At 32.5% G+C, this 72,089-nt stretch overlaps 2 protein-coding genes across 2 annotated transcripts; one reads left to right on the top strand and one right to left on the bottom strand.

Moving 5' to 3' along the window:
- Positions 1–38,007: 38,007 nt before the first annotated feature.
- Positions 38,008–38,655, bottom strand: LOC139861228 (uncharacterized). The gene has a single exon (XM_071849583.1). The coding sequence runs from the start codon at positions 38,653–38,655 to the stop codon at positions 38,008–38,010; it is 648 nt and encodes a 215-aa protein (XP_071705684.1).
- Positions 38,656–42,588: 3,933 nt separating this feature from the next.
- On the top strand, positions 42,589–43,215 carry LOC139861144 (uncharacterized). The gene has a single exon (XM_071849474.1). It carries the CDS (start codon positions 42,589–42,591, stop codon positions 43,213–43,215), a length of 627 nt encoding a protein of 208 aa, XP_071705575.1.
- The last annotated feature ends 28,874 nt before the right edge of the window (positions 43,216–72,089 follow it).

Below are 72,089 nucleotides of genomic sequence, written 5' to 3'. Positions count from 1 at the left end.
CCGTACACCATTAAGGGTTCTCCTTCTTCTCGTACAATGCAAATTGCATTTTTGTAACATACGATCTTTGATTTCATCTCCTTCAGCCAGTCCATGCCAACTATTACATCAAAACCCCCTAACTCTACTGGTATCAAATCAATCTTAAATATTTTGCTACCCAGTTTAATTTTTTGATTTCGGCATATATAATCTGCTGAAATTAATTTACCGTTTGCTAATTCGAGTAAGAATTTACTATCCAACGGCGTCAATGGACAACTTAATTTAGCACAAAAATCTCTACTCATATAGCTTCTATCCGCACCCGAATCAAATAAAACGTAAGCAGATTTATTGTCAATAAGAAACGTACCCGTAACAAGTTCCGGGTCTTCCTGTGCCTCTGCCGCATTAATATTGAAAACTCTTCCGCGGCCTTGTCCATTCGTGTTCTCCTGGTTCGGGCAATTTCTAATAATGTGGCCCAGTTTTCCACATTTATAACAAACTACATTGGCATAACTTGGTCCGACACTACTTGCTCCGCCATTACTCGTTCCGACACCATTTGTTCCTTTCGTTCTGTTAACTCCTGGTCCGTAGACCTCACACTTTGCCGCGCTATGACCATTTCTTTTACACTTGTTTCAAAATTTTGTGCAGAACCCCGAGTGATACTTTTCACACCTTTGGCATAGCTGCTTCTGATTGTTGTTGTTGTTGCGGTTGTTGGGATAGTTGTTGTTGTATTGGTGACTCTTATCACCGTTTTCCTCCCACTTTCTTTTGACTAGCTTCACGTTAGCCTGTTCGGCTGCCTGTTCTTTAATTCTTCCCTCAATCTGGTTTACTAGTTTGAGAGCCATTCTACATGCCTTTTGTATGGAGGCAGGCTCGTGTGAACTTATATCTTCTTGGATTCTCTCCGGTAACCCTTTCACAAACGCGTCGATCTTCTCTTCCTCATCTTCGAACGCTCTCGGACACAATAGGCACAATTCTATGAATCATCTTTCGTACGAAGTAATATCGAATCCCTGTGTTCGTAACCCTCTAAGTTCTGACTTGAGCTTATTGACCTCGGTTCTGGGACGGTACTTCTCGTTCATCAAGTGCTTGAATGCTAACCACGGTAGCGCGTAAGCAGCATCTTGTCCCACTTGCTCTAGATAGGTATTCCACCATGTTAACGCAATACCTGTGAAGGTATGCATAGTGTACTTCACTTTGTCTCCTTCAGCACACTTACTTATGGCAAACACCGATTCAACTTTATCGGTCCACCATTTCAATCCGATTGGTCCTTCGGTCCCATCAAATTCTGAAGGTTTGCAGGCAGTGAATTCCTTGTAGGAGCATCCTACACGATTTCTTGCGCCGTTAGCTGTATTGCTAGATTCAGAGTTATTGTTGGTATGTAGCGCGGCCTGTACTGTAGCTATGTTTGAAGCAAGAAAGGCACGAAATTCCTCTTCGCTCATATTCAAGGTGTGTCGAGTAGTCGGTGCCATTTCCTTCAAAATAGTCAAATGAAACAATTTAATCATACAGAATATTAAGAGCAGTCAATAGTATCTCGTAGCATAATATGAACTCATTTATAAAAGCTTTTTCTTCATATTAGCGTTTTATAAGTTTAAATTCGGGTACTACCTACCCGTTAAGTTCATACTTAGTAGCTAATATATAATTCAAGTACTATAATTCCATATGAAAAACTGATTATAATAATATATCACATACAAATATTCTTCAAACTTACAACTTCGCTATATTACATATAACATGAAATATAGTACACTATGATACAAGACAGTTTTGAAGATAAATCTAGTTAATACGCAAGTTGTTCAGCAAAGGAAATAAAGACACGTAATTCATAAGTCCAGAAACAAGTCATGCATTCTGGTTTTACTAAGACGACTTCTCATCCTTGGTCTTGTGGAAAATAACCGTTATGACCATTTGTGACAACCCGGAAATTTCCAACCAAATTTAAACTTTAATCTTTATATGTTTCCGACACGATAAACAATATTTGTTAAGTTAAATTTCAAGAATTTTAAACTATGTTCATACATTCATTCAACCTCGACCAAGTTCCAACGATTCACGAACCATTAAACGAATATGATTATATATGTATATGTGTATATATATTATAACTTGAAACGTAAAAAAAATATTAGATTAAATACTTTATATGATTGTATCTGTTTCAAAATGTTTATCAATGGAATTAGAAGATAAGATCAAATGATTGAATTATCAGATATATTGAATTATGATTACAAGTCTCTGTTGAAAGGCCCACGTTGATTTGAGAAATCTTTCTATTTTAACAATATTCGGAAAATGGTAAAGTGATTTATAAATAAGAACAAATTGTTAATCATTGAGAACTAGACAAAGGATAGTGGAAGATTGAATCTCATAAAGACTCGATTAATCTATTTAGTTTCAAACGTACAAAAACGTTTTCAGTTTAAAAAGAACTTTATTATTAAAACGTATATAACTTTTATAAATATCTAGAACCACTTTTGACAACTCATTACTTAACTAGTATGATAAAGATAACGATATTTATATTTTATTTTATTAAATATATATAATGATTTAAATTAATATTATATATATTTATACGCATATTATACGTATTATGTAGTTTTATACTTTTACTATACTTAAACTTTACCTTTACTTTATTTTTACTTTACTTTAACTTTAATAATTCACTTTAATAATTCATACTTTAATAATTTACTTTAATAATTCATACTTTAATAATTCACTTTAATAATTCATACTTTAATAATTCACTTTAATAATTCATACTTTAATAATTCACTTTAATAATTCATACTTTAATAATTCACTTTAATAATTCAAAAATCTATTATAAATAGAATTCAATAGGTTTCATTATTTCATAAAAACTTGAAAATATTTTTCTCTAAACTCTCTCAATCGATTTATATATATATATATTTACTCCGTATTATTTCAAGATATTATTAGTATACATAAAATATTACGACGGAGTGCTGTCCGAGTGATTTCAAAATTGTTTTTCGAGTGGGATAGGATTAAGGAAATTATGGGTTATAGCTATGGAGGTGATTGAGTATGGTTCATGGGTATGCTTGTGAGGTCAATATAGTGTTTATCATTTCCGTTGCGTCTACGTACCTTTCCTGCAATATTGAATCTCAATATTGATACGTGAGTACTCATAATTTAACTTTTACATACTAATAGTGTATCCCTGACTAGTGCTCGAGTATTTAGGATTATGCATGCTTGTACTTTTGATATTGCCCTTAGACAGGTTAGGTTGAATCTTGAATTAGTTACACTTGCGGTTGAGATAAGGTATAAAATATGCATGTCCTTAGAAAGCTAGCGAAAAATTAAGAACTTTTCCTTTAGATATCGAATGGTTTCGATGAACGGATTAGAAGTTATAATCAATTGAATTTTCGATATTTTTATTAAAAATGATTATTATTATCGTCGTTTTTATCGTCGTTCTAGTTTTATCTTATTATTATCATTATTATTATATTTATCAATAAAAGGGATTTATCATTAAAAATTGTTATTTTTTTATTACTATCGTTATTATCGTTAAAGTTATAATTAGTATTATTATTATTATCCAATTATTATTATTATTATTATTATTATTATTATTATTATTGGTATTATTATTATTATTATTATCATTATTAATATATATATCATTATTTAAAAATAGTTATTGTTATTGTTATTATTATTATTACTATATTATCATTAAGATAATTATTAGTATTATCGTTAATAATGTTATAGTAACTATCATTATTAATATTAGTGTAATTAAAACAAATATTTGTAACACCTAATTATTTTGATTACTATTATTATCATTATTATGAACACGATATAAAAGACGATTAAAAGCTATTAAACGAAACGATTAGGAAATAATGGGTAAGAGTTTCATGATGAAATTAAAATATTATAAGATATTGATTTAGATAAAATTATCGTTCTTATTATTTTTATCATTACTATTATTATTAAAAGTATCGTTAGTATTAAAACTATCATTTTAACAAAAATTATCATTTTAATAGAAATGTCATTGTTACTATAAAATATCATTATTATTATTATTTTAAATAGAATTATTATTTTAAATATAATATTAAAAATTATCGTAAATATTAAAGTTATCATAATTAGAATTATCGTTTTATCATAATATCATCTTAGTAATTATAAATATTGATATTTTTATAATAATAATTATTATTACAAAATAATACAACTTTTACTTACTATCATTATAGATATTATTTTATCAAATAAATATGTGATACAAACATATTTTAATACGTGTAATAACTTACTTTAATAATACCTATCATATTATCTTTATGATATTAAATGAACCCTATAAATTTTATTACTTAAATATATATAAAAGTATATTTTATTATATAAATTTAATATAAAATTTTATTTATTAATAAATAAATTATATTATTTACTCTAATAAATCTTTTAAAAATATTTAAAAATATAAAACGACGATATTTAAACTATATATTAATCATGTATAGATTTTTGGAAATTATTTTGAGTCAAATTTACTTTTGTTGACTTTTGCATATTAGTCTCGAGCATTAGCATTGTGGTACACTATGACTTGACCTAATTTGTTAGACAAATATTGACCAACACATAAATATATATAATTAATTTAGGTTCGTGAATCCGAGGCCAACCTTGAACTTGTTCAATGACGTTATATGTATTTTTACTACAAAATACAGTATGGTGAGTTTCATTTGCCTTTTTACCCTTTATATTTTTGGGACTGAGAATACATGCGCTTTTATAAATGTTTGACGAAATAGACACAAGTAATTGAAACTACATTCTATGGTTGAATTATCGAAATCGAATATGCCCCTTTTTATTAAAGTCTGGTAATCTAAGAATTAGGGAACATACACCCTAATTGACGCGAATCCTAAAGATAGATCTATTGGGCCTAACAAACCCCATCCAAAGTACCGAATGCTTTAGTACTTCGAAATTTATATCATGTCCGAAGGAGGATCCCGGAATGATAGGGGATATTCTTATATGTATCTAGTTAATGTCGGTTACCAGGTGTTCACCATATGAATGATTATTTTTATCTCTATGCTTGAGACGTATATTTATGAGAACTGGAAATGCAATTCTTATGGTTTATTAAAATGATGGAAATAAATGATTATGATAAACTAATGAACTCACCAACCTTTTGGTTGACACTTTAAAGCATGTTTATTCTCAGGTGTTAAAGAAATCTTCCGCTGTGCATTTGCTCATTTTAAAGATATTACTTGGAGTCTTTCATAGCATATTTCGAAGAACGTTGCATTCGAGTCATTGAGTTCATCAAAGATTATTATTAAATCAATTTATAGTTGGATAGTGGATATTATGAAATGGTATGCATGCCTGTCAATTTTCGATGTAAAGAAAGATTGTCTTTTAAAAACGAATGCAATGTTTGTAAAATGTATCATATAGAGGTCAAATACCTCGCAATGTAATCAACTATTGTGAATCGTTTATAATGTATATGAACGGGTCCTTTCAGTTGGTATCAGAGCGGTGGTCTTAGCGAACCAGGTCTGCATTAGTGTGTCTAACTGATAAGTCGATAGGATGCATTAGTGAGTCTGGACTTCGACCGTGTCTGCATGTCAAATGTTTTGCTTATCATTTTGTGTCGAAAATTAACTACTTATCATCCTCAGGAAATTACCTGCTTATCATTTTTAGTCTAAGACACGTCTTGCTGCATTGATTGCATGAATAGTGTATAGATAAAAATTCATATCTTAGCATATCTGCTAAATCATATCTTATCGTATCTGTTACTTTAAACTTTGCCTGACATATCCCGCAAAGTCCTCCGTAATCTACGAAATCTTTTGATCTATCTATCTATCTATCTATCTATCTATCTATATATATATATATATATATATATATATATATATATATATATATATATATATATATATATATATATATATATATATATATATATATATATATATATATATATATATATATATATATATATATATATATATTCTATGTAATTAGAATACCATTCGATAGCCGGAAAATCATTTCATATCGAAAAAACCTTTATTCAATCGTACGAAATGGAATTCGTCATTAGTTCAAGTTCCTCAGATTATGAAATGGAATCCCACTCAAGCTCCGAAAGCAGTGTGACCGGAATGGATCAACCAATCAGTCATCACCTATTCTGGATGAACTGGGGATGGGTTCGTAGCCTCCTCAATCATTGGAGACAAGAAGAAGGTGATCCCTTCCATCCACCACATTGTCCTCTTGACGAAGAACCTGAAGCACTTACCGGCGAACCTGTCCGAAACACTATTTTCTCTCTCATTTCCAGAGTATCTTGTCACGATTATATACTACATCAAATTCTAGATTTTATTTATCCGCTTGTCCGAACCGACAATCATCCCGGTGTAATAGAAGAAGTCAACGAGCTTCGCGCTCGGGTAGTGGCTTTGGAGAATATGGTGCAAAGGTTACAAACACCAGCAGCAGCACCAGCAGCATAATCAGTACCACCAACATCAACGTCAACAGTACCATTACCACCCCCAACCACAACTGCGTCGTAAACCTCAACTCCACAATCTGTCCCACGAGTATCAAGGTCATACGTCCTATAAATAACATGGAAGACCAACAATAACAAACGATGAAGTATTAATTCATGACTTCATCGGAGAAATATTTTACGGTGATTATGTAATCTCTAAAATTTTAGAGATTACTTATTCTAGATCTAACCATAAATCAGATGAGTGGACCGAAATGATAAAAGAAATCCTGACAAGAATGGTGCACGATTTACAAACTAGACTTGTTTTACCAACAACATCAATAGTACCGCCAGCATCACCAGCATCGTCAGTGTTGTCAGCATCAGCATTAGCAGCACCTATAACCTCACAAGCTCCGTCAGTTCAAGAATCACCGCGGACATCATTATGAATCAACAACGAGTATATTGTATCAACGAGTTATGAAGAATTAACTCATTTCCACTGAAGGATTTATATGTATATCTTATATATAAATCTTTAAACCATAATAAATCTTTCCGTACTAAGCTATTATGTGTGAATCTTAACTACTCGGTTAATTCATATTACTAATATGCAATAATGCACGTCCTTCGTCCGCAACTTAACTATCGTTAACTACAACCTCTGTCTCAATTCAATAAATTCCAATTCATAATAAATCAAGTGTATTATTCAAATATATGTTGATTTTACACTTTCGTCATCAATGTACTCGAAACTTTTCAGATAACATCATTCGTACTTTGCGAAGTTCACAAGAATTTAATGAAAACCAACATCATGCCCCAACAAATAACGAAGTATTGATTCATAATTTCAATATTATTCAAGTAATACTTATGTAATCTCTAAAGCCTTTAAGGGATTATTCAATTCTAGTTTCAACCGTAAATTAAATGAGTTTAATTTAATATTAACTCATTAAATCGATATTACATCTGAAGAAAATATACATATATATATATATATATATATATATATATATATATATATATATATATATATATATATATATATATATATATATATATATATTTTCAAAAAGACTGTAATAAAAATTCTTTTGTACAAAATATTAATTGTGAAATATTTTTTTAACGGGTAGGTAATACCCGAGAGATATATAAATTCACAATTAATATGTTACATTCTTCGAATCTGATTCAGCAATCATCAACTATACTCAATATTTTCTCAAACAATATATATTCTTTTATAGAAATCAAAACAACCATACTCATTCAAAATTTAATTGCATATTCTGATTTTGAAATCTCAGAATTCAACTCGAGATATGACCGAAATCATCACTCTTAGATCCTTACATCTTTCACAAGCTATACTTTGACTTCAAAACTGTGTTAGAACATCATATGTATATTAACGATTACAATCTGTGTTCAAAACCCTTCAAAATTCCTGAAGACACTTCAAATAATAAACAATCGAGATGATGATCCAACCACATATTAACCACAGTCTTGCATCTGAAAAGCTCTCGAAACCAGAGTCATAATTTAACACGTATCCGTGTCAGACCCTTTGGCATTTATTAGCAAAAATAACTTTGCGATTCCTTTTCAAATTAGTCAGTTTTGTCACAGCTTTAGCAAGTCAACTTCGACTTTTCAGTTGAAACAGTCTTATTATAACCTTGATATAGACGTTGCCCTTTCGTCATCGTTACCGGAGAACCTTTTATGTCTCACCACATTAAAAATAAACTTACCAACAACTTCACTGATCTTTGACTTTCCGAAAAGTCATTATATTTATCGAAACCCCATCATTTACTCATCCGCATCTTGTAACAAGAATTGTCATGCCAATTACTGGGAATCAGCAATTAGTATTTTGAAATCTTGCAGCATGTCTCTGCCAACAGTTATAGGTGTATATATAACGTCTATCTCCTAGACTTATATACTTTGAATGTGAAGTTTCTGAAATACACCCTAAACTGCGAACTAGTTCTCCGAAGTTTGGAAAATGCTGATGAAGCAGCAAAAACTGTAAACGACCTTAACAGTCAAAAGTTTGATAATAAAGGATAGTGTGTTGGAAAAGCTTAGAAAAAGAGAAGGTTTGGAACTGGAAAACGGATTAAGCAAACCATGAAGGAGGCTATGGACAAATCACAAAGACTAAACCTGCCTTCAAAGAATCCAAATGATTCAGTGTCTGCTGAAATTATTATCAAATACCTTACTCCTGACTCTAAACCCTTGTGAATAATATTCTTCATCATCCTCTGATCTTAGATATTCTAAAATATCATCATATCTTTCATTATAAATATCCTCCATATTTCTGAAGATATTTTCTTAATTTTTCTTATTTGAAATCATTTACCTCTTCGCGCTATCTGTATTACATCATAAAAGAAACTATTTTAGTTTCTAAATTCTGAAACATTCAAGTTTAAAATAGAAATATTTTGAAGTAGTGTTGGGAACTGAAGCATGAATTAGTATAATATAATGACACTTGATCAACGTGATTATATTACAGTAAGTCATGCTGAGTTTCTAAATGGAACGTGATGATTCACAGATCATAACATCATCATGTGCCATGTTATACGACTCTTGTATTCTATTTAACCTCTAAAATATCAAGAAAATATTTCTTGATGATTCGGCCTTTTCCAAGGTATTCTAGTAATTTGACAAGTCAAGATCGTGCCATCACAATTTCCTTCCTAGAACATTAACAATGTTCATTTCGAAATTCATATCTGTGAATTCTGGACCATTACAAGCGGTGCTTAATCGCAAGAAGAAGAAACGAAAGGACAAAACTTCGAAATAGAAATTGGGGTATAAATTGCAGCAAATAAAAGAGAGCATTAATTGTGAATGATAATGATTATAGAAGACAGAAGCAGAGACTTTGAAATATAAGGGAACATATAAAGCCCAACGATAAACCAGAAATTATAAACCATATATATCGATGCATATAGCAATATAAAGACACGGGAGAACTAGAAACACTATAAACCCAAGAGTATAGTAGAAGTAAATAGATTCTTCCGGCGGTAGATGAAAAAGAAGAATGATCGATATGAAAGTTAGAAGTATATCGAGAATCAGAACTGGATGGAGCATATTAATGAATACTATGAGTTGAGGGGGAAAGAATAGAAGGTGATGAAACATGACTAGGAACTTAGAAATCAACAGATTTAACTCACACAATGGCGGAATAAGTGAATCAAATCCTCTAGTGAATAGGTTAAGTTTTTTTTTGATTAATTTAGTCAAATCACAGCTAAATCAAGTGTGATTAGATCAACACCTAGAGCTATTATTCACCACCTGGGTGATTTGGACTGAGAGAGAATCGGAGGAGCTCACTAGATCTGAGTGTGTGTAATAAATGAGAGGCTTAACCTAAAATGAAGAACATAAAACTTTATATACCCCTGCTGTTGACTCACCCATACAATTCATTCATCACACGTACGAGTGGGCTTCATCAGCCGTACGGGTGATCACTCACTCGTGTCTTCTTATTTAGGTCGTAATTGTGACTTAGCTCAGCATCAACCATGCGTATGAGCCTGTCAGCTGTACTAGTGAGGCTTCACTCGTATGTCTGACTAAGTCTAACATAGTCAAACATCTAAATCTCGTTCCTGCAGTTCCTGTAACCACATACAAACACGGATAGTATAATAACGAACAATCATGGTGGCCTGTAAACTGTCGTACCTGCAATGGACGTGGGTAGATGTCTAGGGACTTGCATAAAATGCATCAACAGAAGGTGTGAGTTGTAAGGAAAAGAAGGAGGTGAATTTATAAGAAAATCTCCGACAGAACAATTAAAATGGACGATCGCATTTAAAGCGGATCCTAATTCCTTGATTACCGGAGAGTCAAATCTTATTAACAAGATTTTCTTCAAATCCCTTGAAATCTGGGAATCAATCATATCTACGTCAAATGATAAGATGAATCTACACTTACTCATTTCACTCTTCTATGTTAGCTTCATTCGTACTCTTCATATAAATGGATTGTTTATCCAAATTATTCGCTGATAATAAAACTCTAATTTTCAGCCCGTATGCATCATGAAAACATACTTATTATCATTCACGACCTTTCCACTCAAATTTCGGGACGAAATTTCTTTAACGGGTAGGTACTGTGACAACCCGGAAATTTTCAACCAAATTTAAACTTTAATCTTTATATGTTTCCGACACGATAAACAATATTTGTTAAGTTAAATTTCAAGAATTTTAAACTATGTTCATACATTCATTCAACCTCGACCAAGTTCCAACGATTCACGAACCATTAAACGAATATGATTATATATGTATATGTGTATATATATTATAACTTGAAACGTAAACAAAATTTTAGATTAAATACTTTATATGATTGTATCTGTTTCAAAATGTTTATCAATGGAATTAGAAGATAAGATCAAATGATTGAATTATCATATATATTGAATTATGATTACAAGTCTCTGTTGAAAGGCCCACGTTGATTTGAGAAATCTTTCTATTTTAACAATATTCGGAAAATGGTAAAGTGATTTATAAATAAGAACAAATTGTTAATCATTGAGAACTAGACAAAGGATAGTGGAAGATTGAATCTCATAAAGACTCGATTGATCTATTTAGTTTCAAACGTACAAAAACGTTTTCAGTTTAAAAAGAACTTTATTATTAAAACGTATATAACTTTTATAAATATCTAGAACCACTTTTGACAACTCATTACTTATGATAAAGATAACGATATTTATATTTTATTTTATTAAATATATATAATGATTTAAATTAATATTATATATATTTATACGCGTATTATACGTATTATGTAGTTTTATACTTTTACTATACTTAAACTTTACCTTTACTTTATTTTTACTTTACTTTAACTTTAATAATTCACTTTAATAATTCATACTTTAATAATTCACTTTAATAATTCATACTTTAATAATTCACTTTAATAATTCATACTTTAATAATTCACTTTAATAATTCAAAAATCTATTATAAATAGAATTCAATAGGTTTCATTATTTCATAGAAACTTGAAAATATTTTTCTCTAAACTCTCTCAATCGATTTACATATATATATATTTACTCCGTATTATTTCAAGATATTATTAGTATACATAAAATATTACGACGAAGTGCTGTCCGAGTGATTTCAAAATTGTTTTTCGAGTGGGATAGGATTAAGGAAATTATGGGTTATAGCTATAGAGGTGATTGAGTATGGTTCATGGGTATGCTCGTGAGGTCAATATAGTGTTTATCATTTCCGTTGCGTCTACGTACCTTTCCTGCAATATTGAATCTCAATATTGATACGTGAGTACTCATAATTTAACTTTTACATACTAATAGTGTATCCCTGACTAGTGCTCGAGTATTTAGGATTATGCATGCTTGTACTTTTGATATTGCCCTTAGACAGGTTAGGTTGAATCTTGAATTAGTTACACTTGCGGTTGAGATAAGGTATAAGATATGCATGTCCTTAGAAAGCTAGCGAAAAATTAAGAACTTTTCCTTTAGATATCGAATGGTTTCGATGAACGGATTAGAAGTTATAATCAATTGAATTTTTGATATTTTTATTAAAAATGATTATTATTATCGTCGTTTTTATCGTCGTTCTAGTTTTATCTTATTATTATCATTATTATTATCTTTATCAATAAAAGGGATTTATCATTAAAAATTGTTATTTTTTTATTACTATCGTTATTATCGTTAAAGTTATAATTAGTATTATTATTATTATCCAATTATTATTATTATTATTATTATTATTGGTATTATTATTATTATTATCATTATTAATATATATATATATATCATTATTTAAAAATAGTTATTGTTATTGTTATTATTATTATTACTATATTATCATTAAGATAATTATTAGTATTATCGTTAATAATGTTATAGTAACTATCATTATTAATATTAGTGTAATTAAAACAAATATTTGTAACACCTAATTATTTTGATTACTATTATTATCATTATTATGAACACGATATAAAAGACGATTAAAAGCTATTAAACGAAACGATTAGGAAATAATGGGTAAGAGTTTCATGATGAAATTAAAATATTATAAGATATTGATTTAGATAAAATTATCATTCTTATTATTTTTATCATTACTATTATTATTAAAAGTATCGTTAGTATTAAAACTATCATTTTAATAAAAATTATCATTTTAATAGAAATGTCATTGTTACTATAAAATATCATTATTATTATTATTTTAAATAGAATTATTATTTTAAAGATAATATTAAAAATTATCGTAAATATTAAAGTTATCATAATTAGAATTATCGTTTTATCATAATATCATCTTAGTAATTATAAATATTGATATTTTTATAATAATAATTATTATTACAAAATAATACAACTTTTACTTACTATCATTATAGATATTATTTTATCAAATAAATATGTGATACAAACATATTTTACTACGTGTAATAACTTACTTTAATAATACCTATCATATTATCTTTATGATATTAAATGAACCCTATAAATTTTATTACTTAAATATATATAAAAGTATATTTTATTATATAAATTTAATATAAAATTTTATTTATTAATAAATAAATTATATTATTTACTCTAATAAATCTTTTAAAAATATTTAAAAATATAAAATGACGATATTTAAACTATATATTAATCATGTATAGATTTTTGGAAATTATTTTGAGTCAAATTTACTTTTGTTGACTTTTGCATATTAGTCTCGAGCATTAGGATTGTGGTACACTATGACTTGACCTAATTTGTTAGACAAATATTGACCAACACATAAATATATATAATTAATTTAGGTTCGTGAATCCGAGGCCAACCTTGCACTTGTTCAATGACGTTATATGTATTTTTACTACGAAATACAGTATGGTGAGTTTCATTTGCCTTTTTATCCTTTATATTTTTGGGACTGAGAATATATGCGCTTTTATAAATGTTTGACGAAATAGACACAAGTAATTGAAACTACATTCTATGGTTGAATTATCGAAATCGAATATGCCCCTTTTTATTAAAGTCTAGTAATCTAAGAATTAGGGAACAGACACCCTAATTGACGCGAATCCTAAAGATAGATCTATTGGGCCTAACAAACCCCATCCAAAGTACCAGATGCTTTAGTACTTCGAAATTTATATCATGTCCGAAGGAGGATCCCGGAATGATAGGGGATATTCTTATTTGTATCTAGTTAATGTCGGTTACCAGGTGTTCACCATATGAATGATTATTTTTGTCTCTATGCATGGGACGTATATTTATGAGAACTGGAAATGCAATTCTTGTGGTCTATTAAAATGATGGAAATAAATGATTATGATAAACTAATGAACTCACCAACCTTTTGGTTGACACTTTAAAGCATGTTTATTCTCAGGTGTTAAAGAAATCTTCCGCTGTGCATTTGCTCATTTTAAAGATATTACTTGGAGTCTTTCATAGCATATTTCGAAGAACGTTGCATTCGAGTCATTGAGTTCATCAAAGATTATTATTAAATCAATTTATAGTTGGATAGTGGATATTATGAAATGGTATGCATGCCTGTCAATTTTCGATGTAAAGAAAGATTGTCTTTTAAAAACGAATGCAATGTTTGTAAAATGTATCATATAGAGGTCAAATACCTCGCAATGTAATCAACTATTGTGAATCGTTTATAATGTATATGAACGGGTCCTTTCACCATTAGCTAGGCAGCATGTTGTAATGTCGTCAAAAGGACGAGGGTTTCGTAATGTTCAACAACCCCGTAATAATCTAAAAACCTTGTTTCTCACCCCAACTACTGAATCCGTCACTTGTGGGAAAGTTTTATTTAAAAGCTGCAATCCGATGTTCTTTTTCTCACTTTGGTAAGAAGCGAACATCACTAACCCATAAGCATAACATGCTTCTTTATGTTGCATGTTAGAAGCTCTTTCTAATTCATGAAATCCTATGTTGGGATATGTTGAGTCAAAATAGGTTCTTAACTCGTAGCGTAAAATTGCATTTGGGTTCCCCGCATTTAACGCTTTAAAGAAAACACGGCGTAACTTAAAGTCTCCCCAATGTGATATACCCCACCTATCAAAGGAAAGCCTTTTATAAACTAAGGCATTTCTGGAAAGTCTTTCAAATGTTTGACAAGTTAATTTCGCCATAACTAAATGTGCTGATGAATTCTGACCAACTCTAGACAAGATTTCCTCAATCATATCCTCTGGTAGGTCTTCTAAAATATTCGGTTGTCTACCCTTAACGTCCATTTTGTTTTTATACTGTAAAATAGACAAGGATTAGATTCGTAATAACAAACAATACAAGCAATTTTTACATAGAACATAAAAGTACAAGCACACTACAATACATTTATTACACAACATGCACACACCCCTCTAATCTGAATCACTGGTTTCTTCTTCTTCGGACTTGGTTCTTTTTCCTAATCTTCCAGGGATATATGATGTTCCTCTAATACGAGTCGTCATTTTCCACATTGGTTTAGAAAAACCTAGTGGTTTAGAGGTTCCCGGGTTATTGTCACGATATTGAAAATACGAGTGTTGACGGTACATATAAAGTTCATCGGGGTCGGAATCAGATTTCTCTATTTTGATGCCTTTTCCCTTATTATTTTCTTTTGCCTCATTAAATTGGGGCGGGGTAATTTCTATAACATCATCAGAATCTTCATCAGGATCCGATTCATCGAAAAATTGGTAATTTTCCCAATATTTTGCTTCCTTAGCGGAAACACCTTTGACCATTATTAACTTTGGTCCATTGGTTGAGGATTTTCTTTTATTTGACCGGTTTTCTTTGGTTCCTACTATTCCCCCCTCCGGAACCTCTTCTTCTTTCGGTTCCTCTTCTTCTGGTTCCTCTTCTTCCGGTTCCTCTTCTTTTGGTTCCGTTTCCTCTTCTTCCGGTTCTTCGGGAACTTGTGAATCTTGCCAATATATATTCGACTCTTCGTTATTATTAGGTGAGTCAATGGGATTTGTGCTAGAGGCAGACATCTATCACACAATATCAAACATGTTAAGAGATTAATATATCACATTATATTTACATGTTAATAATATAGAGTTTTCAACAAAAATGTTAAGCAATCATTTTTAAAGAAAACGCGGTCGAAGTCCAGACTCACTAATGCATCCTAACAAACTCGATAAGACACACTAATGCAAATTTTCTGGTTCTCTAAGACCAACGCTCGGATACCAACTGAAATGTCCCATTCATATTGATTATAAACGTTCCATATTAATTGATTTCGTTGCGAGGTTTTGACATCTATATGAGACGTTTTTCAAAGACTACATTCATTTTTAAAACAACCATAACCTTTATTTTATCAATAAAGGCTTTAAAAACATTACGTAGATTATCAAATAATGATAATCTAAAATATACTGTTTACACACGACCATTACATAATGGTTTACAATAGAAATATATTACATCGACATATGTTTCTTGAATGCAGTTTTTACACAATATCATACAAACATGGACTCCAAATCTTGCCCTTATTTTAGTATGCAACAGCGAAAGCTCTTAATATTCACCTGAGAATAAACATGCTTTAAACGTCAACAAAAATGTTGGTGAGTTATAGGTTTAACCTATATATATCAAATCGTAACAATAGACCACAAGATTTCATATTTCAATACACATCCCATACATAGAGATAAAAATCATTCATATGGTGAACACCTGGTAACCGACATTAACAAGATGCATATATAAGAATATCCCCATCATTCCGGGACACCCTTCGGATATGATATAAATTTCGAAGTACTAAAGCATCCGGTACTTTGGATGGGGTTTGTTAGGCCCAATAGATCTATCTTTAGGATTCGCGTCAATTAGGGTGTCTGTTCCCTAATTCTTAGATTACCAGACTTAATAAAAAGGGGCATATTCGATTTTGATAATTCAACCATAGAATGTAGTTTCACGTACTTGTGTCTATTTTGTAAATCATTTATAAAACCTGCATGTATTCTCATCCCAAAAATATTAGATTTTAAAAGTGGGACTATAACTCACTTTCACAGATATTTCCTTCCTCGGAAATAAGACTTGGCCACGGATCGATTCACGAACCTATACAAATATGTACATATATATCAAAGTATGATCAAAATATAATTACAACCATTATTATTATGTTTTAAAGATTTGAGTGTATTAAGTCAGCTGTCCTCGTTAGTAACCTACAACTAGTTGTCCACAGTTAGATGTACAGAAATAAATCGATATATATTATCTTGAATCAATCCACGACCCAGTGTATACACGTCTCAGGCTAGATCACAACTCAAAGTATATATATTTTTGGAATCAACCTCAACCTTGTATAGCTAACTCCAACATTACTGCATATAGAGTGTCTATGGTTGTTCCAAATAATATATATACATGGGTCGATATGATATGTCAAAATATTTGCATACGTGTCTATGGTATCCCAAGATTACATAATATATTAGAATACATGTATAATACAACATAAGTTAGCTAGGATATGATTTGTATAGATTTGTTAAACATTTCCCGTAGCTAAAAAGATCAAAAATATCCAATCTTGTTTTACCCATAACTTCTTCATTTTAAATCCGTTTTGAGTGAATCAAATTGCTATGGTTTCATATTGAACTCTAATTTAAGAATCCAAATAGAAAAATTATAGGTTTATAGTCAGAAATTTAAGTTACATGTCAATTACTAAAGAGGTATTCATTTCCGTCGAAAGAACGACATCTTGATGACCATTTTGAAAAACATACTTTCACTTTGAGTTTAACCAAGATTTTTGGATATAGTTTCATGTTCATAAGAAAAATCATGTTCCCAGAAGAACAACTTTTAAATAAAAGTTTATCATAGTTTTTAATTATCCAAACCAAAACAGCCCCCTGTTTCACTACGACGGCGTATATCCGATTTTATGGTGTTCATCGTGTTTCCAGGTTTTAAATCATTAAGTTAGCATATCATATAGATATAGAACATGTGTTTAGTTGATTTTAAAAGTCAAGTTATAAGGATTAACTTTTGTTTGCGAACAAGTTTAGAATTAACTAAACTATGTTCTAGTGATTACAAGTTTAAACCTTCGAATAAGATAGCTTTATATGTATGAATCGAATGATGTTATGAACATCATTACTACCTCAAGTTTTCTGGATAAAACTACTGGAAATGAGAAAAATGGATCTAGCTTCAAAGGATCCTTGGATGGCTTGAAAGTTCTTGAAGCAGAATCATGATACGAAAACAGTTCAAGTAAGATTTTCACTCGAAATAAGATTGTTATAGTTGTAGAAATTGAATCAAAGTTTGAGTATGAATATTACCTTGAATTAGAAAGATAACCTACTATAAATAACAAAGGTTCTTTGATCTTAGATGATTACTTGGAATGGATTAGAAAGCTTGGAAGTAGACTTGCAAACTTGGAAGTATTCTTGATTTTTATGAAACTATACTTATGGAATTTATGAAGAACACTTAGAACTTGAAGATGGAACTTGAGAGAGATCAATTAGATGAAGAAAATTGAAGAATGAAAGTGTTTGTAGGTGTTTTTGGTCGTTGGTATATGGATTAGATATAAAGGATATGTAATTTTGTTTTCATGTAAATAAGTCATGAATGATTACTAATATTTTTGTAATTTTATGAGATATTTCATGCTAGTTGCCAAATGATGGTTCCCACATGTGTTAGGTGACTCACATGGGCTGCTAAGAGCTGATCATTGGAGTGTATATACCAATAGTACATACATCTAAAAGCTGTGTATTGTACGAGTACGAATACGGGTGCATACGAGTAGAATTGTTGATGAAACTGAACGAGGATGTAATTGTAAGCATTTTTGTTAAGTAGAAGTGTCTTGAAGTCTTTCAAAAGTGTAAGAATACATATCAAAACACAACATGTATATACATTCTAATGGAGTCGTTAAGTCTTCGTTAGTCGTTACATGTAAGTGTTGTTTTGAAACCTTTAAGTTAACGATCTCAATTAATGTTGTTAACCCAATGTTTATTATATCAAATGAGATGTTAAATTATTATATTATCATGATATTATGATGTATAAATATCTCTTAATATGATATATACATTAAAATATCGTTACAACGATAATCGTTACATATAAGTCTCGTTTCGTAATTCTTGAGTTAGTAGTCTTGTTTTTACATATGTAGTTCATTGTTAATACACTTAATGATATATTTAAATATTATTTTATCATGTTAAATATAGTGTATCAATATCTTAATATGATACATATATATTTAGTAGACATTATCATAACGATAATCGTTATATATATCATTTCGAGTTTCTTAACTTAGTAATCTCATTTCTTATGTATATCACACATTGTTAATATACTTAGTGAGATACTTACTCATCATAATCTCATGTCAACCATATATATATGTCTATATATACCACAACATGTAGTTTTTACAATTTTGTAACGTTCGTGAATCGCCGGTCAACTTGGGTGATCAATTGTCTATATGAAACTTATTTCATTTAATCAAGTCTTAACAAGTTTGATTGCTTAACACGTTGGAAACATTTAGTCATGTAAATATCAATCTCAATTAATATATATAAACATGGAAAAGTTCGGGTCACTACACGAGCAATAAAGACATCCATCACAATTCCATGCTCTTTACATACGTTTCGAAGGTCATTAATCCCAAAAGCTGGAGGAAAATTGCAAACATACATCGTCGTAGCGACCTTTGCAGCGTCGATGTGATCGGAACGGGATGGCATGGTGGCGTTTGGACTCGCTGTGAGAAGATCAGAAAGAAGTTGGAGATTGTCGCATAATCGCCTTTAGGGTTAGAATCGCCTTTGCAGTGACTTTTATTCTTTTACTCTCATTAAGTGTTTAACTAAAAAGCATTTCTTGTTGGAAAAAAAGGTAGTGTTCTAACTTCTCTTGTAATCGACAATCAAAGGTTAATGCTACTTTCAACACTAATCTTAAATTTATTTACCAACAAAGTACACTAGACAATAGTAATGTATAAATAAATATAAATAAATAATACACATTAATAGTGGATCTATATCAAAAGAATATAATTATGGACTAAGACCATTCCTATCAAGGCGTCAGCTATTTTTTATCACATGAGGTGGCAGCACATGTGGCCAAAACTCACACCAACTGACACTTCTAATGGGGTGTCAGTTTTGACATTATACGGGCTTTAGTTAGTTTTGACGGATTTGTTTATATCCGTGAGTTTTGCGTGGTCCAATCACAAAATTTCCAATTTTAATTAATTTATTTTTTTTCCACCTTATTTCCAATCAGATTTTACCACATCACCCTACTCCAATATTTAAGACAAAAAACTGATACAACGGTTAGAAAATGTCAGAAACTGACATTGCCAAATCACAGTCGGATAACACTTTTTGACCAAACTGCCCGTTATATCATCGCACGATTGAAAATGGTCTAAGGCAAAATGGTTATGGCATACTCTTTTAAGATTAATGTCATGAGTTCGAAACCAGAAAATTGAAATATTAATCTTCCTCGTAAAGATTCATCCGCAATGACTTTAGGCTTAGTACCCGCAAAATGGTAGTCACTCTAGAACTTGCCAATTTGCGATACCAATCTGATATCAAGATATAAAAAATAATATCGAAGAGGTTTCTTTGAAACTTTATAGCCATGACCATTGCTTTAAAGTTTTCTTAGGTTTGAGTTTTTTTTTTTTCCAGCTTAGTGGCACGATTTCCCCCTATGTTTTTGAATAACTTGGCTAAATTTGAACCACAACCCAACTTTAAACAGAGGGAACATTACAACGTGTGGTGTAATGTGATTTTTTGTTGTACATTTGTTGTGGATAAGACAAGGCTGGACCCCATTGTCAAATCAGTAATCACAAAGTTATTCATATTCTTTGTTTTTGTTTCTACAAATCTAGAAAAATCTATGTTACATTCACACCAAAAATACTCGTTTAAAAAACGGTCCATTTCCTGAGAAGTGTACATCATTTTGGACCATTTGCGATTATGAATCGCTTGAGTTTATTCCCCAACACTTTTGATCTATTCATACATAACAGATTATGAATCGACCGATCCCAATCGCTGTTAAAAAAAAAAATCGATTTATATGTTTTGTGAATTTGTGGTTAGATAGTATAACACGGGATCTTATAACCTATTAATTGTGACGACAATGATAACATGATAAATTTTTCATCGCCTTTGATAAATCTAATAAAAATAATATGGTGCATTGTTTGTGTATAGGGTATAAGAGTATAACATGCTAGTAGTGTAGAAATCAAAGCGCTTTTGACCCCACTGTATCAAGGGAATTCATCAACTTTAAAATTGTGAGTTCGAGTAAGTCGTAGACAAAAATGGTGTATGTGTTTGTTGTTTAAAAAACAAGAAGATATATAGGTATATTACGATTATATTAAAGGGAATGATGCATAGGTCTTTTGGTTACAAGGCATAAAGTTGATGGAGCACATAGATTAGAAACACAAAACCATTATTAACCTTTAACTTTTACTTTTAAACTAGAAAATAAAAATTACATGTTTTTTTTCTTAAGATAACCTTAATATAGATGCTATTATTAAATATTTTTTTTTTTGAAAGGCAACAAAAACTTATATAGCATTGAAACATATAATAGTACATGAAGCATATGCTCTACAAAGTACCACAGTCCAACAAGGAGACTGAATAGATCACGACCAAAGGCAATTTGCTAGCTATAATATTAGAAAACAAAAACATATAGATGCTGAGGTAGCACTAAGAAGAAAGAAACTCGAGAATACGATAGAGTAGATCACGATAGAGTCAAGTATGAGTGCGGATTCACTAGCCAAACATTCCAATCGAGCTGCTTTCCTTTTAATCTTCTAGCTATCCATTCGAAACTGATTACTTGTATCTCACTTAGGGTAGACGGTCCACACCAACTCTTGTTTTTGAACACCTTGTTGTTGCGATTTTTCCACAAGATGTACCCGCTTGTCCATTCGATTGCCTGCCAGATTTTTGACCCGAGCTCGGAAGATGTTGCGCTTGTTGTGCCTAGGAAAGTCTCTGATGTGCTAAGGTTTGAGAAGCTACCTAGACCCCACCATTTGTAGACCCGAGACCAAACATCGAAAGCAAATTTGCAAAAGATCAAGGAGTGTTCAATCGTTTCTATATCATCATCGCAAATAGGGCATCGCACCGAGTGTAGATCTACGCCCCGTTTATCCAATTCAGAGAGAACCGGGATCCTTTTGTGAAGTACCCGCCAAATGAAAATTTCAACCTTTTTAGGAACTAAATAGTTACGCAATGTTTCCCGACTCCCTTTTCCTTCCGTAAGGAATTTTTCTTCAATCAGGCCTTGTAATTTCTTTGTGGTGAAGCTGCCATTTGAAGAAAGAACCCATTTCCACGTATCTTCGTTGATACCCGTATTCCTGTATGATAAAAGCATGTTAGTAAGTACCTGCAAGTCACCATTTGCTCGACCCGTGATGTTTCTGCACCACTCCCATTTGATGTTGCATCTTCCATTTTCCCAGCACGCTCTATCCGATACTTTTGCATCTTTGTTTGCTTCTAGACGGTACAGTCTACTGAATTTATGCTCCAGTTTTTCTTCTCCGATCCACAAATCCTTCCAAAAGACTGTTGAGGAGCCGTTTCCAATTGATCTCTGGAATGAGCTAGTAAAAGGAACACCCATATTTGAGACGATTTTTCCTGCATTTAAAATGTTAGTCCAAGTGCTAACGAGCCCAGAACCGGACATTGGGCTGCGAAAATCAAGCCCACCCGAAGGCCCATATATGCTTCTGATAATTTTGGTCCATAACGAAGAAGGCTCGCTATGAATCCGCCACCACCATTTGCACAATAGGGCCAAGTTTTTACACTTTAGTGAGCCTAAATTTAAGCCACCATCCGAAAAAGGTAGAAGAATTTTTTCCCACTTTATCCATGAGATTTTTTTCCCCGACCCGGTAGCCCCCCAAAAAAACACTCGTCTCACTTTTTCAAGCTCATTAATCACGCAAGGCGGGGCAAGGAAGATCGAAAAGAAATACAATGGTAAACTCGAAAGAACCGACTTGATAAGAGTAACACGACCCCCGAAAGAAATCGAACGTGCTTTCCAATCCATTAGTCTATTTTTAATTTTATCCATCACCACTTTCCAATCACTAAACTTCCTCATCTTTGTACCGATAGGTATACCAAGATAGGAAAAAGGAAAAGTACCGTCTCTACAACCGAATTCGTTTGCTGTATAAATGACCTCGGGAATTTCCACTCCAATCCCATATATGCAACTCTTCCCCATATTAACTTTGAGACCCGAGGTAAGTTCGAAGCATTTAAGGAGGTTCATGAGGTTCCTCAAGTTTTCACGACTCCATTCACCGAAGAAAATAGTGTCGTCCGCATATTGGAGGTGGGAAATGACAATTTTATCATTATCCACTTCAACCCCTTTGAATAGATTCCTTTCTACCGCCGCTTTAGTAAGTATATTAAGGCCCTCAACAGCTAGAATGAATAAGAAAGGAGAGAGAGGGTCGCCTTGACGAACACCCTGTAACATCCCGCGTTTTTCCGTTAAATTTAATTTTAACACCGTCTTTTTTTTTTAAACATAATCTTTCGTATTTAAATTAATAGTTTCCGTGAGTAACGTTCATTATATTCCCGCTATTTAATTTTGACATCACCCGTTTACTCGAGCGTTTTAAAATATTCGTTTGGTTAAATCCCGCACCCGCTTCTAAACTCGAGGGACTAAAATTGACACGGGGCAAACTAGTTGACTAGGTCAACTAGTCCACCCCAATCACCACCATTCAATCACCTCCATCTCTCTCTCTTTCTCTTTAGCAAGAACACACACACAAACACCCAATTCAATCATTCATCATTTAAATTTGATCTAGGAGGCTTACAACAAAACAAATTACATATTTGGAATCCTCTCTTCATCCTCTACAATTTGATACCAACTTCATCTCGTTTGGGTAACATTTCTAAAACTCTAGATTTCTCTAAATTCGTGTTTTTGATTTGAAATGGTGTTAGTTAGTGTCTATGGCTCGTGTCTAGCATGAATATATGATTTACTTGCTCGATTTGTTGTTTTGAGTAACTAGTTTGAACATTTGAAATGGGTTTGCTTAATCTTGCATTTTGGAAGATTAAATGTTGTTTGATTGTTAAAGTTCATGTTTTAATTGTGTTACTAGTATCACTAGCTTCGTTTTGATGCGTAGGTTGATTAAGAAAACTTCAAAAACCCGATTAATGATTTTGTGATGTTTGACTAGGGTTTGATAGACTTTGAAATGAACTTTTGTTGCGTTGAATGCTTGTTAATGTTGTTAGTAAGTGTTTAGACACATTGTATGCTTAATTACCTTCGGAACGGCATATCGTATGTGTAAATTGGATTCCCGAATCATAAAATACGTTTTACGAACTTGAAACTTTGAAAATGGACTTTTATTGATCACTTGATGAGATTTCGGCTATTGTAAATGATGTTTGTGATTGATGAATTGTGTTTAGTTGTATTCCTTGTAAAAATACCTTTCCAACGATATAAGATACATGTTTAGGAGATTTGCGGTTTGTGAGTTAGGAATTTTTGAAGTTGGATTCGTGCATAAGTTGAAAACTGCAGAAAATAGCTGAACAGCATGGTGCGCGGCGCGCACCTTACCCGCGCGGCGCGCAGATTATGCTGGACAGATTCTGACCTCTTGGTCCCAATTCACGCGAAATGATTGACTAGTTCCCGACCTCCGATTCACATGAAACTTGTTTTAATATACTTGTATATGAATATTTAGCATAGAAAAATAGTTCGGGACCCGACCCGAACGCGTTGACTTTTCGTTGACTTTGACCAAGTTTGACTTTTAGTCAAACTTAACCAAACTTTTATGCAATCGTTCTAACATGCTTTTATACTTGATTCTCGCATGAAACTTGGCAACGTGATTCACATGCTATATTTAATCGAGTCGTAACGAGCCATAGGACTAATTGAACACATTTCACCCGACCTTGTGTCGTAACCGGTTAATTGATATAACTTACTTGTTTAGGTCAAGGCTAAGCAACTTTCATGCACACGTTTACTTGTTGAAGTACCTTTATACTCGTGCACTCGAGGTGAGATCATAGTCCCACCTTTTCAACAACTTTTTATACTTTTAAATTGTGGGCTGAGAAACATATACTTTGTTACATTTTGTACTACTTACTTTTATACTTTGAACACAAGTACAAGGAAAACAAACATTCCACAGCGAGTTAGAACAAAAATCCTCAATTCGATTATCATTAGTTACACTTGCAGGGTGTAAGCGAGAACTTATATTGTGTGGCCATACGGGTTTGACAAACCCTCATTACGGACGGTTCGCTACCGTCTACGGATGAAATATATTTTCGAGAAACAGTGTATGTTCTAACACTATTGTGATGGGGTTCTATGGAAGGAAACGTTAAGTCTTGATAATTGGGTGCTCGCGAACAATACTTTTGGAATGCAAACGATTTTGATAATCAACGTTATGGAAATACAAAATCTTGTGGTTCAAAAACAACGTTTACAAACACCTATGATTTCACCAACGTTTTTCGTTGACAGTTTTCTATATGTTTCTCAGGTTCATACTTGGCTATTTGATATATGCTTCCGCGTTCACTCATACTTGCTTGGGGTCAAGCATACATGCATACACTCTGATCAATTGCTTGGAGTCAAGATACATACATACATACGCTAGTGATAGTACCTTTGGATTCAAACATATTGTTTACATACTTACGCTATTTATAGCAACTGTATTTTTAAACTAATTATGTCGCAAGTTATTTCATTCATACTTTATGACTTTTGTAAACTTAGACTTGTTGTCGAACGGTTTTGTAAACTAAACTTGCAAGTCTTGCACCTTTCAAATGAATGCGACATAATTTTGGTCAAACGAGTCTCATATAGGGACTACGACCACGCAACGGGACCTAAGTTAACGGCGCCGTCAATAACGGTTTTGGTCGGGTCGTTACACACCCCTCCCCATTGAGAATTCATTTGTGGGCGAGCCATTCATGAGTATTGAAATTGATGCCGAGTTAAGACATGCTAGGATCCATTTACACCATTTCTCACCGAACCCCATACTTCTCATTACTTCCATCAAAAAATCTCAGTCTATAGAATCAAAAGCCTTTTCGAAGTCGACCTTAAAAATTAAACCTTTACCACGAGATCTTTTAATGGAATCAACGGTTTCGTTCGCAATAAGGACTCCATCGAGGATAAATCTTTCCTTTAAAAATGCGCTTTGTTCTATCCCTATCAGGTTTGGGATTACCCTGCGAAGCCTGATGGATAAGGCTTTCGATAATATTTTGTAGAAACTTTCGATCAGGCTGATTGGCCGATAATCATTTAGCCCGAGTGGATCCTTAATTTTTGGGATTAAGGCTATAAAAGACGCATTGCATCCTTTCGAGAGCTCACCTTTTTCCCAGAACCAGTGAATTGCGTTCATTAGATCAACCTTTATGGTGTCCCAGAATTTCTTAAAAAACCGAATGTTAAAACCATCCGGGCCCGGTGCCTTATCGCTCGCACAATCGCTCAATGCTTCCCATATTTCCTTTTCAGAGAAGGTGCATTACAGGTCAGAAACCTGCTCAGGTGTGATGGTGTGATAGTGTAAGTTGCACATTGATGGACGATTTTTTGTTTTAACATTGAAAAGGTTTTTGTAATGGTTCTGTACAGCAGCTTTAATATCTTCTGCATTTTCGTTCCATAGACCATTTATCACGAGGCCTTGAATATTGTTCTTGTTATATCTACGTCGGATAATTGAATGGAAATATTTAGAGTTTTTATCTCCTTCAAGAATCCACTTCACGCGCGCTTTTTGTTTGAGCATATTTGCGTTTGTCCTTTCTTTATCTAACCAACTCTTTCTCGACTCCATCCAAGAAAATTTTTCCTCTTCTTTAAGAGGTCTTCTTTCTGCCAATGTTTCCCATTCATCCACTTTTGATTTCAGCTTTTCTATTTCCCGATCCATGTTTTGATGTGATAACTTATTCCACGATTTGAGTTCTGACTTTACATTTTTGAGTTTATCACGAAAAACGCAATCCTTTCGGTAACCATTAACCTCTATATTGCATGCATCCTTAATTAAAGAAACTGCTTCCTCCATATTTAACCACTCATCAAAGAATCTAAAAGGTTTCGGCCCGAAGTCGACTACTTTATCTCTAAGAACAATAGGACAGTGATCCGAAAATTTTCTATCAAGCACAATTGCCGAGAGATCGTCCCATAAATTTAGGAAGTTTTCGGATGCGAGAAACCTATCTAGTTTGCTCAATTTAAAACCATTATCGCATACACGGGTATATCTTCTGCCACGTATGGGAACTTCTATTAACCCGTTATTTTTTATGAAACAATTGAATCTATTTGCTCTACTAGGAATGAAAACACTATTGAATCTTTCATCTTCACCTCTTACCTCGTTAAAATCCCCACATAATAACCACTTACTATCTATATTGTTCATCATGTTTCCAAGTGCATCCCACATTCTGACTTTCCCGGCATCTTCATGGGGACCATACACGTTTACAATAACCGATTCACTTTGTAGATGATTCCACTTTCCTTTTATGGCTATAAAAAATTCACTACCCATTGAACTCTCAAGATTGAAGGTACTATTTTCCCAAATGAACATTATTCCGCCTGAAGTTCCTATTGCTTCCTTTTGTGCATAACCAAAGTTATCCGACCACCACGGATTCGACACCCAAAATTCACTTACTTCTTTACTTTTAGTTTCCTGTAGAGCTAGTATATCCGGTTTTTCAATTCTACACAGATTTTTTACCCAACCAAAAGCACCTTTTTTCGCGAAACCCCTAATGTTTAAAGATATTATCTTCATTGTAAACCATGAAATATCGAAGGGAGAAAGAGAAATTACCTACAGTTGTGAACGACCAGAGAGTTTTTTCTCCGGCCATTTCAAACCCAACCTCTTTCCATATTCATAAACCTCCTCGCTATTTCTGGATCCTGCCTTTCCCATCTTCCTAATTTGATTGTTGCTTCTGGAAGTGTTTTGAGAGCTCGAAGCGTGTGATCTTATTTGAGCATTATTTCCACCAGGTTTGTTCTTCTTACACTTTGGATCATTGGCTTTGAGTGACTTCTTTAATGATGAATTTGAGGAGTTATTTCTTTGACATTTGTTACACCCTATCTTCTTCTTCTTATTACTCCCTAATCTGGCCAGGGATTTCATGCTTAAAATTCGTGACGAGGTATTCCAATTACCCGGTGTCGATTTCGCACAATTAATACAGGTGGTGGATGTGGAACGGCTTTCTTGTGAGATGGCATCTATTTTGCCTTTTGCTCACTGTTATTTGGTGTTGGTTTTATACTTCACGGTTGCTTTTGAGTTTATTGAATTGGAGGTGGTTGAAGTTGGGGATTCATCAATTAGATTTATTTTAGGAATTGGGCTGAGATTCTGCAATTCATCATTTGCAGGGATCAAATTAGGATTAGGATTAATGTTATTTCTGTGTTTGGAGATCGGAGGTGGCAGGGTAGAAGAAGGTTTGGAAACTGGAGCGTTTGGTGCAAGAATGTCTAATTTGTTTGAGTTGTTGGAACCTAACTGGGGTGGAATAAGGTCGTGGTTGTTGACAGGCTTCTCAAGGTTTGAGATTGGGTCATGATGTTCATTGTTTGGATCAGATATGATTGGGTTGGGATGAAAATTGTTAGTTTCGGAATTGGGCTTGACGTAAGGGGAGTGTTTTTTTGGGCTTATTGGATTTTTAAATTGAGGTGGGCTATCGGTTTTGGGCTTATGTGATGGACTGATGGATGTAATTTTAGTTTTTGAAGTACCTTTGTTTTGCATTTGAGTTTCCACTACATACTCTATATCTTCTTCGTCTTCTGCCTCGACAAATGTGCCACGTTTCTTTTGACCCGAATTTTAGGGAGTTTTAGCGACAGATTCGTTATCCTTGTGCCCCACACAATAATTATTTTTGGAATTTTCAATTTCCATGCGCGATTCCTGGTCTTCTACTATGTCTTCATCTGTTTTTTTGCTGTCACCGGATTCTTCGCCGGAAAGTTCATCTTCCTCCATTCGATCATCCCAATTTTTTAACGGACATTCATCATCAGTACTGAAAGTGTCCTCGTCCTCTTCAGAGCCGTATTCTTCACCTTCATTCGTAGGGTTTATCTCTTCGTTTGCCTTGAAAGCTTCATCAAAAGTCAACGATGCCGGACTATTTGGTTCCTCCGGCTCCCAACCATTTTCTGAATTTTTTTGAAAACTTACCTCTACTGAATCTTCAGGATTTTCTGTGACATTTACGTGTACCACACTTCTTTTATGTTTCAACATAACCAATTCATTAATGACTTTTGAGACTCCACACTTGACTAGGACTTTACCAATCGTTAAATTTTGATGTTGATTTTCCAGAATCTCGCAGTTCTCCATATCAACCACACTACCCCACCAATCTGCAATTGATTTGAAGGTGTAAGGATTCCAGCAGGAAACCGGTACCCCCCTAATCGAAAGCCATACAAGCCTTCCTGAATTCCAACAATTTTCTTCCCAGAAACGAAGATTCTTGAGCCAATTTTGCATTGGGTGATCTGGGTGAGATATTAACACATTATAAAGTGGTGTACAAAACAGTTAAATGTTATTTTAAGGTGATGGTTATTTAGATGTTCAACAATTTTAAGCGTCTTAATAAGGACTTTTTTTTTTTTTTTTTGTAAGCGAGGAAACCTTCTATGAACGAGTACATTGGCTCCCCCATAGAAGGTAAAACTTCGGGTAATCAAGCCCCCGAGCGCGAGACCTGGTATCAGGTGAATTGCGCATTATGCGCACTGTGACTGATGTTTCAAAAGTTCGATAAAAAAAACAGAGTTGACTTTTCTTAAGGAGCCAACTAGGGTCGTTGTTAAAACGGCAAAGTGGTTCATGATCATGTGAACGTTAATTAAAGATGAATGAAACCCGAGCCAACACTATGGATTTTGGGTCAAACTCTAACAACCGGCCGGGTGCATCTTTCCACAATTGGTTCAATCACAACTTTAATTTTCTATGGCTTACAACTATTGTATACAATATCTTTTTACAAAACTTCCTACACTTTTGGTTTTGTTAGCATTACTGTCTAAATTAATGTTGTATTAAATATGTGCACGTTTATATTTATATTTATAGTTATATAATAACAAAGAAAAAAGTAGATATTAAATAATAATTGTAAAAAGTGTTATAATAATAATAACAATATAGATATGGATAGTCAATTTTGGTGTATACATATAGTCAATTTTGGTACACAAAGTATGTATTTTTATATTGAGATTTTAGGCTATAAATACTCATGAATGCAAGCATTAAACTTGTACCATTTCTCACACTTACAAAGTGTTTCTTTCTTTCTCTCCATTATCATCTTTGTTCTTACACTTCATTATTAGTATTCTAAATCAAGAATCAAACCACTAAAGGTAGTTATAAGCCTACTGAATTATAACATCAAGAATCAAACCACTAAAGGTAGTTATAAGCCTACTGAATTATAACATCAAGAATCAAACCACTAAAGGTAGTTATAAGCCTACTGAATTATAACACGTTATCAGCACGATAATCTTAATACTAAATATGGTTGGCTCTGCCACCAAAATGATATATGGTCGGTTATACCACCAAAATGATATATGGTCGGTTATACCACCAAAATGATATATGGTCGGTTATACCACCAGAATGATATAGGTCGGTTATACCACCTGAAAAAATATATGGTCGACACTGTCGCCAAATTTTCATTTATGTTTACTAATATTTATATTTTTGTTATATAACATTTATTTATGATTGCTTACACATGGTCGACACTGTCACCTACTTATCATTTATGTTATATTAAATTTATGTTTAATGTTTATATACTTATGAATATAAATTGACTCTAATTTATCATGATGTTTGTTTTAATTTTTGATAATAGAAAATGTCGAATCTGGAAAAGCTTAAATTTACTCCTTTAGAATCAACTGGAAACAACTACATGCCATGGGTTATAAAAGTAAAAATGCATCTTAAATCAATGGGCATTCTTGAAACCATAAATGAAAACAACACTTGTTCTGAAAAAGAACAAGCTACGGCATGTTGCTTTATTCATCAACATATTGATGAATGCTTACAAAATAATTATGTGACTGTAGAAGATCCCCATGTTTTATGGGAAGGTCTCAAAAGCAGATTCAATAATCAAAGAGAAATTTTACTTCCAGCTGCAATGGAACAATGGAGAACATTAAGGTTCCAAGACTTTAAGAAAGTAAATGAATACAGCTCAGCTCTGTATAATACATGTTCACAACTTAAATTCTGTGGACATGAAATTAGTGATGCAGACATGATGGAGAAAACTTTCTCCACAATGAATGCTGCAAACATCACAGTGCAAAGAAATTTGAGAATGCTAAAGTTCAAAACATATCCTGAACTTAATTCATATCTCTTAGTTGCAGAGCAAAATGATGAGCTATTAATGAAAAATCAGCAATCCCGTCCTACTGGTACACTTGCAATCCCTGAAGCAAATACTGCAAATAATTATAAACAGGGACAAGGACGCGGGCAAGGTCGTGGTTATAATAACCATCACCATCATCATGCCAAAAGCCATAACTATGGTAGAAACCATCCTTATGGTAATGGTAATGGGCGTGGACGTGGTCGTGGTCGTGGCCGTGGTGGTCAAAGAAATAGTAATCCACGAAAATATAAATATCAACCACAAAACAAGCCCATTAAACAAGATGTTGAAGAAAATTCTTCTAAAAATTCTGAAGAATCTTGCTACAGATGTGGTAGAATGGGCCACTGGGCTAATACTTGCCGAACATCTAAACATCTTGTTAAGATGTATCAGGATTCGCTGAAAGGTAAAGAAAAGGAAGTAAATTTTGTGGATAATATTGATCCAACAGTCACTGAGAAACCATCTGATTTATATGAAGATTTCTTGAATGTTTAAGTTGTGTGTTTTTTGAAAAATAAACGATTTAATATCGTCTGTCTTTGTCATTATGTTTGCTAAATGTTTCAGTACTATCTATTTGCGTTTAAAATATTGTGTAATATTAATGTACTCACTATTTATTTCTTATATATGAAGTTCAATATGAATTTTGCTGGAATACAACATCAATCAAGTGGTGGAGATCTCTGTATAGCAGACAGTGGAACTACACACACTATACTTAAATCCGAGAAATATTTTATTGATCTAAAACCAACGGAAGGAACTATACATACAATATCAGGACCTGCTAACTTGATAAAAGGGATAGGAAAGGCAAATTTCATACTACCAAATGGTACAAAATTTTTAATAAATGATGCCTTATTTTCTCCCAAGTCAAGCAGAAATTTATTGAGTTTCTCCGACATATACCTTAACGGGTATGATTATCAGTCAGTGACAACAGAAAATGAGAAATATTTAAGTATCACTGACAAGAGTCATGTGGTTGAAAAACTGCCAAGACTTAGTTCTGGATTACATTATACACATATAAATGTACCAGAAATACATATGGTAGTTAACGAAAAATATATTGATCCTGGTGTATTCAGTTTATGGCATAACAGATTAGGCCATCCAGGATCAACAATGATGAAAAGGATTATTGAATGTACTCATGGACATCCACTAAAGGATAGAAAAATCCATCATGATACAATGGTTCCATGTACATCTTGCTCTCTTGGAAAATTGATAACTAGACCCTCACCACTTAAGGTTGAGAAAGAATCACCAATGTTTCTTGAAAGAATTCAAGGTGATATATGTGGACCAATTCATCCACCATGTGGACCATTTAGATATTTCATGGTTCTAATAGACGCATCTAGCAGATGGTCTCATGTTTGTCTGTTATCAAGCCGTAATGTGGCATTTGCAAAATTTCTTGCCCAAATTATTAAATTGAGAGCTCATTTTCCTGATTACACCATTAAAAGGGTGAGACTTGATAATGCTGGTGAATTTACATCTCAAGCATTTAATGACTATTGCATGTCTATAGGAATTGTTGTTGAACATTCTGTTGCTCATGTGCATACACAAAATGGTTTAGCCGAGTCATTGATTAAACGTTTACAGTTAATCGCTAGACCATTGATAATGAGAACAAAACTCCCTGTATCTATATGGGGTCATGCAATTTTACATGCTGCTGCATTGATTCGCATCAGACCAAGTGCAAGTCATAAATATTCCCCCCTACAACTTGCTTTTGGTCAAGAGCCAAATATTTCCCATCTTAGAACATTTGGTTGTGCAGTGTATGTTCCAATTGCGACACCACAACGTACAAAAATGGGTCCTCAAAGGAGGTTGGGAATATATGTTGGATATGAAACATCTTCAATATTAAGGTATATTGAACCTATGACAGGTGACGTTTTTACAGCACGTTTTGCTGATTGTCATTTTAATGAAACATTGTTCCCTAGATTAGGGGGAGAAATGAAAAATAAAGAAAATGATGTTTCATGGTGTGAACCTCAATTAAAGTATCTTGATCCTCGCACAAAAGAATGCGAGACAGAAGTTCAAAAGATAATGCATATACAAGAACTTGCAAATCAATTGCCTGATGCATTTACAGATACAAAAACGGTGACAAAATCATATATACCAGCAGTAAATACTCCAGCTCGAATTGAAATTCCAAAAGCTGGCAATAACGTCACTCATGAATCTTTGCCACGTCAGAAACGTGGAAGACCAATCGGTTCAAAGGATAAAAATCCTCGAAAAAGAAAATCAACTGATAATGAAGTAAAAGAAAGTGTTCAAGAAGAACCACAAATCAGTACTCCTACTGCAGAGGAGATTGATGATGTCAATACAGAAATTGCAATCAATTATGCATATTCAAAAATATTATGGAACCGAAATGAAATGAAAAATCTTGATGAGAAATTTTCATTTAATGTTGCATATGACATCATGAATAATGATGATGATCCAGAACCAACATCTATGGTTGAATGTCAAAATAGACATGATTGGGCTCAATGGAAAGAAGCAATACGAGCTGAATTAGAATCACTCAATAAAAGAAAAGTTTTCGGATCCATCATTCTCACTCCTAAAGATGTGAAACCTGTAGGATACAGATGGATTTTTGTCCGAAAAAGAAATGAGAAAAATGAAGTTACAAGGTATAAAGCTAGACTTGTAGCTCAAGGTTTTTCTCAAAGACCGGGAATTGATTATGAAGAAACTTATTCTCCTGTTATGGATGCAATTACTTTTAGGTACTTAATCAGTCTGGCAGTTTCTAAAAATTTAGAAATGCATCTCATGGATGTTGTCACTGCTTATCTATATGGATCACTTGATAGTGATATATATATGAAGATACCTGAAGGATTTAAGGTACCAGAAGCATCAAATGCAAAACCCAAAGAAATGTATTCGATTAAATTACAAAGATCTTTATATGGGTTAAAACAATCGGGACGTATGTGGTATAACCGATTAAGTGATTACTTGATAAGCAAAGGGTATACAAATAATCTTACTTGCCCTTGTGTTTTCATTAAGAAAACAACATCCGGATATGTGATCATAGCTGTTTATGTTGATGATCTTAACATCATAGGTACAAATAAAGAGATCCATGAAGTCATTCAACTTCTAAAGAAAGAATTTGAAATGAAAGATCTCGGAAAAACCAAGTATTGCCTTGGTTTACAAATTGAGCATATGCCTAATGGTTTACTTGTACATCAAACAACATATACTGAAAAGATTTTGAAACGTTTCAATATGGACAAGGCAAAACCATTAAGTACTCCTATGGTTGTTAGATCACTCAATGTTGAAGCTGATCCATTTCGTCCATGTGAAGATCAAGAAGACATTCTTGGACCAGAAGTACCATATCTTAGTGCAATTGGAGCTCTTATGTATCTTACAAATTGTACAAGACCTGACATTTCTTTTGCAGTTAATTTGTTGGCAAGGTTCAGCTCTGCTCCTACCAAAAGACACTGGAATGGGATCAAACACATATTTCGATACCTTCGAGGAACTACTGATTTAGGATTATTTTATTCTAACGAATCAAAACAAGATTTGGTTGGTTATGCAGATGCAGGTTATTTATCTGATCCACATAAAGCTAAATCTCAAACTGGATATGTATTCCTAAATGGAGGTACTGCAATATCATGGCGTTCTCAAAAACAAACACTTGTTGCTACATCGTCAAATCATGCCGAAGTGATTGCATTACATGAAGCTACTCGAGAATGTTTTTGGTTGAGATCAATGACACAACTCATTACTGATTCTTGTGGACTAGAACGCGATAAAAGTCCAACAACTATCTATGAAGATAATGCAGCTTGCATAGCACAGATGAAAGAAGGGTATATCAAAAGTGACCGAACAAAACACATACCACCTAGATTCTTCTCATACACTCAAAATCTCATTAAGGACAACCAGATTGAAATGAGATATGTGCAATCTAGCAAAAACTCTGCTGATCTTTTCACGAAAGCACTTCCAACTGCTATTTTCAGAACACACGTTCATAACATTGGCATGAGACATGTTCAAAAGATGTAACAGCTGAAGCGATGTCTACTTGAGGGGGAGTCAACTCCATGCTGCACTCTTTTTCCCTTAGCTAAAGTTTTTTCCCACTGGGTTTTCTTTAGCAAGGTTTTTAACGAGGCAGTAATTTATAGTTGATCTTCAACAAAATAAAATTGCTATCCAAGGGGGAGTGTTATAATAATAATAACAATATAGATATGGATAGTCAATTTTGGTGTATACATATAGTCAATTTTGGTACACAAAGTATGTATTTTTATATTGAGATTTTAGGCTATAAATACTCATGAATGCAAGCATTAAACTTGTACCATTTCTCACACTTACAAAGTGTTTCTTTCTTTCTCTCCATTATCATCTTTGTTCTTACACTTCATTATTAGTATTCTAAATCAAGAATCAAACCACTAAAGGTAGTTATAAGCCTACTGAATTATAACATCAAGAATCAAACCACTAAAGGTAGTTATAAGCCTACTGAATTATAACATCAAGAATCAAACCACTAAAGGTAGTTATAAGCCTACTGAATTATAACAAAAAGTATAATATGTGACATCCGTTTCAAACTAGTGTTGTTAATGTGTTTTTCTGATAATAAACCAATTAAAGAATACTTAAAAACACATACGCATTAAGTTAATGCTTCCTTTTTGCATAAATATTTATTATATTATTTTCCTTTTGTGCAAAGGCATATATTCTTTAGATCATTATAACTTATTTTTGTTATTAAGAAAATATCATATCACTTTTAATTACTATGTGCCTTTTGCAATCCCTTTTGTAACGCGTCTTTTGCCACTAGCATAGAAACAATGTGTTGATTCTCGTGGTTTTTCATACCACCTTTTTCATGACTAAGACTTTAGCTTGAATGCAAACATTGAAGTTCACACTTTTTATTACTACAATTTAACATACATCTCATGTATCTTATTACTTACTTGAGTGAACTAGTGTAGTAGGGTGTCATCAGGGCGGGACTGAGGGCAGGGTGATGCCATCGGGGTGCTGTAGAGCGGCGACAAGGGGGGTAAGCTAAGCGGCTAATGTTGGGAGCCCTCTTATTGTTTATATCCACACATATAATTAAATGGTTTCCATATCCACACGTTCATATTATTTTCTTTTCCCAGAGTGTTTATCATTTTATTTATTTATTAAATTTTGATAAATAGCAATAGTAATAGCAATTGCCACTCCCTATCGTGACTAAACTATTCATCCTCTTAAACTTCCACATCAGCGCCACATCAGCATCCAACTCCTATAACTAACTCATAAAATCATACTGTATAACTAAACACTGCCTATAATGCCTCAAACATCTTCCTCTTAACTGCCACATTATTAATTTTGTTTTTTTATATTTATTTTAACCAACACAAAAATAATAATAATTATAAATATAATTATATTTTTTTTAAGACATAATTAATAAACATAAACATGATAAATTTCAGTAGTAAAACTTTTACTAATACTTTACTACTACCAACACAATATATTAACTTATACACACACATTTTAGACTACTACCAAGTACCAACACAATATATATTACGGAGTAATTTATATACACACAAAATCAACGGATCCACAACACAAGGAAACTCCATCAAAATTATACTCACCATCAATATTATTTCAATAATACTTCATCTTTCAAATTGGAGACCATAGATTAATGTAGGAGCAGTGGCGATTATTATGCATATGGCTACGAACACATCAACGATGAACACAGATTGATGATTTTCTTCGAGAGCGGCGATTTTCTTCAATTGAAGACTGATACTTCAATTTTTGTTATTTTCTTCCAGAGCTATTTTCCCTTTATTTTCCCCTTTCTTCTTGATGCGGATGAAAACAGATGGACAGATCTGATCAGTGGTCCCCACTTCAATGTAAAAGCCTTCGCCAAATTGATGGTGAATACGGGTAACGAAGAGCTATGATGAGCCGGTGCCTATAGCACCTTGCAGGTGGCGACGGGTGGTGAACGGGTGGCGACCGATAATGACTTATAGGGAGTGGTCTTACTAAATTAAAATAAAACCTTTATGAATAAATGAAAAATCCTCAAACCAATATACGCGAACATCAACAAAGGAGCTTGAAAAAAGTAAACTAACTAGATCAAACTAAATAAAACCTAAATAAAACCGAGCTCAACATTATCAAAGACAAAAAAACATATATTATAATAACTAACAGTGTTTTTGCGATATATATAGATCACACGAGATAACAAATTAGTTAAATCTTGGATCAGATTGTTACTAATATATAATAATTATAGCTCTGATCAAATCCTCAGGCCGATATATACATACACGGATTTCATCAAACCAAATACAAGATAACAAAAAAATAATACTCAGGGAATTAAACAACCTCTCTAATATTAACATCATCAATCAATCATACTTATGAGATTGATCCGATAATTCACTTTCATATATGGTCGACAATCGAAGTTTAAATGATCGAACAGCCAATCGAGCTTTTCTTGACGAATATCTTTGCATTTTACGTATTGATCCAGATCTCGAAACTCCTAAACTCGAAGACGCTACTTGTTGCTTCTCAAACAATCGCTTATTTTGCGCTTCGTCATCAACGATCACATTAATTTTACTCGTTTCCATCACAACAAAAGGCGAAATCTTAGACTTATTATTCTTCTTTTTCCTAGAAGATGACAATGTAATAATTCCAGAACTTGCTTTTGCGTTCATGGCTACACTGGCTTTAACGGCCAGTGCAGCCATTTCAGACGCGCTAAGGCGTCCTCGAAGTTTTGAAATTGGTAAAACGAAATATATTTGGCCGGCATCAAGCTCATCTTGACCATCCAAAGCTCTAATATGCTCGTCGTAAGATAAATTATCCGAGTTACATATAAAGAAATTTGAAACACCTCCAACTCCAGCTTCCAACTGAAGAACGTCAGAAACTAAGATCGGAGTTGAATATGGTCGTAAATCACCTTTAGGTGATATGACGAAAGCGGAATTGGGTCGGATCGTAACGGACGCGCCACCAGAAGACAAACAAGCACCCATTTCTTAGTGAAAACGTTTTGATTTTGGGAGATAGAAAGTTATATGGAGATGTATGGAGATATTGAAAATGTGTTTGGGAGATAATTAAGAAAATAAGGGTAGACAATGGGGTATATATAGAGAACGTGTGGGTAGGCTTAATAGTTGCTTTTTATGAAATGACCAATTACTTAATTTTATGTTTTTATCTATATAAAAAATAGGGAAATTGGATAGTTTTAGAGTGGATATATGGATCGATGCTTAATAAGCAATGACGCGTGAAATGGTTTAAATTACATCACGTGAACTTGGTCAACAAGTTAGTGGGTTCTAAAGTTTCCCTGGATTTTTAGTCATGGCCTCCTATTCTTTTGTAGTTTTGTTACTCGATGTGACTATATTTTTTCTTTTCTTAATCTTGATATTGATATTGATAATTAATTATAACTATTGTATAACCATATTTTAAAATATCGTATCATAATGGTTGAACCCATGAGATTCTATAGGTGAAATGGTATTTTTTATCTTCTTTTATTTTCGCGAAAATAACTAAAACTTTTTTCTTTCTTTCTATAGGTGTAGTATTTGTTTTCTTCTTTTTTAAAGTAAGAGTATGTTTGATTTTGAGCCCGTGCGTTGCACGGTTGCTCAAAAACCGTCTCAAAATAGTTATTACTTGGTACTAAAGAATTCCAGCGGTCTATATTCATCTTATAGTTAACAAATTGGAACTAAGGAATAAAGTGAGCAAAACAAAATAAAGAACATATTATGAGCATGTCATACAATTTATATCCTATAGTTAAATGAATCCATAACAAATTAAGAGTAATGAAGTCGTTTAGTTCTACAACTGTATACACATATTCTAAAGCTTCAACAAAAAAATCTAGTAAGTGAAACGTCTCATATTTTGGTTGACCTAAGGATAACAAACACAAAATAAACGATCAACATTCATTATAGGTGAATCAAGTAAGGAAAGGTTTCCCTCATTACTCAAACAATCCATCGAGAAAAAACAACAACCAAAACTCCAAGTATAAATCAATCGAGGCTAACGAAGAAAAGGTTCAAAGACATAATTTTACACCAACACAAATTAATTAAGGTTATAAAACACTAACCAAATGACACCTAAAAATCAATCACTTTTGAAACAATATCAGTGATATGAACATTCGTTAAGCGGTTAGGTAAAGCTTATAATCATGTTTCTAATGAATTGTCTTCCCCAAATTGCTTTCACAACACATACATATTTTTATGTTATAAATACTATCTTCATATTGTAATTTATGTCCATCAATTGTTAATTCATTACATGCTTCAATTTGATATAAGTAGCTGCATATATATATGTAAAACAAAAAAAAATGTATATATATAAAGCAAAATATGAGCGTCACTTCATATATACATATAATATACGTGTAAGTATATATATAAATTAAAAGTATATTTTATTGAAATTGCTTATTTAGTTAACCTGTTTGTGTGCATTTATTTACTTAACATGTATCAAATTGTCATTATTATTAATCTTTCTCAATAAGTTTGGCAACGTTAATTTAGGTATTAATTGTGTTACTGCAAGTAAAATGAACGGAAATTAGATTTGACTTTTCTAAGTTTTTAATTACTATTATTGATTACGGAGTATTAATTTATCAATAATTAAAAATAATTAACTTTAAATTTAAATAATATTCAGAATTATTGAGAAAAGAATGCAATTTCCACTTGGCAGATTATGCTATAATTATGCTGGTAATGACATGTCATTAATTTACACTCTCTTTTATATAAATAAATAGATTTATATATATCTACCGATAAATATTGAATCATTCAACATTTAACGCATTTATTAGTAACATATAAATGACAAGTAAATAAGTAATATTAAATGTCAAAATAAAATTCTACAAATTTGCGAATCTTAAGCTACTTTACATTAACATAAAACATTATTTGTCCTTGTATTTTTAATCATTAGACTACAAGTTATGCGGCTTAAACGATGAGGATTGTTGGCCTCATAAAGGCCCGTTATGGTAGTGATAGTTGTGATGTTGTAAGGACTGACCAGGAAGAACACAACATAAAGGGAGAAATTTTGATTGGTTTATTTTTTTTTTCTTTTATTTATTCACCCAATATCAATTACTCCATCCGTCTCACTATAAGTGTCCACATCTGACATTCAAAATCTTTTTTTATAAACTTTGACTGTAAATATCTTTATTTGTGTTATGTGATATTTGATAAAATTTATATAAATAGATTTTGTTTTAAACGCGGTTTCTATATATATATTTTTCAACATATAATATATAACACAAATAAAATTATTTGCGGTCAAAGTTGACGAAGAAGACTTTGAAAGTTAAATGTGAATAGTTATAGTAGGACGGAAGGAATATATTTTATCACATCATCTATAACATTCCACAACATTAGAACACAACATTTATCAAAGCGCCTTCTCCATCCCACAATACTGCCACATCAGCATAAATATCCCTCAGAACTCCAAAACGTCACAACAATCTATTTTACCATAACAAATCGTCTTAGAGATTACACTAGGTACATATCTATGGTTCTTTCATCTTTAAAAACCATGTTTATCGTCTACACATGTTTATATAATTTCGTTTAAATAGTGATATTGGATTCAATGATGGGGACCACTAAAGGAGTTTCCACCACCCGATCATATCCGTTTCACGTGTCAAAGATGTTTTACCGAACAACTTTTGTAGAACAAGCTCTGCATGTAGTCACCTTTGAGAAGCACCCCCTGAACAACTGCTATAGGACAGACTCGGACAACGATGTCTCAAGAGCACTATATAATTAACTACAAAATCAAATTGAATTACGAAATTCTCAGGTAAGACTCAAACTCGATACCTCACGAACACCGAGAACATGATAAATACTCGGCTAAATGAAAATGGTTTACACGTGTTTGTATAATTAGTATGTAAACTAATATTTTCTTAAAAATAATCAAAAACTTACAAAAAATATTGTGTTTTTTTTATTAAATTATTTACTTATTTAACAATATACTAAATGGTGGAATAAGTTACAAATCACTTTGAACTAAAAATAGTTTCACCTTTTTTATCTAGTCTATGTTAGGTTCACATTATAGCAACGTAATTACAATGGCTACCATCTTTTATCTGTCTTATATGGTAGTACCTTTTAGGGTTTTTTTTGTTGAAAAAAAAATATATAAACGACATTCTACTTGATCACTTTACATTCTCGTTTTTTGCCCCACAACGCGAGCTCATACATGCGTGTTGATGGCATTAGATGGTTGTATCATAAATACGAACAACTTCACATATTTCCTTAAATGCTTGTAAACATTGGTTTAAGGAGTGGGAGTGGTCAAACTGCTGAAATGCATAGAAAGCACATATTACAAATTGAGATCAAGTGTACCCGTCGATGATGCTATGAACCTTTGTCTCGTAATTTGAGAAGCATATTCGAAATAAGACGATCAAATAATGACTAAATGCATCTTCATTGTTCGATAGTTTACTGAATGACACCGTTTCGCAAATTCTATATGAAGTTGGAGATGTTGATTATCGACGAGGTTATCCCGTCGACGGGATATATCCAGCGTGAGTAACTTTCGTGAAGGATTCTGAAGCAAAGTTTTTCACGAAGACCATTATATGTAAATTTATTTCGATCAAAAGATAACAATTATATTAAACCAATAAACTACATTGCGACGATGAAGGCTAAATATAGAAAATACGGATAAACAATCCCGAACTAAGAGAACTAAACGAGTCAACCGAAAATTGCAACAATGACACCAAAACCCAAAACAAAGCCGAGGACGGATGAAACAAACTCCAAGGACAATTATATATTTTATTGGAGCTTAACAGGTTGCTGGAATCGGTTGTAATGGATCCGGGAAAAACGGATTCATGGAAGTGGTTGCTAAATAATAATGGTAAATTCGCTACGAAATCACTTTCTGATGTTATCACTACCAAGATGTTAGGAGCAGGTGTCAACATGGAGGAAACGGTACGAAATCATTTGGTCCCAAAAAAAGTCGAGGTATTCGTGTGGAGGGCCAAAAGGAAGAGATTGCCCGTCTTGTCAGAACTTGATAAGCGTGGCATTGATCTTCCCTCGGTCCTTTGCCCGATTTGTGAAGGTGATATCGAATCGGTCGAACACTCTCTTTTTTCATGTCTTGTAGCTTGTGATATTTGGAATAAAGTTCTTAATTGGTGGGGCTTGAGCGGGTCTCCACTCTCAAGCCTTGCCGATGCCTTTAGTGCGAGCCCCTCCATACAATTATCGTCATCGGGTGCGAAGATTTGGCAAGCGGTGGCGTGGTCATGTGGGTACCTTATTTGGAAGAATCGTAATGAAAAAATCTTTAATAATAAGTGTTGGAATCCGCCGGTTGCTTTAAGTGAGATTCAAGTCAAAAGCTATGAATGGATCGCGAAACGTTGCAAGACAAATATAATCGATTGGCATAATTGGCTGCATAATCCGATATCCCTTTTGGTGTGATGTAATAATAGGGTTCTTGTTTATTTAGGATATAATCTTAGTATCCTCAAGTATTGTCCCTATCTTGTACTAATTTGTGAGAATGTGGTATTCATGCCACTGTTTCATGTACAGATTTGAGAAGTTAATAAAATCTTTTGTTGCCTTTCAAAAAAAAAAAATATTTTATGAACACTATTTGTAATTAATATTCATACATATATGGGAAATAAAGAGTCTATTAAACGCATATTATGTTATAATTGAAAAGTTTAAATGAATTTAATGATTTTTGGGTTATGTCTTATTAGATTACTCTTATCAGTCTCACAAATATTCTACGTAAGGGTGTGCCAAAATTTGGCATCAATATTAACAATCCACCAAATCCCAGGTAATCTTGCCCCGTCATGCATTTCGTCAATATAATGCATTTTTGTATTAAAATAATTAATTGATGTGTGTCCATTTAAATGTGATGAAGTGTATCATAGATGACAGAGCCGAATATTGAGACGTGCAAGATGTGCAATCGCACATGACCCAATATCCAGAACCGGATATCTAGGTCTATTTGGTTTGATATTACGTTTATACAACTTTTATTTTAGTTGACATTAGCACTTATGCCATTTTTTAGTATTAATGAACTTATTATTATATTTGACAAAAATCTCGTATATAAAACGTCCACTTTTATTTTTAACATGACCATAAAAGTGACAAGACGACTGAGATGGATGATAGTGAAATGTGATGAATTAGTGATAATGAAGAAATGAGAAGGAAATGGTGATTTGGCGCTAACATGATTGTGTTAATTTGAGGAAAGAAGGCATAGATAAGGTCATAAGGATGAGCTTAAGGTCAAAATTTAGCAAAAATAGTCGATGTTTACGTTTCAATTAAGTTGTGAATAAGTCAGATGTAGTCGTGTAGATATGAAAGCATCACAGAGTCGAATGCAACCGCATTGTAAAGTGGGAAATAGATTAATTGCGGCACACGGTTTAATTAGTAAGATTAAGATTATATGATATACTTACAGTTACTACAAGTGGATATATTTTAGGAGCACTACAGGCTGTCATATATGTCTCCATTAACCAATTTACGCTACCATTATTTAAACTCCTTTATTTTATTTTTTTAACCTGGGTATCCAAACGGTCAACTTGACTAATCTTAGTGAGACTACTCGCTACGCGAGCAGCCCGGAGTCATTGCAGGCGAACCTCCGTGGCCATGAGTGGATAACTGTGGGTGCCTGGAATCGAACCTTTCTTTTAAGCTAACAAAACACCTAGATGATGTATGTCGCACACAATTTTTTTTTTCTTTTTTGGAAAGCTATAAAATTTTATTAAATCACCAAAGATTTACAACCAGACCCAAAAGGAGTGGGAATTTAATATTAGGGTGTGTTTGACACACAATCTTCTTGAAGTTTATAGGAGTTTGACCTTATGATTTTATAAGCTTCAAGTCATAAACTTTGTTTGGTAAATATAAAAAGTAGAGCTTATGAAAATCATAAACTCTTAAAAAATAAGCAACTCCTGGTAGCTTATGAAAAAAAGTTGAACTTAAAACCCCAGCTAGTTTATCAAACACTTATAAAAATAAATAAACTTCAGCTATGAGCTTTAAAAATAAGTTTTAGTTTCAGATAGATTTAGCTCATAAATTTTAATTCGATTTATAAGCTCAAGCTCCAGTTTGTTTCATCTAAATACACCATTACCTTATTAAACAAAATGGGTCTAGCAACAAACATAAGCAAAGTGTAGCACCCCTTCTCCCCTCACGTTTGTCGCACACATTATTAATATATTTTCTCCTAACATCGGTGTTTTTAAAATTTATAGATTTTGTCATTTTGGTGATTAAATCATATGTAGATATGTATTACGATTATATCATATAAAAAAAATCGTTATCAAAATGTCAAACTAAATTTTACACAAATATTTATTTATTACTTTTTCTAACTCGATTTATGATCATAATAGTCTCATAACGACTGCTCACTTTGCAAACAAGCGGAACATCTCGGAATTATCATGCGTGAATCTTTGTGGCCACCTAAGAGCTTCAAAACCTCCATTCACCAAATAATTCACGAGCCAAAACATTTGTTACTATAAAGTTGCAATTAAAATTACTCGAATTATACATTTTATGATGAATTGTTATTTGAGAATCGTATATATGATTAAATATGATAGTAACGTAAGTTTATAGGCGATGACTTCAAATTACTTGTAAAGTGAGTAATTACTCTAAAATTAGTACTCGTAAAATGGGTTTCATATTGTGGTTAATTAGACTGTGTCTAACCGTGGCGATGACATCAAAGTCAAGTGATGTACTTTTTGGTGATGTGGCAAGGTCAAGAGACAAAGTTAAATAAAGGGGAGTGTCAAATTTGAGGGTTAAATTTGTAAATGGGTGATGTGGTAAAATATTATTGGTAGTTGGGTATATAATTTATTAATTAATAATATATAAAAATATTTGAAAAAATTTGATTGGCTGAAACACATTTGACACACCCGTCAACTTATCGACTGATGCCCCGGGCGTCAAATTTTGACGTCACGTTAGGGGCGTCAAGGGCGTCAAACAACTTGCCAACTGGGATGACGGGAGAAATCTGACGCCTGGTTAAAAACAGTCTTGAAGAAAATCATATGTCTATGCATGTGACATAAATAAATATAAATAAAGGTTGTTATATGAGTGGCCTAATTCATGTGGTTGGACGGTTTGTGATTGACAGAAATTTGCGTTAGGGGAGCTTTAGAGATTCATTATTTGGACCGACCGTATCCAACATGTTTTGCATCCTATATTCCTATGAACTTCCTCATTACCATTGTTATCTTCTTCCATGTCTATCGTCTCATTTTTAATATCTATGTGGGCCGGCTATTAATCATATGTCATATTCACATTAAGTATTCCCTCTATTCCATTTCTTTTTTTTTTTTTAAAGTCAAACTTTCATTAATAGAAAGAAGAATACAAATGTCCTGCTAACTTGGACTCAAAGGCGAGCCATGCTCATAAGAACATTGAGTAGACAACTAAAAACTTTACGAATATATACAAACATCTATTTACATCAACCGTGATCATCGAAAGTGTATGGATTTGAGAGCCATTGAAGCCAATATAACTTGTATTTCTTTTGACGATTCGCGATCCATTCATAGCTTTTTACTTAAATTTCTTGGATAGCCATTGACGCCGTCAAGCATTTGTTACGGAAGAGCTTATTATTCCTCATGTTTTGCCAAATTTTATAAGCACATACCCATATAGTTGCTTGCCACATCCTTGAAAGTTGAATGCTATTTGAAAATTGAGAATCGCCTTGGAGGAGCGAATTCAGGCTTACTCCGTTAGGGAAGGTGAGACCCCACCAACGAAAAAACCTGCTCCAAACATTTGTTGCATACATACATTCTAGCAGAAGAATATGATCTATCGATTCTAATGCACTATCGCATATCAGACACCTAACTGAGGCGAGATCGATACCCTTCCTGTCTAACTCTATTCTTACCGGTAGCCTGTTTCTTTGAGCATTCCATACAAAAACACTAATTTTTTGAGGTATTAGATTGTTTCGCATGGTTTCACTTGGAACAACAGGGGATGGCAATAGCAAATTGTCAATTTTCTCTCTCAAAATGCAAGTAGAGAAGACATTGTTGTTGTTAAAAGTCCACACCCAATTATCTTTTCTATCGCCTGCAAATCTAAATTTTCCAACAGTGTTAGAAGATTTTCTGGTTCGGTAGCTGAAATGTCCCGTTCATATTGATTATAAACGTTCCATATTAATTGATTTCGTTGCAAGGTTTTGACCTCTATATGAGACGTTTTTCAAAGACTGCATTCATTTTTAAAACAACCATAACCTTTATTTTATCAATAAAGGTTTTAAAAGCATTACGTAGATTATCAAATAATGATAATCTAAAATATACTGTTTACACATGACCATTACATAATGGTTTACAATAGAAATATATTACATCGACATATGTTTCTTGAATGCAGTTTTTACACAATATCATACAAACATGGGCTCCAAATCTTGTCCTTATTTTAGTATGCAACAGCGGAAGCTCTTAGTATTCACCTGAGAATAAACATGCTTTAAACGTCAACAAAAATGTTGGTGAGTTATAGGTTTAACCTATATATATCAAATCGTAACAATAGACCACAAGATTTCATATTTCAATACACATCCCATACATAGAGATAAAAATCATTCATATGGTGAACACCTGGTAACCGACATTAACAAGATGCATATATAACAATATTTCCATCATTCCGGGACACCCTTCGGATATGATATAAATTTCGAAGTACTAAAGCATCCGGTACTTTGGATGGGGTTTGTTAGGCCCAATAGATCTATCTTTAGGATTCGCGTCAATTAGGGTGTCTGTTCCCTAATTCTTAGATTACCAGACTTAATAAAAATGGGCATATTCGATTTCGATAATTCAACCATAGAATGTAGTTTCACGTAGTTGTGTCTATTTTGTAAATCATTTATAAAACCTGCATGTATTCTCATCCCAAAAATATTAGATTTTAAAAGTGGGACTATAACTCACTTTCACAGATATTTCCTTCCTCGAAAATAAGACTTGGCCACGGATCGATTCACGAACCTATACAAATATGTATATATATCAAAGTATGATCAAAATATAATTACAACCATTTTTATCATGTTTTAAAGATTTGAGTGTATTAAGTCAGCTGTCCTCGTTAATAACCTACAACTAATTGTTCACAGTTAGATGTACAGAAATAAATCGATATATATTATCTTGAATCAATCCACGACCCAGTGTATACACGTCTCAGGCTAGATCACAACTCAAAGTATATATATTTTTGGAATCAACCTCAACCCTGTATAGTTAACTCCAACATTACTGCATATAGAGTGTCTATGGTTGTTCCAAATAATATATATACATGGGTCGATATGATATGTCAAAACATTTGTATACGTGTCTATGGTATCCTAAGATTACATAATATATTAGAATACATGTATAATACAATATAAGTTAGCTAGGATATGATTTGTATATATATATTTGTTAAACATTTCCCGTAGCTAAAAAGATAAAAAATATTCAATCTTGTTTTACCCATAACTTCTTCATTTTAAATCCGTTTTGAGTGAATCAAATCGCTATGGTTTCATATTAAACTCTAATTTAAGAATCCAAACAGAAAAATTATAGGTTTATAGTTGGAAATTTAAGTTACATGTCAATTACTAAAGAGGTAGTCATTTCGGTCGAAAGAACGACATCTTGATGACCATTTTGAAAACCATACTTTCACTTTGAGTTTAACAAAGATTTTTGGATATAGTTTCATGTTCATATAAAAAATTATTTTCCCAGAAGAACAACTTTTAAATCAAAGTTTATCATAGTTTTTGATTATCCAAACCAAAACAGCCCCCGGTTTCACTACGACGGCGTATATCCGATTTTATGGTGTTCATCCTGTTTCCAGGTTTTAAATCATTAAGTTAGCATATCATATAGATATAGAACATGTGTTTAGTTGATTTTAAAAGTCAAGTTAGAAGGATTAACTTTTGTTTGCGAACAAGTTTAGAATTAACTAAACTATGTTCTAGTGATTACAAGTTTAAACCTTCGAATAAGATAGCTTTATATGTATGAATCGAATGATGTTATGAACATCATTACTACCTCAAGTTTTATGGATAAAACTACTGGAAATGAGAAAAATGGATCTAGCTTCAAAGGATCCTTGGATGGCTTGAAAGTTCTTGAAGCAGAATCATGATACGAAAACAGTTCAAGTAAGATTTTCACTCGAAATAAGATTGTTATAGTTGTAGAAATTAAATCAAAGTTTGAATATGAATATTACATTGAATTAGAAATATAACCTACTGTAAATAACAAAGGTTCATTGATCTTAGATGATTATTTGGAATGGATTAGAAAGCTTGGAAGTAGACTTGCAAACTTGAAAGTATTCTTGATTTTTATGAAACTATACTTATGGAATTTATGAAGAACACTTAGAACTTGAAGATGGAACTTGAGAGAGATCAATTAGAAGAATAAAATTGAAGAATGAAAGTGTTTGTAGGTGTTTTTGGTCGTTGGTATATGGATTAGATATAAAGGATATGTAATTTTGTTTTCATGTAAATAAGTCATGAATGATTACTAATATTTTTGTAATTTTATGAGATATTTCATGCTAGTTGCCAAATGATGGTTCCCACATGTGTTAGGTGACTCAAATAGGCTGCTAAGAGCTGATCATTAGAGTGTATATACCAATAGTACATACATCTAAAAGCTGTGTATTGTACGAGTACGAATACGGGTGCATACGAGTAGAATTGTTGATGAAACTGAACGAGGATGTAATTGTAAGCATTTTTGTTAAGTAGAAGTACTTTGATATGTGTTTTGAAGTCTTTCAAAAGTTTAAGAATACATATCAAAACACAACATGTATATACATTCTAATGGAGTCGTTAAGTCTTCGTTAGTCGTTACATGTAAGTGTTGTTTTGAAACCTTTAAGTTAACGATCTCAATTAATGTTGTTAACCCAATGTTTATTATATCAAATGAGATGTTAAATTATTATGTTATCATGATATTATGATGTATGAATATCTCTTAATATGATATATACATTAAAATATCGTTACAACGATAATCGTTACATATAAGTCTCGTTTCGTAATTCTTGAGTTAGTAGTCTTGTTTTTACATATGTAGTTCATTGTTAATACACTTAATGATATATTTAAATATCATTTTATCATGTTAAATATAGTGTATCAATATCTTAATATGATACATATGTATTTAGTAGACGTTATCATAACGATAATCGTTATATAAATCATTTCAAGTTTCTTAACTTAGTAATCTCATTTCTTATGTATATCATACATTGTTAATATACTTAGTGAGATACTTACTCATCATAATCTCATGTCAGCTATATATATATGTCTATATATACCACAACATGTAGTTTTTACAAATTTGTAACGTTCGTGAATCGCCGGTCAACTTGGGTGATTAATTGTCTATATGAAACTTATTTCATTTAATCAAGTCTTAACAAGTTTGATTACTTAACATGTTGGAAACATTTAGCCATGTAAATATCAATCTCAGTTAATATATATAAACATGGAAAAGTTCGGGTCACTACAGTACCTACCCGTTAAATAAATTTCGTCCCGAAATTTTAAGCTGTTGAAGGTGTTGACGAATCTTCTAGAAATAGATCCGGGTATTTCTTCTTCATCTGATCTTCACGCTCCCAGGTAAACTCGGGTCCTTTACGAGCATTCCATCGAACCTTAACAATCGGTATCTTGTTTTGCTTAAGTCTCTTAACCTCACGATCCATTATTTCGACGGGTTCTTCAATGAATTGAAGTTTTTCATTGATTTGGATTTCGTCCAATGGAATAGTGAGATCTTCTTTAGCAAAACATTTCTTCAAATTCGAGACATGGAAAGTGTTATGTACAGCCGCGAGTTCTTGAGGTAGCTCCAGTTGGTAAGCTACTGGTCCGACACGATCTATAATCTTGAATGGTCCAATGTACCTTGGATTTAGTTTCCCCCGTTTACCAAATCGAACAACGCCTTTCCAAGGTGAAACCTTAAGCATGACCATTTCTCCAATTTCAAACTCTATATCTTTTCTTTTACTGGTCGACTCTGGGCGGTTTTCAATCGTTGTTGAATTTGGATGATTTTCTCGGTAGTTTCTTGTATTATCTCCGAACCCGTAATCTGTCTATCCCCTACTTCATTCCAATAAATTGGAGACCTGCACTTTCTACCATAAAGTGCCTCAAACGGCGCCATCTCAATACTAGAATGATAACTATTGTTGTAAGAAAATTCTGCTAACGGTAGGTGTCGATCCCAACTGTTTTCGAAATCAATAACACATGCTCGTAGCATGTCTTCAAGCGTTTGTATTGTGATGACCCGGAAATTTCCGATCAAATTTAAACTTTAATCTTTATATGTTTCCGATACGATAAGCAAAATCTGTAATGTTAAGTCTCGAAAGTTTTAAAATCTATATTTATGTCTTCAATTACCTTTTGACTGTGCTCGATGATTCATGAACCTTTAATTATAAATAAAAATGTATATATAAATAAGAAGATATGTAAATAAATATATATTATAAATTAAATTATTATGCGATTTAATTATTATAAAATATAACTTAAGATAATTTAAAAACTGTTATTTATAAATGTTTAGTTAATTACTGAGAGAGTATTGAATATATAAATATAATTTCGAATTTATTTAGTAAACGATCGAAGCAGTCGTTTATGATCCGATAGTTATTTAAATAAATTAAATGTGATTTAAAATAAACTTAATTATTATTAGGATTACTAAAAGTATTATTATTAACTTGATTACTAAAATTATCATGTTATTTACAATTGTTATTATCATTGTTCCCATTAGTATTATTATGATATTAATATTACTAATATTATTATTATTATCTCTATTATTATTATTACTAAGTTTTGTTATTATTACTTAAATTAATATTAATGTTAAATATTAATGTTTGTATTATTAATAATATTATGTTTCCTTAATATGTAAAATACAGAAATAAATATATATACAGATAAACAGATATACAGATTTATATATATAATTACACATACTAATATAGATATATATATGTATACGAATATATACATAAATAAATATAAATACATCTGTATTGTATTTTGTTTAACATCCACATCATAGGTTATTTCCTGATCCGCTTTAGAATCTGAATCTGTTTTATGTAACAATCAACACAGTGTGAGATTTGTTTTCCTGCCTCTTGTCTGATTCCAAAATTGGAATCCATTATCGTATAGAACAAAATTCTGTTATCCATTGATTTCTTCTTTTATATTTTTCCTCTTGTCTGCGTGATTATTCCTGCCTCTAATTGGTTATCTGTCAAACTGATGTGATAGCGTGGGGGTACGTGATAGTACTATATTTTACTACGAAATACGCTACAAATTACACAAGTTTTAATTATTTATTTATAAATGGGATATACCTAAACCTTGCTACAACACTATAGGCAGTGTACCTAATCGTAGAGTAGTGTAGTTTTTAGTAAGTCCGGTTCGTTCCACAGGGAGGGGGCTTATTGCACACTATATTTTTAAACAACTATATTTGTACAAAATAAATATAATTATATATAATAATATATAAAAGGGGGTTTACCGTTTAATGACCGGTTTGTCGATTTATATTTTAAGCGAAGCGTATAGTAAATGACGATATTTAAATAACAATATAAAATAAATAACAATAATTAAAATGACAATAAATAAAAGTACAAGGAAAAATGAAATAAAATATATTATGCTTATTTAAACTTCTGTAACCATGATGTTTGACGTGTTGATTTTAGTTTTATGCCCATGGGTTAATTGTCCTTTGTCCAGGATTATTTAATATGTCCGTCTGGTTTTTGTCCATAACAGTCCATCAGTCATAAATATAAAGTGCGAGTGTCCTCGTCAAATTATCCTTATACCCGAAGTCAAATATTCCAACTAATTGGGGACTTAAACTGTAACAATATTTTAATACTTTGTTTAATAATTACACCAGGATATCGACTGCGTGTAACCCAAGGTTTTAATACTTTGTTAACAATTACACCAAGTGTCCTTGTACATAATTTCACCCTGTTTTAATAATTCCATAGACTATTAATCCATTCCCGTGTCCGGTTAAATGAACGATTATTTGTACATATAAATACCTCGCCCGTCGTGTCCGATCGAGTGTATATGGTTATTTATGTATACGTCCAATTGTAAATCTTTATATTAAAATTAACAAACTATCATTTAGTTAAACAAATATAAAGCCCATTAATAGCCCATAGTCTAATTTCCACAAGTGTCGTTCTTTTGTCCAAACCCCAATTATGGTACAAAGCCCAATTACCCAATTTTAATATTTAGCCCAACATCATGATTACTTTGGCTCAAATAAGCATAATAATAACTTAAGTACGAGACATTAATTTAAAAAGGAGAACATAACTTACATTGAGTATTTATCGCGTAGTGTTACACGGACAGAATTTCGACTTCAAAAACTCGTAAAATAACCTTTACATAAGGGGGATGATTCTCACACACTGTTGTTTAATCCTCACACACCATTTTACCCTATTATTAGGGAGGAGTTCAAGTAAATTGATGTGTGAGGATCAAAAAACAGTGTGTGAGAATCATCCCCCTTTACATAACCCGAACTAATCTAATGTAAAACTACCCTATACTATATATATATATTATATATATTTATTTATTATTTATTTACAGAGTATTATTATTATTTTTTATATTTTAAACTCGACAGAATGCATGGCCTTTTATAGGCATTTTTGATTTTTGCAGCTCCGCGAGTCGTGGTGTTTTAAGCCTGCAAACTCCGCGAGTCGTGGAGTTTGAAAATCCAGCTCACACAATTTTGGAACCTTACTTGTCGACATAATTTATATATAAATATAAAATATAAATAATTAATATAATTATTTATATATTATATTATATTCTAGTGCATAGTAGACTTGTAATTTTTAGTCCGTTGCGTCGGGCGTTGATAGTTGACTCATGTCCCGGTTCCGGATTTTCGAACGTCCTTGCGTATAATTTTATATCTTGTACTTTTGTCATTTTTAGACGTTTTTCATCAATAAATTGAACCTTTTGAATTGTATCTTGTACATTTGAGCTTTTTGGATGTTTGTGTCTTCAAATCTTCGTTTTCGCCTTTTGTCTTCGCACTTATTTATTTAAACAATTACAATGAAAATATAATACAATTACATATGAAAACCTATTATTTAGGAGGGATATTGCTATGAAATATATGTTCCTTTTTAGCCTTATCACAAACTCTAGTCGACTCCATCTAAAAAAAGTGAGCAATTATCATCACAATTTTGTTACACATCACTATCAAGCTTTATTTATTTTGTTTTCTGTCGGGAGTTTGTTAGAGGTCGAATTCACAGGTCAAACACAAACATTAGTGATCTTTTGTTATTACAGCATCACTGAACTTCACAATATAATCCATTCTCTGCTGCGTTTGTTTAGCCAGCCAAACCCAAAACCAAGAAACCCATAATGGATGCTACTACGGTTAGAAACCACAACCTTCCATCATCACCATTGACCGCAATCCATCACTTGCTCTCTCCCTTTTTTTTTCTTCCTCCTCGTAAAACCACCCTTACGCCACCCTAACCTTCATAAAAATTATCACTACCATTCGATAACCATGGTTAAAGGTGGGTGTGTCATCCACAGTTGCCTCGGGTTTAGGTTAACGACACTTGCAATCAAATAGCCGATTTACTTTCGGTTTCCAAAGCAAAGTGCACATTTGAAAGGCGGTTTACAGTCCCACATGACTATGAAAATTTAGATCCGTTAGGAAATTGGATCTTTATGAAAACATTTGATCTTTTGAAAATTAAATCTAGCTTTTACCCTAGACAAGTTTTCCGGAATAACCCTTCACCGGTGTTTGCAAAATATTTTTGTGGGTTGTGTGGGTTTCAGATTTGAAAATTTTAGCTCAACAATTGTGGTTTTGTGTTACCCACTTGCTAACCTTGTATTAGGAAAGTAACACGTCCAGTTTACTTGTCCCGTATATTACCTTTCGGCAAACTACCGTCCGGTTGTAAAGGAAAGCGATGAACAAGAAACTGTTAAGGCAATGTCTAATGACATGCATTTAATTATGGTCTATAACGTGTCGGACGCAATTACTATCCTTTGTAGGAGCAATAGTAAAGCTCACCCTTATAATTTTTCGGTCTGGCACAAGGTCCTGTCTTCGACCATGCTATGCAACCACCGTTCTTACGGTTGACACCCGATTTGGTTCAGGTGACCTAATGAATTCCAGGTGAATTCCTAGGATTTTACGTTCAATGGTAATGAACGCATTGAAAATGGGTTTTCAGAAAACAAATCGGTTTGTAATTTTGATCAAAATATTTTATCGTTCAAGCTCGAGTTTAGATATCATTGAATTCCATGAGTTTGAATTCTCAATCTTTAAGGTCAATCTCAAGGATTGAGTAATATCAGTCTTAAAAGCTGATTTTTAATCTTTAAGGAGATTATCCTTTCTGGGGTTCTGATTCATTTGTCTTATCAAGCTAATTTGCACGGTGCCCTCCCTATTTTACAAGACAGATCCTCTCATGGCTAAGATAAGTCTGACCACTTGGCGACCCTGTTTGATGCTGAGGTCCGTGGATATCCTGCTGATTTTAGAGATGACTTTTCTAGGTTTTTCGTCAACCTACAGCTGGTCTGGACGACAACTTCATGACCTAAATCAAGAAGCGCGTGTCTTTTTTGGAAGACTTTACTTCCTTTTAATGATGGAATTGATTCCTCGTGTAGATCCATCTTTTCTTTCAAATATATTACAGTAAATCGGGTAAAACTGATTAAAATCGTCCAAAACAAAAGTACCTGCAATAACTTTACAGAAACATGTGATAGATAGTTTTTAATTGAATAACTTGGTACATTCTCCCCACACTTAGTTTCTTTCTTTGCCTTTTTATTCTCCTTTATTTCATTTTAAATGAATTCAATCATTTTAGGGTGTTTCTCAATTTATATCCTTTCTAAGGTAACGATAATTTCGGTATTAACACCTAATTTTCATCGTTCATAAATATGTATAAACATGATTTTGAATTCATTTATTTGAAAAATTTTAAAATTTTCACAAAATTTGGCAAATAAACTAAGTATAAACCCGAGAGAATTTATAACCCTTCCCCACACTTGAGATCATGCAATGCCCTCATTTGCATGAAATCAGACTATAATTATAAATTCATGAGGGTGATTAGTGTAGAAAAGTAATTAAAAATACCTAGTTTGTAATTACAAAGCTCGTCGAATGATAGATGGCGCGCCTCATCGTTCATTCCTTCTTGTTTTATCACACATGTTTTTCTTCAAAAACGGTTGCTTTTCTTGGACTGTTTGCTAATTTTTGAAAATGCGTCTTTTACCCTAATAGTGCATTTTTATTAACTAGTTATGCACTAACCCGAACCCCTAATTTAACGTTAAGTGGGGTTAGACTTTCCCACACTTAGCTGACGACATGTGAAGTCGGTAGAATAAGTTCCACGAATTAGAATAGTGAGCCAGTTATTTACATCTCGGGTGGTGTATAATATATCAATGGGTTTAAAGTTTAGACTCTCCCGATCGTCACTACTTAATTCTTTTTTAAGTGTAGCTTTTAGTAAATGGATATGTCTCTTTTCTGGTTCTTGGTCAAATGGATCGATATACATCGACATACATATTTCTATAGGGTTGATAATTCCTAACATTTCCTTCCGTTTATTCTTGGGATCAAAGTTTTCACCTCTATTACCCAATTGGGTGAAATTCGAGGTGTCAATATCTATTACAGCTTGTAGTTCATCTTTGGTAGATGACTCGTCTATTGAGAATATTGGGTTGGAAGGTTGTGGAATGGTGAATTTCGGGATCAAAGCAAATTCTTCTTCATTAATCTAATATAAAACTACCCTATATATATTATATATATATATATTTATTATTTATTTACAGAGTATTATTATTATTTTTTATATTTTAAAAATATATATATATATATATGTATATATATATATATATATGTATATATATATATGTATATATATATATGTATATATATATATGTATATATATATATATATATATATATATGTATATATATATATATATATATTAAAATATAAAAAATAATAATAATACTCTGTAAATAAATAAAAAATATATATATATAATATATACTATATATATATATATAGTATATATTATATATATATTTATTATTTATTTACAGAGTATTATTATTATTTTTTATATTTTAAATTCGGCAGAATGCATGGCCTTTTATAGGCATTTCTGATTTTTGCAGCTCCGCGAGTCGTGGTGTTTTAAGCCTGCAAACTCCGCGTGTCGTGGAGTTTGAAAATCCAGCTCACACAATTTTGGAACCTTACTTGTCGACATAATTTATATATAAATATAAAATATAAAAAATTAATATAATTATTTATATATTATATTATATTCTTGTGCATAGTAGACTTGTAATTTTTAGTCCGTTGCGTCGGGCGTTGATAGTTGACTCATGTCCCGGTTCCGGATTTTCGAACATCCTTGCGTATAATTTTATATCTTGTACTTTTGTCATTTTTAGACGTTTTTCATCAATAAATTGAACCTTTTGAATTGTATCTTGTACATTTGAGCTTTTTGGACGTTTGTGTCTTCAAATCTTCGTTTTCGCCTTTTGTCTTCGCATTTATTTATTTAAAAAATTACAATGAAAATATAATACAATTACATATGAAAACCTATTATTTAGGAGGGATATTGCTATGAAATATATGTTTCTTTTTAGCCTTATCACAAACTCTAGTCGACTCCATCAAAACAAAGTGAGCAATTATCATCACAATTTTGTTACACATCACTATCAAGCTTTATTTATTTTGTTTTCTGTCTGGAGTTTGTTAGAGGTCGAATTCACAGGTCAAACACAAACATTAGTGATCTTTTGTTATTACAGCATCACTGAACTTCACAATATAATCCATTCTCTGCTGCGTTTGTTTAGCCAGCCAAACCCAAAACCAAGAAACCCATAATGGATGCTACTACGGTTAGAAACCACAACCTTCCATCATCACCATTGACCGCAATCCATCACTTGCTCTCTCCCTTTTTTTTCTTCCTCCTCGTAAAACCACCCTAACACCAATCCTTACGCCACCCTAACCTTCATAAAAATTATCACTACCATTCGATAACCACCCCTCCTCCTTCATTAAACCGTCACCAAGCTACCATCTTCAAAACGCCACCAACCCGATTAACTTATTTTTTTCTGTCTTATTTCTACTCGCTGACTAAATAGCAACTTGAAAGCTGCTGGATACCACCTATCTCTTTTCAATCTTGAATAACCTCAAACCCATTCAAATACCTCATCGAAACAAGCAATATCACTTACTTGAATTTTACCAATCTGATTATATAGGAAATCAATTACAGTCTTTTAAAAAGCATGTAGAACAAGTGGGTATGGTGGCCGACAATTATGAGTCATAAGGTGGTATTTAACTATTTTTTTTTATTTAATGGGAGTGGTCGCATGGTTGCTGCAAGTGGCACTTTTCCTGCTTGTTATTTTTTTTTTTATTAAACCGAATCCTATGATCAACAGAATTGTAGTAGGAGCCGATCTATGGGCTGTAAGAGGGTTAGCTATATTTGTTGGACCGTGGTTTTGGGCTAAGATTCTAAGTGTATTTATAGTTGGGCCGAGAAAATAACAGCGGGATACAAGTACAGTAGCAGTAAATGACGAGGATATAAAATAGGTGATATTGTAGGTAACGGTATTATTTATAAAACATAAATGATAACTGATACGTAATACATACTAATGAAGATGATGAATGTATACGATATATTGATGGTCTAGATTGATGAGGCTTAGTGTTAGTGATGATATAGAATATAAGCAAGATAGATAGATGGATAACTAATAAAATGATCCTTCGATATGCTGTTGTTTCTGCTTCTGACCATGGGATAATCATGTGAATATTTGATTTTAAGAAGAAAAGCAAACAGCTCATATCAGGCTGAAATAATTAAACGTTCTAGCTATATCAGAAATAAATAAACGGCTCATTGGTCTGATGGGTATTTGTTAACCGAGGAGTCATGAGATCGAATCTAGGCAGCTACAGTTTATTTTTTTTTATTTCAACAAGTAACTACACAAGCTGGGCCACTTAAACTTTATATGGGTTTGAATACTTGGGCTTGCTAAACTTGATCTTTGGGCTTCAAGTAAGCTTACGTTGTTGGGCTAAAAATCGAGCTTAGGTCTTAGAATTGGGCTAAGATGACAAGGGATGATGTATATTGGTAATGATACATAAAATATTAACGCGATGTTAATACTTGAAGTGATGTTGAGGAAGAGTGGATTGGTTATGTATCGGGTTAGCGGGACATCGCGGGTTCAAACTCGGACTTGGGCATTATTTTTTAAGAGCTACTTCCATGAGGTAGTATTACTATTACCAGTATTATTATTATTATCATTATTATTATTATTATTATTATTATTATTATTATTATTATTATTATTATTATTATTATTATTATTATTATTATTATTATTATTATTATTATTATTATTATTATTATTATTATTATTATTATTATTATTATTATTATTTTTAACATTTTTTTTATTAGTATTGTTATTTTTATTATAATTATTATTAGTCTAATTATTACTATCATAAAAAGATACAATTTCTTATTTATTATTATTAATATTATTGTATCAAATAATTACTAATTATATAAAACTATACCTAATACATATAATATAATTATATTTTTATTTATTTAAAGTACATAAAATAAATATATTTATGAAACATACAAGTTATTGATATAAAATGATGTCACAAATAAATATAATATATAAAATAAAGTTATAATATGTGAAATTGTTCAATTACGATTATATGTATTAATATACATATGAATAATATAGGTTCGTGAATCCGAGATCAACCCTACACTTGTTAAATGGCTCCATATGTATTTTTACTACAAAATACAGTATGGTGAGTTCATTTGATTCCCTTTTACTCTTTACATTTTTGGGACTGAGAATACATGCGCTGTTTTTACAACTGCTTTAATTAATGCTTTTGAAATATATTTTGAACTGCGAATACATGAAATGCTTTTATAAATGTTTGACGAGATAGACACAAGCAAAACATTCCTCGAATGAATTATTATGCAGACAGAAGTTCTGCAGATTATTATTGAATTATGTGGACATGATAATTGCCACCATTGAATTATGTGGACATGATAATTGCCACCATTGAATTATGTGAACATAATAATTGCCACCAATTGATATGAATGTTATGTATCGAGAGAATGATTTTATACACAAGTTATGTGTATGTTATTTTTGTGCACAAGATATGTGTACGGTTACTAAGATTTATGAAAGATGATTTCGTACACGAGAAAGGTGTACTGTATTTAAAAGATATCGCATGTACATTACAGGTGGGTATAGGATTCGGGCCCATTTATACCATGCAACATTTAAATCTTGTAGTCTATTAAAATTATGAAATGATTATTTATGATAAACTAATGAACTCACCAACCTTTTGGTTGACACTTTAAAGCATGTTTATTCTCAGGTACGAAAGAAATCTTCCGCTGTGCATTTGCTCATTTTAAAGACATTACTTGGAGTCATACATGACATATTTCAAAAGACATTGCATTCGAGTCGTCGAGTTCATTAAGATTATTATTAAGTTAATTATAGTTAGATATATTATGAAATGGTATGTATGCTGTCAACTTTCGATGTAATGAAAGATTGTCTTTTCAAAAATGAACGCAATGTTTGTAAAAGGTATCATATAGAGGTCAAGTACCTCGCGATGTAACCAACTGTTGTGAATCATTTATAATCGATATGGACTTCGTCCAGATGGATTAGGATGGGTTACTACAGTTGGTATCAGAGCGGTGGTCTTAGCGAACCAGGTCTTGCATTAGTGTGTCTAATTGATAGTCGTTAGGATGCATTAGTAAGTCTGGACTTTGACCGTGTCTGCATGTCAAAAGTTTTGCTTATCATTTTTGTCGGAAATCATCTGCTTATCATCCTTAGGAAATTACCTGCTTATTATTCTTAGTCTAGACACGTTTTCCTGCATTGATTGCATGAATAGTGTATAGACAAATCCATATCTTATCGTATCTGTTACTGTAGACTTTATCTGACACGTTTCCTTAATTTCCTCCGGGATCTACGGGATCTTCTGTACTATATTAGATATTCTATATAATTAGAATATTATTCGATAACCGAAAATCATTTCATATTGACAATCCTCTAACTGATCATAAGAGATGGATCCTACACCTAGCTTGGATTCCATTAGTTCCGGAAACAATTTCGAGGTGCGTATTGAAGTAGACTCCGAAGTCAAGGAACCCGAAGTATCTCCACCGTTTAGCCATTTTTCTTTCTGGAGGAGATGGGGGTGGGTCTGAGACTTACTCACTCTATGGAGAAATGAAGAAGGCGAGCCTTACCGCGAACCAAACTTACCTCCTAACATCAGAGAAGATGATGTACTTACCGGCGAACCTATGCGCAACACTGTATTCACCCTTGTTGCTAAAGTTTTCCACCTCGAAGGTCGCATTACTGCAATCTCAGAAAATATTCAACCTCTACTTCCGAATACCAATCGAAGGGGAATATCAGAAGAAGTTAGGGAACTTTGAATTGATAATCAAGATCTATCGAATCAGATGAGTGGATGGATAGAAATGATAGAGGGTAGGATAGAAACCCTGACAAGAATGGTGCGTGATTTACAAGCTATACTTACTACACCAACAACATCACCAACCTCAGCACCAACAACACTTGTAGCACCGACAGCAACAGTACCACCATCAGCAGCACCAGCAGCATAACCAGTACCAACAACAACAACAACATCATCACACGTCTCAACCTCCTAATCTATACCTCAAGCATAATCATCGTTCTACGAATCGTTCTACATAAACTATCTTCGTCCTTCATGGTAATTATGTAATCTCTAATGTTTTAGAGATTATGTACTCTAGTTCTAGCTGTAAATCTGGTGAGTTTAATATCACATTGACTCATTAAATCCATAATTACGTCTGAAGAAAATATATATGTATATATGTTTTCATAAAGTTTGTAATTAAAATTTTTATTGTACAAACTGTTAATGGTGAAAATATTTTAACGGGTAGGTAATACCCGAGGAATATTTAGATTTCGCATTAATAAGTTACAATGTACATTCTTCGAATCTGATTCAACAGTCATTTACTATCCTACTTACAACCACAGCTATACGAATCCGTTCACCACAGAATAACCATTTTCATTCAATTTCATACTTGGATTTTGACCTATCAGAATTCAACAAGTGGCATAATGAAGAAAACATTGGATAAAATAAAATTTGTTAGAAACAAACAAATTAACTATGAGAAATTTTGTTAAGAATCCACGCTAACTGTTCCTAGCTAATTGTTCCTAGCTAATTGATTACATTTTATATTATCGCAATTTAATTATTGCAATTTACATTTTCGCAATTTTATTTATCGTCATTTAATTTCTGTTATTTACTTTACACACTTTATTTATCGTTATTTAATTTTTGTTATTTATTTTTACGCACTTTAAATATCGGGACACGTATACAAGGTTTTGACGTATCATATCGACGGATTTATATATATTATTTGGAATAACCATAGACACTCTATATGCAGTAATGATCAAGTTCTCTATACAGGGTTGAGGTTGATTCTACAATAATATATATAATTTGAGTTGTGATTGAGTCTGAGACATGTACACGGGTCACGATACGTATTAATTAATTCAAATATTATAAATTAAACTATATATGATTTATTGGACTATTAACTGTGGACTATCGACTGTGAACTATCAAGATTGAACAATTAAAAATGAATTAAAATATTGATTATAACATATGAACTAAACAATTCTTCAAGTTTGCCACTTGATTTCATCTTAAACCTCATTTGTATCTTGACGATTCCAATCTGCGTTCAAACCTTTCATGATTCTTGAAAATACCTCAACCGTGAGGATGAACCAACCACAACTTCATCTACGGAAGGAAGGATTTATGCATATAGATATGCACCTGAAAAACACTCGAAATCTGGGTAAACGTTTAACACGTATCTGTGCTAATTCCTTTAGTGTTATTATTACCCAAAATAACTTGGTAATTTCTTTCAAGGTAGCAAATTTTGTCACAGCTCCAGCAAGTCAACTTCGACTTTTCATTTGAAACAACCCAACACCTTGATATATATGTGTGCTCTTTTATTGTTACCGAGAAACCTTTTATATTCCACCATATTACCATCAGTGTTTAATCATCTAAAAACACAATTTTCTTGAAACCACCACGGATGGATAATCGATGATTCAGATATGGCTACATTAAATGCAGAGGAAACAGTAAAATTGTAGATGGCCTAGATGGCCAAAAGTTTGATGATAAAGAAAGGAGTGTTAGGAACGCTCGATAGAAAATTTAATACTGAAAAACAGATTGAGCTAACCATGAAAGAGACTCTGAACAAATCCCAAGGACTAAACTTGTACATATAGAATCCTGATGACTCTGTATCTGATGAAATATTTAGCGAACGCCTTGCTTCTGAATCTAAACCCTTACGGATAAATCTTCTCTATCATCCTTCGATATTATAAATTCCAAGATATCATCGTATCTTTCATTATAAATATCCTCCATATTTCTGAAGATATTTTCATAACTATTCTTATCTAAAATCATTAATCTCTTCGTGCTATCAGTGTTACATCATATAGAAACTGTTAGTTTCTATATTCTGTAAACCTTCGAGCTTAAAATATGAATGTTATTGAAGTAATGTTGGAAACTGATGCATGAGTTAGAATAATATAATGACACTTGATCAACGTGATTATATTACAGTAAGTCATGCTGAGTTTCTAATGAAACGTGATGATTCACAGACCATAACGTCATCATGTGCCATGTTACACAACTCTTACATTCTACCCAATCTCTGAACATATTAAGAAAATCTTATTGATAGTTCTATCTTTTCAGATATTCTAGTAATTTGCCAAATCAAGATCGTGCCATTACGATTATCTTCTTAGAACATTAACTCTGTTCATTCCGAATTTCATATCTACGAATTCTGGACCATTACTGGCTTTACTAGAGATCGAGAAGAGAATAAAAAGGCAAAGAGTTTCGAAATATAAGGGAAGATATAAAACCCAACAACAACCCAGAAATTACAAACCGTATATATCAATGCATATAGCAACATAAAGACACGGAAGAACTAAAAACACTATAAAAACCAAGAGTATAGTAGAAGTGAATAGATTCTTCCGGAGGCAGATGAAAAAGAAGGATGACGGATATGAAGGTGAGGAATATATCAAGAATTAGAACTGGATGGAGCATATTGGCGAATGTTTTGGAAATATGAATTAAAGAAGAAAGTATAGAATATGGGAGATATGAGAATAAGGAAACGAAGAGGGTAGATTTATAGTGAAATATCCGACAGAGCAATCGGAACAGATTATTGCATTTAATCAAAGAAGATTCTGATTTCCTAAATCACCGAAGAACCAAATCTTATTACAAAGATTTTTTTAAATCCCTTGAATTCCGGAAATCAATAGTAACTACGTCATCGGTTAAAATGAATATACATTTACTCATTTCACTTTTCTACGATAGCTTCACTTATACTCTTCGCATAATCAAATTGTTTTATCTAAATTACTCAATGATGATAAAACTCTATTATCACCTCATATATGTCATGAAAACATTTTTATAGTTAGCCATGACGACCTCGATCAAATTTCAGGATGAAATTTCTTTAACGGGTAGGTACTGTGATGACCCAGAAATTTCCGATCAAATTTAAACTTTAGTCTTTATATGTTTCCGACACGATAAGCAAAATCTGTAATGTTAAGTCTCGAAAGTTTTGAAATCTATATTTATGTCATCAATTACCTTTTGACTGTGCTCGACGATTCACGAACCTTTAATTATAAACAAAAATGTATATATAAATAAGAAGATATGTAAATAAATATATATTATAAATTAAATTATTATGCGATTTAATTATTATAAAATATAACTTAAGATAATTTAAAAACAGTTATTTATAAATGTTTAGTTAATTACTGAGAGTATATTGAATATATAAATATAATTTCAAATTTATTTAGTAAACGATCGAAGCACTCGTTTATCATCCGATAGTTATTTAAATAAATTAAATGTGATTTAAAAAAAACTTAATTATTATTAGGATTACTAAAAGTATTATTATTAACTTGATTACTAAAATTATCATGTTATTTATAATTGTTATTATCATTGTTCCCATTAGTATTATTATGATATTAATATTACTAATATTATTATTATTATCTCTATTATTATTATTACTAAGTTTTGTTATTATTACTAAAATTAATATTAATGTTAAATATTAATGTTTGTATTATTAATAATAGTATGTTTCCTTAATATGTAAAATACAGAAATAAATATATATACAAATATACAGATAAACAGATATACAGATTTATATATATAATTACACATACTAATATAGATATATATATATATGTGTATACACATATATACATAAATAAATATAAATACAATTGTATTGTATTTTGTTTAACATCCACATCATAGGTTATTTCCTGATCTGCTTTAGAATCTGAATCTGTTTTATGTAACAATCAACACAGTGTGAGATTTGTTTTCCTGCCTCTTGTCTGATTCCAAAATTGGAATCCATTACCGTATAGAACAAAATTCTGTTATCCATTGATTTCTTCTTTTATATTTTTCCTCTTGTCTGCGTGATTATTCCTGCCTCTAATTGGTTATCTGTCAAACTCTAGTCGACTCCATCAAAACAAAGTGAGCAATTATCATCACAATTTTGTTACACATCACTATCAAGCTTTATTTATTTTGTTTTCTGTCTGGAGTTTGTTAGAGGTCGAATTCACAGGTCAAACACAAACATTAGTGATCTTTTGTTATTACAGCATCACTGAACTTCACAATATAATCCATTCTCTGCTGCGTTTGTTTAGCCAGCCAAACCCAAAACCAAGAAACCCATAATGGATGCTACTACGGTTAGAAACCACAACCTTCCATCATCACCATTGACCGCAATCCATCACTTGCTCTCTCCCTTTTTTTCTTCCTCCTCGTAAAACCACCCTAACACCAATCCTTACACCACCCTAACCTTCATAAAAATTATCACTATCATTCGATAACCACCCCTCCTCCTTCATTAAACCATCACCAAGCTACCATCTTCAAAACGCCACCAACCCGATTAACTTATTTTTTCTGTCTTATTTCTACCCGCCAACTAAATAGCAACTTGAAAGCTGCTGGATACCACCTATCTCTTTTCAATCTTGAATAACCTCAAACCCATTCAAATACCTCATCGAAACAAGCAATATCACTTACTTGAATTTTACCAATCTGATTATATAGGAAATCAATTACAGTCTTTTAAAAAGCATGTAGAACAAGTGGGTATGGTGGCCGACAATTATGAGTCATAAGGTGGTATTTAACTATTTTTTTTATTTAATGGGAGTGGTCGCATGGTTGCTGCAAGTGGCACTTTTCCTGCTTGTTATTTTTTTTATTAAACCGAATCTTATGATCAACAGAATTGTAGTAGGAGCCGATCTATGGGCTGTAAGAGGGTTAGCTATATTTGTTGGACCGTGTTTTTGGGCTAAGATTCTAAGTGTATTTATAGTTGGGCCGAGAAAATAACAGCGTGATACAAGTACAGTAGCAGTAAACGATGAGGATATAAAATAGGTGATATTGTAGGTAACAGTATTATTGATAAAACATAAATGATAACTGATACGTAATACATACTAATGAAGATGATGAATGTATACGATATATTGATGGTCTAGATTGATGAGGTTTAGTGTTGGTGATGATATAGAATATAAGGAAGATAGATAGATGGATAGATAATAAAACGATCCTTCGATATGCTGTTTTTTCTGCTTTTGACCATGGGATAATCATGTGAATATTTGATTTTAAGAAGAAAAGCAAACAGCTCATATCAGGCTGAAATAATTAAACGTTCTAGCTATATCAGAAATAAATAAACGGCTCATTGGTCTGATGGGTATTTGTTAACCGAGGAGTCATGAGATCGAATCTAGGCAGCTACAGTTTATTTATTTTTATTTCAACAAGTAACTACACAAGCTGGCCACTTAAACTTTATATGGGTTTGAATACTTGGGCTTGCTAAACTTGATCTTTGGGCTTTAAGTAAACTTACGTTGTTGGGCTAAAAATCGAGCTTAGGTCTTAGAATTGGGCTAAGATGACAAGGGATGATGTATATTGGTAATGATACATAAAATATTAACGCGATGTTAATACTTGAAGTGATGTTGAGGAAGGGTGGTTTGGTTATGTATCGGGTTAGTGGGACATCGCGGGTTCAAACTCGGACTTGGGCATTTTTTTTAAGAGCTACTTCCATGAGGTAGTATTACTATTACCACTATTATTATTATTATTATTATTATTATTATTATTATTATTATTATTATTATTATTATTATTATTATTATTTTTATTATTATTATTATTATTATTATTATTATTATTATTATTATTATTATTATTATTATTATTATTTTTAACATTTTTTTATTAGTATTGTTATTTTTATTATAATTATTATTAGTCTAATTATTACTATCATAAAAAGATACAATTTCTTATTTATTATTTTTAATATTATTGTATCAAATAATTACTAATTATATAAAACTATACCTAATACATATAATATAATTATATTTTTATTTATTTAAAGTACATAAAATAAATATATTTATGAAACATACAAGTTATTGATATAAAATGATGTCACAAATAAATATAATATATAAAGTAAAGTTATAATATGTGAAATTGTTCAATTACGATTATATGTATTAATATACATATGAATAATATAGGTTCGTGAATCCGAGATCAACCCTACACTTGTTAAATGACGCCATATGTATTTTTACTACAAAATACAGTATGATGAGTTCATTTGATTCCCTTTTACTCTTTACATTTTTGGGACTGAGAATACATGCGCTGTTTTTACAACTGCTTTAATTAATGCTTTTGAAATATATTTTGAACTGCGAATACATGAAATGCTTTTATAAATATTTGACGAGATAGACACAAGCAAAACATTCCTCGAATGAATTATTATGTAGACAGAAGTTCTACGGATTATTATTGAATTATGTGGACATGATAATTGCCACCATTGAATTATGTGGACATGATAATTGCCACCATTGAATTATGTGGACATGATAATTGCCACCATTGAATTATGTGGACATGATAATTGCCACCATTGAATTATGTGGACATGATAATTGCCACCAATTGATATGAATGTTATGTATCGAGAGAATGATTTTATACACAAGTTATGTGTATGTTATTTTTGTACACAAGATATGTGTACGGTTACTAAGATTTATGAAAGATGATTTCGTACACGAGAAATGTGTACTGTATTTAAAAGATATCGCATGTACATTACAGATGGGTATAGGATTCGGGCCCATTTGTACCATGCAGCATTTAAATCTTGTGGTCTATTAAAATTATGAAATGATTATTTATGATAAACTAATGAACTCACCAACCTTTTGGTTGACACTTTAAAGCATGTTTATTCTCAGGTACGAAAGAAATCTTCCGCTGTGCATTTGCTCATTTTAGAGACATTACTTGGAGTCATACATGACATATTTCAAAAGACGTTGCATTCGAGTCGTCGAGTTCATCACGATTATTATTAAGTCAATTATAGTTAGATATATTATGAAATGGTATGCATGCCGTCAACTTTCGATGTAATGAAAGATTGTCTTTTCAAAAATGAATGCAATGTTTGTAAAATGTATCATATAGAGGTCAAGTACCTCGCGATGTAACCAACTGTTGTGAATCGCTTATAATCGATATGGACTTCGTCCGGATGGATTAGGACGGGTTACTACATGTATCGTCCTTTCGCTCTGCCCATCAGTTTGTGGATGATAGGCAGTACTCATGTCTAGACGAGTCCCCAATGCTTGTTGCAACGTCTGCCAGAACCTTGAAACAAATCTACCATCCCTATCAGAGATAATAGAGACGGGTATTCCATGTCTGGAGACAACCTCCTTCAAATACAATCGCGCCAACTTCTCCATTTTGTCATCTTCTCTCACTGGCAGGAAGTGTGCTGACTTGGTGAGACGATCAACTATTACCCAGATAGTATCATAACCACTTGCAGTCCTTGGCAATTTAGTAATGAAATCCATGGTAATGTTTTCCCATTTCCATTCCGGGATTTCAGGTTGTTGTAGTAGACCTGATGGTTTCTGATGTTCAGCTTTGACCTTAGAACACGTCAAACATTCCCCTACATATTTAGCAATATCGGCTTTCATACCCGGCCACCAAAAGTGTTTCTTGAGATCTTTATACATCTTCCCCGCTCCGGGATGTATTGAATATCTGGTTTTATGTGCTTCCTTAAGTACCATTTCTCTCACATCTCCAAACCTTGGTACCCAAATTCTATCAGCCCTATATCGGGTTCCGTCTTTCCGAATATTAAGATGTTTCTCGGATCCTTTGGGTATCTCATTCTTCAACTTTCCTTCTTTTACAACCCCCTGTTGCACCTCCTTTATTTGAGTAGTAAGGTTAGTATGAATAATTATATTCATAGCTTTTACCCGTATATGTTCTCTATCCTTTCTACTCAAAGCATCAACTACCACATTCGCCTTCCCCGGGTGGTATCGAATCCCAAAATCATAATCATTCAACAGTTCAATCCACCTGCGTTGTCTCATATTCAGTTGCTTCTGATTAAATATATGTTGGAGACTTTTATGGTCGGTATATATAATACTTTTGACCCCATATAAATAATGCCTCCAAGTCTTTAATGCAAAAACAACAGCACCCAATTCCAAATCGTGAGTCGTATAATTTTGCTCGTGAATCTTCAATTGTCTAGACGCATAAGCAATCACCTTCGTTCATTACATTAATACACAACCGAGACCTTGCTTTGATGCGTCACAATAAATCACAAAATCATCATTCCCTTCAGGCAATGACAATATAGGTGCCGTAGTTAGCTTTTTCTTCAATAACTGAAACGCCTTCTCTTATTCACCCTTCCATTCAAATTTCTTCCCTTTATGCATTAATGCAGTCAAGGGTTTTGCTATTTTGGAGAAATCTTGGATGAATCTTCTGTAGTAACCAGCAAATCCTAAAAATTGACGTATATGCTTCAGAGTTTTTGGGGTTTCCTACTTTTCAACGCTTTCGATCTTTTTCGGGTCCACCTGGATACCTTCTTTTTTCACTATGTGACCGAGGAATTGAACTTCTTCCAACCAAAATGCACACTTTGAAAACTTAGCGTACAGTTTTTCTTTCCTCAATACTTCTAGCACTTTTCTCAAATGTTCTTCGTGCTCTTGATCATTCTTTGAGTAAATAAGTATGTCATCGATGAAAACAATGACAAACTTGTCAAGATATGGCCCACACACTCGGTTCATAAGGTCCATGAACACAGCTGGTGCATTAGTAAATCCAAACGGCATAACCAAAAACTCGTAATGACCATAACGCGTCTTAAAAGCAGTTTTTGGAATATCATCCTCCTTTACTCGCATTTAATGATATCCAGAACGTAAATCGATCTTCGAATAAACCGACGAGCCTTGTAGTTGATCAAATAAGTCATCAATTCTCGGCAGTGGATAACGGTTTTTGATGGTAAGTTTGTTCAACTCTCTGTAGTCAATACACAACCTAAATGTATCATCCTTCTTCTTGACAAACAAAACAGGAGCTCCCCATGTTGATGTGCTTGGTCGAATGAAACCACGTTCTAATAGTTCTTGCAGTTGGCTTTACAGTTCTTTCATCTCACTGGGTGCGAGTCTATAAGGAGCACGAGCTATTGGTGCAGCACCTGGTACAAGATCTATTTGAAATTCAACAGATCGATGTGGAGGTAGTCCCGGTAATTCTTTCGAAAATACATCGGGAAATTCTTTTGCGACGGGAACATCATTGATGCTCTTTTCTTTAGTTTGTACTTTCTCGACGTGTGCTAGAACAGCATAGCAACCTTTTCTTATTAGTTTTTTTGCCTTCAAATTACTAATAAGATGTAGCTTCGTGTTGCCCTTTTCTCCGTACACCATTAAGGGTTCTCCTTCTTCTCGTACAATGCGAATTGCATTTTTGTAACATACGATCTCTGCTTTCATCTCCTTCAGCCAGTCCATGCCAACTATTACAACAAAACTCCCTAACTCTACTGGTATCAAATCAATCTTAAATATTTTTCTACCCAGTTTTATTTCTCGATTCCGGCATATATAATCTGCTGAAATTAATTTACCGTTTGCTAATTCGAGTAAGAATTTACTATCCAACAGAGTCAATGGACAACTTAATTTAGCACAAAAATCTCTACTCATATAGCTTCTATCCGCACCCGAATCAAATAAAACATAAGCAGATTTATTGTCAACAAGAAACGTACCCGTAACAAGTTCTGGGTCTTCCTGTGCCTCTGCCGCATTAATATTGAAAACTCTTCCGCGGCCTTGTCCATTCGTGTTCTCCTGGTTCGGGAAATTTCTAATAATGTTGCCCGGTTTTCCACATTTATAACAAACTACATTGGTATAACTTGCTCCGACACTACTTGCTCCGCCATTACTCGTTCCGACACCATTTGTTCCTTTCGTTCTGTTAACCCCTGGTCTGTAGACCTCACAATTCACCGCGCTATGACCATTTCTTTTACACTTGTTGCAAAATTTGGTGCAGAAACCTGAGTGATA

Source organism: Rutidosis leptorrhynchoides, chromosome 1, assembly GCF_046630445.1.
Source record: "Rutidosis leptorrhynchoides isolate AG116_Rl617_1_P2 chromosome 1, CSIRO_AGI_Rlap_v1, whole genome shotgun sequence".
Lineage (NCBI taxonomy): Eukaryota > Viridiplantae > Streptophyta > Magnoliopsida > Asterales > Asteraceae > Rutidosis > Rutidosis leptorrhynchoides.
The sequence above is the reverse complement of the archived record's forward strand: the minus strand, read 5'-3'. Positions and strand labels throughout refer to the sequence as shown.

Excerpts from the sequence above, each read along its gene's own strand:
- LOC139861144 (XM_071849474.1), top strand. The coding sequence starts at position 42,589 with ATGGATCCGGGAAAAACGGATTCATGGAAGTGGTTGCTAAATAATAAT.
- LOC139861228 (XM_071849583.1), bottom strand. The coding sequence starts at position 38,655 with ATGGGTGCTTGTTTGTCTTCTGGTGGCGCGTCCGTTACGATCCGACCC.